Source organism: Gouania willdenowi, chromosome 10 (assembly GCF_900634775.1).
Source record: "Gouania willdenowi chromosome 10, fGouWil2.1, whole genome shotgun sequence".
In the NCBI taxonomy this organism is placed as follows: domain Eukaryota; kingdom Metazoa; phylum Chordata; class Actinopteri; order Blenniiformes; family Gobiesocidae; genus Gouania; species Gouania willdenowi.
This window is the reverse complement of record NC_041053.1, coordinates 29,625,754-29,689,476: the sequence shown is the minus strand read 5'-3', so window position 1 is coordinate 29,689,476 and position 63,723 is coordinate 29,625,754. Positions and strand designations below refer to the sequence as shown.

Genomic DNA, 63,723 nt, shown 5'->3' with positions numbered 1-63,723 from the left:
CTTTCAGCCATTTGATGGATGCACACAACAACAGTCAAATTTGTTTGAATACACAAATAACCCCATGATAATGAAACCTTGACATTCAATAGTTTTCATCCAAATCTTCTCAACTTTATTGACAACATTAATGATCACAAGAATATGAACCCTATTGGTTGTGGTGATGATATGAACTTTCCTGCAGCGCCACCATCAGGTCAAACTTTCAGTTTTAGAGTTGGTGTATCTTGAAAGTCTTTTATCTAAATCTTTTCTAATTTGGGGTGCACATTCATGACTCTCACACAATGAACTATATTATATAAACATACATTATGTATTTGCTTATTTTTACCTCCTTTTTGCAACATATTTGGGGTTATTTACTGTAAAGTCTCAGACACTTTCTCCTCTATGTCACTCTCACTGTGAAAGAGCTGTTCCCTCATTGATAGTAAACCTTTTCCTAGAGGGCATTTTAAAGAGGGAGAGGGAGCGTGCAGATTGCAGTACAGTTTTACAATTGACCCCAGATGAACACCAATGTGTGTAATATGTGTTCAGCACATTGAAAAAATACCATCATGTCAAATTTTTGCTTAATCAATTGCACCCATCAAAATTGGCAAAGTCATGAAATGTGAAGCAAAAAAAAATTCAACTATTATTTTTTGAACAATATACATTAAATGAGGTCAAACTGACCCCAAGGATAATAGGAGGGTTAAGTGTTTCATCTGGTAGTCATATCCCAAACATTTCGTAATATAAGGTTGAAGTCATGCTTGAATGTTCAAATCTGTCAAGAAAAATTGACTCAAATGTTGCCTATTTTGTGTGAATGTGTAGTTAAAGTACAAAAATGTGCACAGCCACTAACTCGGCTTCTCGGCTGTGTCCCCTGTTGGGGTGAGGGCCTCTGTCTGATCCTTCTTTGTCCTATCCTCCTAAACCCCCCCCTTCCGCTTTTTATTTCCCCCCTCACTCAGACGTAACACTGCCAAACAAACAAATAACTAAACAGAACGCCAAAGCAAGATGAATCTGGGACCACCACATTGATTTTATGTTTGACGCTCGGTTACCTGTTGTATTATTGGTAGAAGAAAGTTAGTTATACACTGTGGTTTGACTGCAGTATGGAAACATTGCGAGGCGAGCACACAGGGATCAGATACTCTGCACTTTTATTTTTAGTTTCTACCAGCAGGACTCTTGTAGAGTTTTAGGCCACTATGTGAATGGCTGCTGGGGAGAGAAACAACCAACTCTGAATGAGCCATAAACAGATTGAACTCTTTCCTCTGTCACACAAACCTAATTATCAGATTAGCATTTTTTTTTCCCAATTTATTTTAAAACTTGTTTGATTTTGATGTATGTTGATCATCTTTGTGATTGTGAGTCATCTTTTTGCAGGGTGCTTACAGCGTACAAGCTGCAGCTGCTTGCCGCTCATTATAGTCACATGGGTACAGGATCACCTTATTTAAACCCTGTCCTGTTTTTAAAACGATACAAAATAGCGATTACCCACCACCACCACCTCCACCACACTCTTCCTATTGATGCGATTTTGCTGACATTTCCTCATTTTGCCTAAAAAGGGCCTTTCCATGCACAACTTGAGTGATTTCACACACTGGGAACACAACAATGTCTTCCTGTATAATCACATTTCCTGTTTGCTAATATAATAATAATAGCAGCATGTGAGGAGTCACATACAGTGAACGATGGATTATCATTAGTGCATGATGAAGCATAATGAAGCCGTGCATAGGGTAATGGGCTTTATTGTCCACAGTAAAGTAACAGTGTAATGTTGGATCAGACATGCATTATAGAGCCAATCAGATCTCTGTGAGGAAGACATAACCATATCAATAAAAATAAGAATTATGCATTTGATTCTTAATGCACTTTTCAAAAAAAGAATAAATGTTGGGGAATCATTTTGAAATAAGTTGATTTAAACTACACAAAACAAAAGTAAATATAATAGGACAATAAAGCTTAATAAAAAATATACCAGAAGACTAAAATTAAGATCACATCATAATTATATGTCATATGACTGAAGCCACACTGGTCAAATATTTGTCTGTTTTTAATTGCTGCTAAAGAAAGCCAGTGAACAATTCCTTTGTTGTGCTCTTTCTAAAGTATTTATTTTAATGCAATATTTTTTTTAAAGCTTACTTTACACATTAATGCACTTTTACAGTCATCCACAATCGAACAGGAGCCGTAGCTAAATGGTTTCCTCCTTTATACTGACCCTGGTTGTATGTCTCCAAACCATGACTTACTGTATTGCAGGGGTGTCAAACTCAGTTCAGCGGCCAAATACAGACCAGTTTTGATCTTAAGTGAGCCACAGATTTTAGGAAGCAAAAAGAGCAATTTCTACATTAATGTGATCCTTGTTTCCACTTCCTGGTCCATATAAAGTATACAAGACAACAATATCCAAGCATTAAGTGGCCTTAAACTTAAATTCACTTCCATTTCCTTGATATTGTAAACAATTGTTATTTAATTTTGTAGGATAACTTGAGGACATTTTCAAGATTTTACTTTTTTTTGTGTTTTTTTTTTTTTTTTCATCAATTTGAGATTAAAAAAGGACTGCCATCATCATGTAATAATAGCAGAGGAAATTTGTACATTTGTATTCATGTGTATTTGGAAGGGCTGAGATATCTACAACAATGTTTTTACTTTCTCCTGTGGGCCGAATTGGATACTCTATTTGGCCCCTGGGTCTTTAGTTTGACACGTGACCAACATGAGTAATTTTAATACTAAAAAAATCCTAATTATCTTCCAGTATTCTATTTAAAACATTAAGCTTTAGAAGATTCAGTGGAAAGGCCTGCTGGAGATGATTTGAAACTGAAGAATGACACCACCCTAATGAAGATTTACTGTTATAACAGCAGTAATAAGGGATGTGGTGCATCTGTGCTCTGTTTGTGCACAAACGTCTTTGTACATTTGTATGTTTGCTGATGCAGATTGTGTGGTCAGGGTCTGGGATGTGTTTACTTTGCTGAGGGGGGCAGATTTGGATTGGACATGGCAGGGATAATGACATAACCAGATAGAGCCTGCACACAGACCTCTGCTCCATGTGTCAGAAAGACGTCACTGAGCATAAATCTACTCACTATTTTATTACAGCAGAAAGTCTGCCTTTGAAACAACTATAAATGCAAGATTTTTAAAACTAAAATGTCTTTGTGACGAATGCTCTTTGATTCAACATGTCGTTTTAAAATGAATTTTTAATAATTTAATAGATTTAGTGTATAAAGTAGTGTATTATACTAATGTATCCTATATGAGCACTTGAGCAAAAAAATTTGACGCACGTAGTTGTATAAAAGTGTTCTGTGGTTTCACAAGGAGTAAATCCTAAGATAAAATCTAACATTTACATCATTTAAACCTTCCCAAAGCAAACACACAAAATAACAGAGAAATACACTGAACAACAGCATAAATACACAAAATTACTCAAAGGTTTTGCAGAAAAAAACCTACTAAATTGCACAAAAGACATAAAGAAAATGACTCCAAAAATATATAAGATGGATATACAATATTATACAAAATTGACTCCAAAAACATAAAATGATGACAAAAATAAACAAAATGACAGAAAACATAGGCAAAGTCACAATAATAATGAGAGATGGTCATTATTTGACAAGCTATCATAAATGTGGATAATGTGACCCTCGGAACAGACAATCACATTTTTGTTGCTTATCCCTGTTTTAGTGATAAGCCACAGAAAAATACTAAATATATGATTATATGAACAAGTTAAAGATATTAAACTACAACTATCCCTGTTCAAAACTCATGAGTAGTTCTGTCCTCAACTCTTTCCTGTCTATATGTATATTTGATATTTGGACTGGGAGGATACTGGAACATCAGGAGAAAACCCCAGTCAGTCATAGTGAACATATGAAGCTAAAGGGACTCTTTTTTTTTTTTAGGTCATAAAATAACATTAGCCCACCATCTGTCCTGTGCATGCATTGAATTTAGGGAATATGTACAATTTAATGTTGACGGGAAAACAGTAACTTGTAACTTGAACATTGTAACCGTACTATAAAATAAACAACAAAGGGTGTTTACCTGGAGTCACAGTGACTTAAAACCTTGAGCTTTATCTGCTCTGACTGTTCTACAAAGCATTAGCTCGCTTCACAAAAAAAAAAAAAAAAAAAAACATCAACTCTTTAAACTGCTTTTTTAACTGATAAAAGTTGCTTAAACAAATATGAATGAATCTAAAAAAAAAAGCTAAAATGTTAATAAGAGAGACTTTTAATTTTGGTAAAGCACGTGGTATTCTGTGTGTGAGGTGTTCTACACAGTGACTGCAGTGCCACCTAGTGGCCAAATGTTGATCACAACACGTCTTTGATTAACATTCCTTACTGTGTTATTCTTTAAACTTTGAAATCACTACTTTCAAACACTTTCATGAACATGTACAGTATTTCCCCGCATTTTTACCAAATCATAAACAGGTTTCCAACTTCCAATCACAGATCCAGACTAGCATCACTACCTGAAAGACCAAGTGAAACTTCCATACAGCTTTATTTTAATCGTTGCTATGTATGTAGATTTACAGTATCAGATCTTTGTTTGTAATTTGGTATTTGAATATTGAATACGGTGCAGGTTCTACACCAGGGATGTAAGTTTCCAAATATGTCTTGCCTGTGGGTTTTCCTACACATATTCAACGATGGATTCTGAATTTCTGATTTGTGTATTTGCTTTATTCGTTTTATATGCTGTATTTTTTACTGCTACTTTTCTTTCTTTCTTTTAATTTCCACCGTTGCTTTGTTTAGATAATGAAAACAGGTTGAGATCTACTGAGATCTACTCATTTTTTATTTATTTTTATTCAATTGTAGAATAGTGTAGATATTATGCTGAAGGTCAAAAATTATATAATCAATTGGTTAATAATAAATGGGTCAGTTTTTCTCATACCTACTGTTGCTGACTATTGTTCTCTGTATGAGTAACATTACTTGATCAAACCTTTTCTAACATTCCACACTATAAAATAAGTAATTATTATTTTTTTTTATTAAAGAAAAGAGAGAGATAAAAAAGTATGTATGATTCATGCTGATATCGGATGAATATCGGCATCGGCCGATACACAAGGCTGCAATATCGGCATCATATCAGAAATGAAAAAGTTGTATAGGGACATCCCTAGTTTAAAGGCTTTATGTTACCACAGTATTTCCTCAGTAATTCTCAACTGGTGGGCCTGGACCCAAAAGTGTGTCACGGACCTGTACTTGGTGGGTCACGGACAGCTGGTCAAAAATAAATAAATACTTAATGTCTCACATGTTGGGTTGGACTTGTCTTTTATTTTTAAACAAACTTTCTTTTGAGAGGCATGTTGTGAGATGCTTGTTGCACAGGCAAATTTATGTTTAAAAAAGACTATATGGATTAATAAGATTACATTTGGTTGGTTGAATTCTAAAAAAAATGTGGGTCGCGATTTAATGACGGTGGCAAAATTGGGTCACAGGGTGAAACCAGTTGAGAACCCCTAGTTTAATATATCAGTCCTTGTTTACCAGCCAACAGACTAAAAACCAGTGCAGACTGCAGTCATAATAACCAAACTACAGTGTTATCAATATTTCTTTATCTCATCAAATTGAGAAATAAAATATACTTAGAAATAAATGATTGACCTTTATATGTGCTGTGTGTATTCATTTTTTTAAAATGCTTGTTTATTGACAGTTTTAACGTCCTTATGAGTAAAGCGTGACAATCTAAATTTGGTAATCTTTCCATGGGACAAACTTTCATGACTTCATTGAGTAAATGAGATCATGGCGTGTCACAGATCACACCACTTGACACCTTTAGGCCTTCTGCACAGTACACACACATCTTCATCTGATCAGGATACTGTAAAGGTGGAACAGGTTGTCCAATGGCATCAGCTGCCAATAACGTGTGCTCGTCATGGATTGGTTGGGAAGCCTAAACAATATTTCCCAGGCTGCATCTCTCCACATGGGGTGATCAGAGGCTTAGAGTGAGCCTGATTAGTGAAAGAAGCTGCTGCTGCTCATACAAGATGTTAGTGAAGATACACATCCTAACAAATGCATGGACATAGAACTGCTTCTGTAAGTGTACCTGCTTTGATTATTAAATCTGTGATTAAGAAAACATATACATGTTGTACAGTAGTCTGTGCGTGGTAGCAGAAAGAGGTATATAGATTACTCTATGTTGAATTATTGTTGTTTACAGTGTGCATGGGAGGCACTGCAGTGTCCATGTGTGTTTGATGCTTTAGTGCAGTTTGGCACCATGTGCTTCAGTGCTTTTTCAGTGATTTAAATGTATTATGGAAATACTAATTACAAAGAAGTTTGTTGGAAACACACTGTCCAGCTGTTTGAATTCAATTTTAAATGCAAACTGCTTTTTTACTCAATCTACTTTTTTGTGCCTATTAATTAATTGATATATATTTTTTTTTATAAAAACATGTTTTCCCACAACCCTGAAAAACAGGAATAAGTGGGTCAATCACAGTCATCATAGCAAGCATAGCAGGCATTCCCTTATTGCGTTACACCAATAAGATTTAAAATAAACAATAATAATGTAAATACAAAATCAGCTGAATAAAAACAGAAATAATTCTTTGAAAGTGTCTCTTTGTACGGTTGCCGTACGGACAACCCCCGGTGCTATTGGTACGGTTACCGAAGTACATTTACGTAGCGTTTAAAGGTTAGGGTTAGGTTATAACCCAATCTCAACAATTTTTAGGGTGAGGTTTAGGGTAAGGTTTAGTCTTATTCACGTGACCTAAACTGACCTATAACGTGACCTAAACTGGCCAAAAAGGGGCGCTATGGATAGAATGTCGGTATATTGATACTGCAACCGTACTGATAGCCACTGCCTAATTCTTTTAAACAATAATAATGTAAATAAAAAAATCAGCCAAATAATGTGTTGAAAGCATAAACATATTTGGATGAAAACTGTCATATATTAGTACAAATCTAGCAAACCTGACTTCTTAATGTTTTACAAACACAGTTGATACAGTATTTACCATCTTGAACTGTTCTGCTCTGACTGTGTAGACTGCTCTGATTTTAGATTTCCTGATTGTGATCCTAAACATAGAAGAGTCCTTATTTTAAGTTCAACTTAAAATAGTCAACTCTCCCCCACCCATTCCATTGTCCTACTCTAACTCCCTCTCCCCTGTGCTTTCCCCTTCACTAAGATGCAACAATGCCCTCTCTTTTTATATTCTCCCTTTAATATGTTTTTCTTACCCTTTTTTAGAGAGAGTATATCTATATCTATGTATATATATCTATATATATATAGACATAAGAATGGCAAAAACATCCCTGCTTTCCTTAGTAAATCTGGGTCAGGTTGTTAACAACAGAGCCATCCTGAACTGATTGGAGGAGATTAAAGCACTTGAGCAGATGCGCTGCATTGAAGCCTTAAGGATGTGCCTGTGTTTTTTGTTTTTTGTTTTTTTAAGATCGTGTCCAAAGATAAAATATACCTAATGTCTATTTCAGAAGCTCAGGTAGAGCATTCATCAGGCAAGCTTGTGCAGGGACAAGCCTTTTTCTCAGCTCTAACCAGATAAAGAGAGAAGCTCTTTCCCTATATTAAAAAAAAATACTGAGCAGTAAACATGTTGTCTGACCATCTGTAAACAGGCCCCAGGAGGAGACACAGGTCTGGACCTGGCCAGGTTTACTATGTGTGTGTGTCTGTGATTGTGAATCACACTAAGGTTGTCCATCTGTCTGCTGCAGGAACCGCTTCCATAGAAGATGGTGGCCACTGTGCACACCCAGCTTACCTCAAGTAAACATGTTCAACCTGATGAGCAACTGCTGCACCTGGGTCTCCAAAATACAGGAGCCTATCAAGTATGCAAAGTCAAATATTTTTAAATTTTGGTGCCTTAAAACAAATGTTTTACATAGAGATGAGTGATAATGGCCAACCAATAAAATGATATTGGGCATGAAATGTAATATCAGACGACATCGGTGTCAGTTTTTTTTTTCACCGATATTGAAAACCAGATTAACGCAGTTTCTTGGAGACAACATTAAAAATGAATGTCACGTTCCTATTACTAAAGTTGAACAAGTATTCATATTTCACACAGATGATGTTTATTTGTGGATTACATTCAGTGAGGAATCACATTTAAAAGTAGGCTTATACTGTATATATATATATATACAGTATATTACCTAAAATTGGGAAGGGGGGTCTATTTTTGATATTGGTACATGTTAATATCAGAAATCGGATATATAGTGTTGGACAATATTGTCATTTTGGATATTGTCAAAAAAGCTAATATTGAATGAATATTTTTTTTAACTACATATTTAGTTTTTTTCTCTACCTTATCAAAATGAATCCTCAATCTGCCAAAACAAGTGAAAAAGTTTAGTATTTAAATATCAAAATATTTTTGTATATTTTATAATCCTATTCTAACAGAAAACCTGTAATCGAGTCAGGTTTTGATGTTGATACTTCCCAAAATGCTTGGTTTGATCAATACACATTTTAGATGATAAAGTTTGGTATTTTATTAGGAATCAGTACTATAATGTTAGGTTTGTCATTTTTAAGTATCTTTTTGCATGTAATAATTTAAACTAAGTAAGTCTTAATTCAATTTTTCAGGGGGCCAGCTCACCACACAGTCAAAATAAAAAAACATATACACATATTCACTCGAGACTAAAGAAACGTCACCTGCATTTATTCAATTTTAAAAAGACTAGAATTCTACACACATTTTTTTAAAAGAGGCACTTTATTTAAAAAAAAAAAAAAAAAAGAAAAGAAATTAAAAAAAACAAAAAAACAATGTTACTAATACTTTTAAACTCCAATCAGAGATAATTTTATATAATTATAATGAATTTCCTATATATTTAAGTCCTAATTTAATGCTTAGTGGTGCGGGTGCAAGTACAAGCTTTAAGGTTTGCTATCTTTAGTGTAAAATCTTTTCCATATTATTATTGTATTTTTTTTTTCTCCAAAGGAAAATAACCATTGTTGTAATCGGTCTTGACAAAGCAGGAAAAACGTCCTCCATCAGAGGCATGTTAAAAGGTAAAGTGATAAAATGTGACCAGATATAAACAGAAGTGTTGTAACTGTATTTATATGTTTTAATCTTTTCATTGTGCTGCAGTTCCCCATGGTGTAGAGTCCGGACCCTCCCACAACTGTGTCAGAACCGAGCTGAGAGTTGAGAACTACTTGGTGACACTGCTGGATGTTGGAGGATCAGAGGAGGCGAGGGCCTTCTGGAGGGAGCTGAGTGGGGAAGCACATGGGATCATCTTTGTAATCGACTCCAGTGACAGGCACAGGATGAAGGAGGCCAGGGAGGTCCTGGCTGACCTGCTCAGGCAACCCAGGGTGGCAGGAAAACCCATACTGGTGTAAGTCCACACATTTCTAAGCTTTCAGTTTATTTGTAACACCTTAAAAGAACAAAGACAGCTTTAATTTTAAACATATAATTTTAATATATTGAAGTATGTTCAGTATATGTCAATAATCATTCAAATAAAGGCAACTATTTTAACAATGCACAAGTTTAGTCTGATGAAATGCCTTCAATACCAAAAAAACTTCTTTGAAGTTTAGGCTGTAGTAGGACCCTAAATAATATATGGCAAAAATGAGGAAGGCACTTAAATGGGGTTAGACTGAATTAAATAACAGAAATGGGCAAAAATTTAAAAAAATAAAATAAAAAATGGAGGTAAAAAATTGGCAAAAAAGTGAAAAAAAAAGAGAGTTAAGGCTGTAGTAGGACCCTAAATACTATAGGGAAAAAATGACGAAGATGCTAAAATGGGGGTTAGACTGAAGTAAAGTACAGAAATTGTCAAATCTGTAAAGCACAAAAAATTGGAGGTAAAAAATTGGCAAAAAATATATTAATTTTGAATTTCATTTTTCGGAGTTAAGGCTTTAGTAGGACACTAAATACTAGAGGAAATATGAGGAAGACACTTGAACAGGAGTTGGACTGAAATAAAGTACAGAAATGGCCAAATCTGAAAAACACAAAAAATTGGAGGAAAAAAATTGGCTAAAAGGTTGAAACATTTTGAATTTCATTTTTCAGAATTAAGGCTTTAGTAGGACCCTAAATACTATAGGGCAAAAATGAGGAAGACACTAAAACAGGAGTTGGACTGAAGTAAAGCACAGAAATTGACCAAAATTTGAAAAACACAAAAAAAATGTAATGTAAGGCAAAAAAGTGAAGAAAATAAGAGTTTTTGTTTTTTTGAAGTTAAGGCTTTAGTAGGACCCTAAATACTAGTACAAAAATGAGGAACAAACTTAAATGGGGTTAGGCTGAAGTAAAGTACAGATTGGCAGAAATCTGAAAACACAAAAATTTAGAGGTAAGGCAAAAAATGTAAATTATCTTTTTGGAGTTAAGGCTTTAGTAGGACCATAAATTACTGAAGTAACGTATAGAGAAACAGACAAAAATTGGAAAAACAAAAAAAACTTGGAGATATCGCAGGTTGTCAGTCTCCTGTTAAGATGCAAGTGTTTTAACATCAAATGCAACGTGAACAATGCTCTCTATGAGTTCCTCACTGCATGATAGTTTGTGATGACTTTCAGATTGGCAAACAAGCAGGATAAAATGAATGCTCTGCTGGGAAACGAACTGATTGAGATACTGTCTCTTGAAAAGTTGGTCAACCAGAGCCGCTCTCTGTGCCATATTGTGAGTATCAGTATGAATTACATCTACGATGGAGAACTGTGTAGATGGAACATCAGAACCTTCAGATGTGCAGACGAGCCAACCTTTGCACTTCCCATTATTCAGGAGCCATGTTCAGCCTTAATGGACCTGCGGCGCTGGTCGGACAGAAAGACTCTGAGAGGCCTTCGCTGGTTGCTACGAGCTGTTTCTCTCGATTATCCAGAGCTGTGCAGTCGCGTGGCCCAGGACAGCACGAGACCTCTGGAATCAAGAGAAAAGGAGAAGATCAGAAAAACAGATCCGTTTAAAAAGAAAAGCCAAAGAAAAGCCAAAGTTGAACGGTAAAATATTCTCCATCGCTGACATTTCCTCAGGTTGGATGACCGCAATGACTTCAATTATATAAACATTGTCTCACCTCAGTACTCGATCCAATAAGTCAGAGAATCGTCTAGTTCATCGGCCCAAAGAAAGGGAGAAAAAAAGCCAGGGTGAAGGAAAGCTACAACCTATATGCAACATCCTGAAAAAGGTGAGATTATTATTATTGTTTTGTGGATTTTTGGATATTTTACACACGCTGATATTTTAAACAAAATCTTTAAATCTCAAAATCATAAACTTTACACTAGCTAGCAGCATGTTTGCTGCTAGTTATACACAGATAGACCAAACCTAATGAATGAGTTCAAATTTAAATCATCATTTTTTATGTATAGCTGCAGTTTTAATAAAGAAAAAAAAAAAAGTTTTAACGTCAATACATTTCCACAAGAAATGTTGCTTAATTGGCAAATGATGCGTATCCAGAGCAAACTCATAAAATATCTTCGTTATGATTTGTAATGGTTCGCATTGGTAATTCATTAATACATTTCTGAGTAATAACTTATAAGTAAAATGTATTTGGGATGGCCTCAGATGCAAAACCCAATATCAGTAAGTTTAAAAATCTTATAAAATTCGCAAAATATCAAACTTGGCCCTTAAAAAAACAACAACAATAGTCACTGTTTTTGATTTATAAAGAGTACCAATCACTTTCCCTCTGTCTTAGTTTCATTTGAGAGGGATGCCAGTTTGGAATATTAAAGTAAAAGTACATATTTAACTCTTTCTTTCAGGAAACCACACTGCAAACAAAGCCGACGCCAAAGAGAAAGAAGAAACCAGTTGGAGTCAAGGAATTCCACAAAGATGAAGAACCAGCCAATGAACAAGAGGAGGAAGAGGAGGATGAGGGTAATCATGGAGGGCAGGACAACGCTAGTCATCGTGACAAAGCCAGCAGTGCTCTGATCCCTCCAAAAAAAGGCAAACCGGGACACAAAACCAAGGTGAAAGAAGAAACCCTGGATGTCCAAGAATCCCATGACAACAACAACAAGAAGAAGCCGCCAAAAGGTTTTTACCAGTAACTTATCTTTTATTTCGTCTGTGAAAGTGAACATCTGACAATTTTAGTCTCTTGTGTTTAGTGAAAGGAGAAACCAGGAAAAAAAAGAAAATTGTTAAAGTGAAAAGAAAAAACAAGATAACCACAGAGATGTCTGACGCCTATTCTCAACCCGTGGACCTCTCTGCAACCTTTGGTGAGCTCCATCAACTTTTCTTATTATTCAAAACCCAATCAACACTGATTATGAGTGTATTTTGACCTTTATTTTATGCCCCCCCCCCCCAATAGATCTATACCGAAAAGCTATTCTGGCTTTGAAGGAACGTCAGGACCAGACACACTAAGAATGGATCCTATAGCTGCATCCTGTGACCTACAGTGTGAGGATGTGGTCCAAACCCACAACTATTATACATTTACATATCATGTTTCACTATTGTCCATATATTTCATTACAGTAAAAAAACAACTTCTGATCCCTGAACCTTTGAAATGCAATTTAGGATTTCAAGTTGTTGTGACGGGAGTGTCTCCATATAATGTGTGTCGTTGTTTAAAATGAACAGATTTACAAAAGTGATTGATTTATATGTTGTAAAATGACATTAAAAATAGTCATTACCTAAATAGCATGAATATTATGTTGCGGTGGGTAGGTCATTGTACAAAGGATTTGGAAGCTAAATATAAATATTATAATATTTATTTATGAAAAAGGGGTGGGGTTTTTTACTTCTTCTGCTCTTTTTTGGATTCACAATCAGTATATGTTGTATTTTTCTATTTCATTGTTTTGTGTTAGGTGTCTTGATAATTAATCTGAAATTCCTTCCATTTTCTGGAGTCAATTTCAATAAATAAATAATAGTATATATTAATGAAAAAGGTACGTGATGTTTATTCGCTTGGCCACAAAGTGTTTGCATTAAAATGAAATGTTTTTTTTTTTTTTTAAGAGAAGATGCAAAGAAAAGCATCAGTGAACCCATCTGTAAATCTTTAATAAATATTTTCTCACTGGATTTAAAATGCACATATCATTTGTGTTTAAACACTACAGCAAATGGTCAAATGACCTTTTTTCTACTATTTGAATGGTTTTAGAAGCAATTCAAGTAGAGAGATCAGGTGAATAGATGGATTTGTGTTCTATTTACAACAAGAATGGGATTTTCACACAAGGATCAACACATTAATTCATTCTGTAAATCTGAAAAAGCCTCCATATTTTAAATCACATGAATTACATCATATCCTAAAATTATATGGAAAACAGTGACACAAAAACAGGAATTTTGTGAGTTTTGAGTGAAAGTCCATCTTTAAAAAGTGCAAAAAAAGTTGATGGTCTGTTGAAGTCAATGTAATTAATAATCACTACCCTCTGTAAGAAACAATTCATTATTTATTTATTTATTTATTTTTAAGCTACAGGAAGCCATTGCAAAAAAGTCAAAAAGCCACATGAGGCTCCAGAGCTGCAGGTTGCACACCCCTGTTTTATACTATGCACTGGTCAAAGTCTAATCAAACACTGAATCTGATGATGATGTTAGCTTCAGATGACATGGTGAAGGGAGATGCTCGCAGATCACTGCGACATTAGCAGTGGAAACAACAACTTTAACAGAATGTATTGTGTGCACAAGTTGGTGTCTAAAGTTAAACTGAATAAATGTGTGAGAATTATTCCACTCTTAATCATAACTATGTGAAATGACTTTTAATATCAATCAGTTCATGTTCTAATCAATATCATTCCTACCACCATTATTACGATGATCATTTTTAACTAAAAATAAATACTATAAAAGCACATTTTTGACGCTTTCAATTGTTAATTTTCCACTTTCTCTCTCTCAAAGACCCCCTGTAGTGACATTGCGTACCCCCATTTGAGAAACACTGCTTTAATTCTCATTTTCAATGACGTCCTGACAAAGTGACCAATTAGTGATAAAAATACTACTAATAGCAAATAAATAAAACCAATATTTTTATGATGTAATACAATAAAACTGATAATTGATTATCTCTTTACAAGACTACTTTTTATTTTTTGTTGGTTGCTTGGCAACCTTGAACATTGCCATGCTTTTATAGCCTGAATTGGTTTAAACTTAATTACTTTTTTTTTTATGAAGGTAGATTTGTAAAAATAAATATTTTCAATCAAAGAATGATATATTTAAGACCCAAATAATTGCATACTTTTTATTTTTCTTTGGTTAATTTTTTCTTATTTATTGAAGTCTTATTTTTTGTATTTTGGCCATATTAGGGTGGTACATGTGTGTCTTTATTATTCAATAAAAATATATATAATTTAATTTTTTTTTTTTAAAAACACGGTCAAATGCAATTATTTGGGCCTCATGTAGATAAGAAAACTTGTTTTTTTGATTGAACATATTCATTTTTAATTGAAGTAAGCTCTTTTTGATTGAAAAGTTTTTTTTTTTTTTTTTGATTGAATAATAAAAACACAAATCTACCTCCATATAAAACCAGTTGATCATCCAGTCGTTGTGAAAATATTAACACAAAATGTAAATGTTGAAGGAGTTTAACCTTTTGGCGGATAAATTAGGAACGTGACTGGCCGCCATCTTTGTGGTCTAGTGTAAGCCCCGCCCCTCGGTACATCTTCACCGGGAACCCTCGTTATTCCTCGTCCGCTCGGTGGAACGTCTCCTCCTGTCAGCTTGTCGTGTGTGAACAGTAACACACCGGGAAAACATGGCCTCCCCACGAACTATCACCATTGTGGCGCTTTCTTTTGCCCTGGGCCTCTTTTTCGTCTTCATGGGAACAATAAAGCTCACGCCGAGACTAAGCAAAGACGCGTACAGTGAAATGGTGAGTGGAGCCCAGTGTTATCCGTTAGTTCTCTGCTTTTGTGGGGGTTTCAGGCCATTGTTCTGCACAGGCTCACTGATGTGTGGAGCTGCTGACCTCAATAGTAAAAGATACGGAAAACAAAGTCTTTGGATCCTGATGTGCTCTCTTGAGATGCGTCGTTTTCCCCTGAATATATAACAGTTTAGAGCTGCAGAAATCATACATTTATTCAACGTTTTTGTAATATTAAGCTATAAATTTAGCTGAATCACTACATGGCAACATGTACACATGATTAGCTACAAACGGTCCAATATCTTCAGCTATTAGCCACTACATGTTTTAAATAATCAGTGATGGATGCTTTTGTGCATCTGATTTTATGCTGATAATTGAATGATTATTAGGTGTCTGTGTGCCTCTGGAAGCTAAAGAAACGCGTTGCAGCAGCTTGGCTCTTCCTTTAAATGCAGATCAACTTAGCAAGTGATGAGCAATGGCGGCGCATTCGAGCAATTTCTAAGATGCACCTGCAGCCTGTAGTAGGCAATGTTTCCTGCTCCTCTAACGTCATGTGTTAAAGATGAATAGGACTGCATGCACAGACTAAAACTCCATCCTCTCTTCAAATGCAGGACTTTCTGTCCATTTGGTTGTATTGTAGGGATGTGATTGTATGTGCAGCTAATGCACACGACTCATGCAGTTAACATGCCTTTATGGCATAATGGTGACCAGAGGTGTTACTTGGTTGAAATTGTACTCAAGCATAAGTACAAGTAAGTCATGCATAAAATACTTAGGTACAAGTAAAAAATTAGGGATGTCCCGATACAACTTTTTCACTTCCGATACAATACCGATATTGCAGCCTTGCATAATGGCCGGTACCGACATCAGTCCGATACAATATCAGCACGAATCATACATACTTTTACTATTTATTTTGTAATGTGGAATGTTAGAAAAGGTTTGATCGTGATGTTACTCAAACAGAGAACAATAGTCGGCAACAGTAGGTATGCGAAAAACTGGCCCACTTATTGTTAACCAATTGTTTACATGCATTTTAGGCTGTTGCTATTGGTGCGGGTCTGGACCTCAGACAATCCTGACTATAGTTCCGGCACTTCCTGTGCGCATGCGCAGTAAGCCGAATGCCGGTAGTTCCGTCACTGCCGGACCTGTGTTCTTCTTGCTACAGTTGCGTCCGTTTTGTTTTAGCCCTAACCCTAACTCTATCCCTAACCCAGGAAATACGCTAAAATGTTTCTTTTTTTTTTTATATATGTGTTTTTAAAGTTGGAATTGAAAGCTGTAATGAAAGCTCAAAAGGAGTAGGCCATAGGTGCCTACCCCATATTCAGTTATCATTACAAACATACAAATAGCAACATCAACAAGAGAAAAGCCTTTTAAGTACATTTTTGACATCACAAACTATCACAATCTATACACATTTATACATACATTATATTGGTGTTTATGGTATAGCATTTATATTAATTCCAAATATTAAAGATTTACCTACAGTTAAAACAGAGGCATGGTCTAATGTCATTTGCTTATTTCTCCAAAACACTTCTCTCATTATGTATTTCTAATTTCTGTAGATGAGCAGCACTTTGTCAAAATTATTTTTTTTAAAAATAAAATAAAAATAACACCAGTGAATTCAATTAAAAATAAAAAAAGTTCTCAGGTTCTAAGTATAGCTATGTTTATGAACTCTAAAACAGTGCCATGCCAAATGTGCCATGTGGGTAACAACTTAAGACATAGAAACCACAACCTGAACCCAAGAAAGTGGCTGGGACTTGACCAGAAATGGTACAACTAAGAACATACAGATTATGTTCAATAACACCATGAAACAAAATCAAAAATATAATCACCAAAAATAATAATTTACTTACTAATGGTTTGGTGTAGAAATGGAGCAAATTACTTTACTTCTTATAAAATGTACTTAAGTACAAGTAAAATTACTGATTTACAAATATACTCACATAAAGTACAAGTACCCATAAAACCAATTCAATTATAGTAACATGAGTACTTGTAATCCATTACTTTCACCTCTGAGGGTGACCAGAATACTCCTGAAATGACTTAATAAATAAAAAAAAGTCAATATGTAATATTATTATTTTTTGATTGCAGAAAAGAGCATATAAAAGTTATGCCAAGGCCTTGCCTGGACTGAAAAAGATTGGGATCAGCTCCGTCCTGCTTCGTAAGATCATCGGCTCTCTGGAGGTGGGATGCGGGGTGGTCCTCACTCTGGTCCCAGGCAGGCCAAAGGATGTGGCCAACTTCCTCCTGTTGCTGGTTATGCTGGCAGTTCTGTTTTTCCACCAACTAGTGGGAGATCCCCTTAAACGTTACGCCCATGCTCTGGTCTTTGGCATCCTGCTAACCTGCCGGCTGCTTATCGCCCGTCAGACCGACGAGCGACCGGAGAGAGACGACAGCAGAGAGGAACAGCACATCAACGACCAAGAAAAGAACAAAGTCAAGCAGTCTTAAGATCTTCCTCTCTGGGCCTTTGTGGATTGTAGTCATGCAAATTCTGATGAATACAGTCACTCTAGTAATAAAAAAAAGCCTCAGACGCATCCTCCGTCCAATCTGACTGAATGCTCTGCTCTCTTACTGTGAAAAGGATGACCTCTGACCCCAGACTTCCTCCTCATGACAGTGGACATACATGTGGAAACATGGACATCATACTAAGTCCTGCCTGGATTTCATATTTATTTCCCTATGACACTGTGTTTTTATTGTCTTGTGTTCAATCTTGTACGGTAGGGCTGGGTAACGCCAGGTGCCTCGCAATACAATATATCGCGATATTATGCCAATAACGATATTTTAGCGATACAGCAATTCTGCGATAATTCATATATCGCTGGAAATTTCATCCACGATACATTATGATATCTGTGTCACTGAAGAAATTCAGAATTTATTGACTGCACTGAATCCATTTCACAGGAGTTACAAAAAACATTGTCAATCCAGTAAAACAAGTGGCTCTTCTTAACACACACTGACCACAACTTGTCCAATGTCCTTGTTTTATGTTTAAGTCTTTAAGGGAAGACGGATACAAAATAATGCTTCACCAAAATATTGCGAATAATTGTTTGTGCAAATTAACTTTAAATCATTAAAAACAAAGTGAATGCAGAAAATACTCATTTCAGTGCTAGTATTATCAACTTCTCTGTAAACATACACATATGTGCTGCTTAACAAACAGAATTAATTTGTTTTATGAAAACTGGAAAATGTCACTGTATACGAAAAATTAACATTTCAGTCAGTGCATTACATTGTAAACAACTGTGTGGTCTATGAAAACCTGGGCACACATTTGAACTTATACTTACCAACACGTGTAAAGTTAAACTTAAACCTGCACTGCAGACTGAACGTATATTTCAGTGCTAATACTAATATCCATTTGTTCTTTGTCAACTTGAAAACCCGAGAACATTTAACTTGTGCTTAATACTTAACTTGTGTAAAAAGAAGAAGAAAAAAAATCAAAACGCAAGATAAAATATCGCCATATATTGATATTTTGGGTTTCATTTTTTGTATGAAGTTGCTTTGAGAATGCAGGTCTATGTAGAAAAACAAATTTTTGTTGCGCCTCTTAGTGTTTGTTTTTTTCTTTTCAAAGACAAAACTAAAAAGAAAAAAAAAAAGATTTTGTAGCATGCTAACTAACTTCAGTCAACCCAATCGTTAAGGAAACTGAATAGAAAGAGTTGAAACTTTTCTCTAAAGCTCATATTACACATTTCAGTGAAATCATAAAACCTCCCATCTTGTTTTCAATCTACAGTTCTTTGTAGAAGTATACTTGATTTAAATACTCCTGAAACAGAAAAAAGATGCACTTCTTCTTCTTTTTCTCTTTCATTATTCACATGAATATTTTTTGGGAGTTTCTGTCACCTGCTTTACGACTGAACGTTTGAGTTTCAAATGACTGTTAAAATGTGAATTTGTTGAGTTTTTCCTCGAGGCTCATATCTTAAATTTTGATCGTGTCTATTGTTGTATCCTTTATATATATAAAAAAAACCACCATTCCTGTTGCCATTTGAAACACTGTCAATTTTTAAATCATGTTTCTGTGAAGGATGTTCTTGAAATAAAGAATCAGAGAGACAAATCTACTTTAATGATACTTTTTCATTTCACTTTGAACTCGTAACTATTACACTCCTAATGTTGGACATGAATAAGTCTCTGCAGCACTGACCAGTGACGGGAAAATGGTATTTTAAGGACAAAACACCTATTTACTCGCACTTGATACAACATAAATTGTTAATTTTATAGAGACTCAAGTCTTTGAATTTTCAAATATACAAAATATGATGACAGATATTGACTACAAGTGTAAAAGTAACAATATGAGAAATTATTAAATAGTCATCTCGTCATAGATTGTCATGATTCCACAAATTTTAGGGATTTAATGTAAAGTTGAAATTTGTTTAAGAAGCAGATGAAGATGGGTGGGGTCATGAGCGATTTGGCTTTATGAATAAAGAATTTGGCTAAGGTTAGTAGGACATTTACCATTAAGTCTAACAGTTTCTCTTTTAATATGATGTCAAAAGTTTTACGATTGTAATCTAAAATAGGAGTTTCTGCGTTTTTCTTTTTTCACCAATCTGAAAATTAGTTCCAGAATTTCTGCACTTGAGTACAGGTAATATAGAGGTGCTCTGTTGTTTCAATGTGATTTTTTGCAAAAAACAAAACAAAAACATTAATTACTTTCAAAACCAAACCTAACTAAATAACTTACTAACTAACCTAATAAATAATATTCTGAAAAGAAGCTATTTGAGGTTGAGCGTTAAAAAGACTACAAGTCCCATGACGCAGCTGAACAGCGAGAAGCAAACACTGCGCATGTGCAGGGCAACGGTCGCGCGGATATTTGAGTTTTGTTTGAATGGCTGAAGACGAAGAAACGCCCGTCGGATAAAAGCTTAGTTTCGACATGTAGAGATGGCAGAAGCGTTTAGTCTGATACATTCAGACCGATCATGTCTGGGTGAACAGTCCGTGTCGAGCCAAAGCGGAAACAGGAGTGTGAGAGTGGCTGAAAAGGAGAGGAGGAAGAACGAGGCGGAGGACTCGTTTGTTCTGGCCCTGAAGTACTTCACAGACGGTAGGGTTGGTCGGAGCTGTAGCAGGAGTTAATGTTTCCTTCAGATCAGACCAAACTTCAATAAAGAGACGCATACTGACCAACAGGCAGAGATATAATGTACATATTAACAACTGTTTACATATTTCTACGTCAGCAGCACTACTACTCGGTGAAACTTGTGATTGTGATTGACAGCAGCCTCTAAACACCGGCCATTGAACATGAAAAACAACCACCCAGTTATATTTATTGTTATTCAAACCAAATCTACAACTTGTAAACATTTAGACACAAACTACTGCTTACCGTATATGACCTTTTGGTGACAGCAATAATTATGACAATTTTCTCAACTTTGGCCAACATGTCAGACAACCCAAAATTGGAAATAGGCTGTCAAAAAAGTAACTTTCCCTGTGTACAGTGTCTAGTAGCCATGATATTATATCACAAATTCTGTCTGTTGAAGTTAAATCCCTGACATCCCATCATAGGCTCTCCTACTGACGTGTCTGTGGTGGTATCAGCTGTAGTTTTCTGCTAACAGATATCTGCTATTGAACCAGGAATTATTCAAGTTATTATTAATTGTAAACTTTTTTATTTAATTTACTCAAATTGTTGTTCAGTTTTTTCATTGACCCGCTGAGTTGTGTATTATTATTATTTTTAAATACTTTGCTGAAATGATGTCTAAATAATGATCCTACTTTCACATTTTCAATATTGTTATATATCTTGCATATCACACATGTAAAGCTGTAATGTCATTGTGAGTAAAGATTTGTTATAAAAATTAAAAAACTAAACTATGAATAAAATTTAAAATTTAAAACTACGTGCTTTTTTAATGTAAATGTTTCCTTTCACTGTATTGCACAGATTACATATTTATTATCCTGTTAGACTGAATTTTTATTTATAGAAAACGTTTTATTGATGAATTTGATTTTATTGCACTTATGACTTTATCATGCTATTGTAATTGTATTTTAGTTTGTCTGTCAATTGTTACTATGAACGGTCCTGTTTTTTTTTTTTTTTTTTTTTTAACCGTTTATCTCGACCTTGTATTTTCTTGTTGGCAGTGGCTATCCGTACTTAGCCTTATCAATATACCGGCATTCTATCCGTATGTAACACCCCTCATTGGCCAGTTTAGGTCACGTGATTGAGACACTTGTACTTGTTTGCTATTAATACGTAGATTCCCAGACTAACTAACCCTAATCGTAACCCTAACCCTAAACTATGTTACGGACTAATTAACCGTAACCCTAACCTTAAACTTACAGACTAAATAACCCTTACCCTAAACTATGTTACGGACTAATTAACCCTAAACCTAACCCCATAATCGTAACCCTAACCCTGAATTTACAGACTAACTAACTCTAACCCTAAACTGCGCTACGGACTAACTACCCTAACCCTAAACTATGTTACGGACTAACTAACCCTAACTGCAACCCTAACCCTAAACTACGCTACGGACTAACTAACCCTAATCGTAACCCTAACTCTAAATTTACAGACTAACTAGCCCTAACCCTAAACTACGCTACGGACTAACTACCCTACGGATTGCAGATGTAAATTAGCTATTTGCTAACCCTGGTGCAATTGACAATTGCAAAATGTCCCTGTTAAGTAAAAAAAAAAAATATATATATATATATATATATTTATGATGAAAGTAAACATTTTTGTTTTGAAGGATGCCATCAGAGCATTTCATTTTATAATGTTGTTTTTTGTTTGTATTGCGTCTGATCCACTGTTTGTCTTTCCCTCCTGTAGTTGAAGCAGGTACTCCTGTGACGGGAAACGATGACTTTGAGAATCACCTGGTGCAGGTGGAGAAGGTGGCCTACAGCAGAGGACTGGCCCCAGAGGCCATCGCTACCATGCTGGAGTTTGCAATGAGCTCGCGTATGGGTAAGACAACTGCATTACAGAGAAACCTTTTATTTTCCAACACAATGTGGGGTCTCCACACATATCTGGCCCCAAGTATTTAAAATGGAAAAAAAAACCAAACATTAGTATTATTAACCAATGCGTAGCATAAATTTAAACCCTAAGCATAAAAATATTCTACAATTGAATGAAATAAATGGTAAAAATTTAATATAAGAAAAATAACACCTCAATAAATCCAACAAAAAACAAAGATTAAATATTAAAGTGCAACAGAGCTTATATTAGAGATTTTAGATCGCGGATATAATCCAATACGCTTTTTACTTTTTTCATTTTTTAAAGACTGATATCTGATATCAATATCAGATGGGAACACCCTACTTTGTTTCTTATAAAAGGATTAAAAAAGAAAAAGTGTGGTATTGATGGTAAACCTTTTGAAGAAAGCATTTCCCTTTACAGTAAATGCAGTAATTTATGCATCATGCAGTTGAACATAGTTGAACAAGTTATTTGCTTTAGTCTCTCCTAAGATTGGGAAAAATATTTTTTAATAAAACATGCACATTGAAAACATGTAGCATTTTTTATTTTTCTATTTACCCTCTTCCTTCTCTGCAGGAAATGGGCCGTGTGTTCGAGTGCTGAAATGTCTTCTTCCTGCATCTGTGGTGCCACAAGACTGTGTTGTTCGAGCAGTGGCTTGGTTATGTGTTGGCAAAATACCAGTAAATACTAAGGTTGGTGATGAGAAAATGTACTATGTTAATATCTCTCTCTCTCTTTTTTTTTTTAAATAATCAAGGTTTTCTGCTTGAGTATAACTTACAACTATTTGTGCTTATTCTTGATTTAGCATTATGAAAACAGTTCATTTCAAAGAGAAGTTCATTCCTCCAATGGCAATTTTGTTTTTAAACATCCAATTTCATGATTATTTGAAGGTGCAATGTCTTTTAATATCCGTGAATGAAATTAAATCTTTTGACGTAATAAACTAATTTAATATTTGTAAAATGATTACACCATCGTGTGGTTTGAAAATATAAAATAAGGATGGGTTTCAAACGCAGGCTTTATTTCACCGTGTATTACTTTCAAACCCAAGTTCTTGTACAGACGTCCTCCACACCATCAACCCCAGCTTTAATCCGTTTTCCTTCACCTATATTGAATATATTCTCCATGTTTAGGTTCTTTTTGTCAAGTGGGTGTTGACCGTGTTTGACATGATTGAGGCAAAGGACCAACTTCGAGCTGTTTATGGCTTCATCTTCAGCTTCGTCACTGAAGAAACTCTGGTACGTGTGTGGCAGTATTTTATTTATCACTTCTGTTTGGATCTGATGTTGATCCAATGTTCTGTTGCATCCTCTTTAAAAATATGTCTACCTAAATGTGCATAATAATTAACTTAGTGATTTCTGCCCTATTAGCCCTATCGCATGATTAGATTTAAAGCTGCTGATAATGACATATTGTGGAGGCTTCGTAGATCAATAATTTAAAATCGTATGCAAAGAAGTGTTTTCCCTTCATTCTTATGTTTTTTAGCTAGACGAGGAGGATAGTGATACGCTTTACACCATTTTTTTTCTAGTTTGTTCCCAGTATTGCACATGATATCGGCATGGAGATATAAAAAAAACTACTTCTATCTATGCAACTATTTACAGAACTCCACATCCCACCATCAATCAATCAATCAATCTTTTATTTGTATAGCGCCAAATTATAACCAATGGTATCTCAAGACCAGTGGCGGCTGCTGGTCTTTCATGCAGGGGAAGCTCATTTTCTGCCTACTTCAGAAAATGTATCTGTTTATTTAAATGTGAATTCTAGTAGAATTCACATTTTGTTGTCAACAACTATTTGTAGATTATCACGCACGCACGCACGCGCGTAGCTGCTGCGCGCTGGAGTGTGAGTGTTTGGTCAAAAGTCTCACAACACAAGCAGTAACAGTCTCCACAAACACCAAAAACAGACACTAGGTTTGTCAGAAGTTGATTCGCTATGAGAGGATCAGCAAAGTCTCCGTGTCAACACAGAGAAACGGACTGAAATATTTGAAAACTCCACCTGTGTGCTTACAACGTCATACTCTCTGATTGGCTCATTTCGCTGTCAATCAAAATTGAATTAGCCTGAGACAGATCATCCAATCATCATCCATTATTCCAGCGTCCGGAACAGACAGATCCAGCCCACTGCTCCATAGACCTCCTGTGAAGCCCGGCGTCCGATGGGCGGGACTAAGTGCGTCATAACCGAGCATTTATCCAATGAGCGTCTAGTTTGACTGCAGTGGATCAACCCCTAAATCCTGTCCCATTGAAGTCAATTGAAGCTGAACTTCACCACTGTTTATTAACACTGTGACGCTGCGGTAATGAATGAAGAACGTCACGCTGTCAGTTTCCTGTTATAAGAAGCTGATTCTGAACTAAACATACATGTGTTCTGTCATATATTTAGTCAATGAAATGTACACACAACACTACATATTTGACCACTGATTTTAGGGGAAGCTGAGGTTCCCTTGTAGTCTTAAAGCATCCGCCACTGCTCAAGACACTTTACAGTAGAGCAGTCTTAAGGACGGACTCTTCATTTTATGGATACACACATATGCATATATACGTATATACACATACATATGTATCCCACACCCAACATGAATTCATCATGGCGGCAAGGAAAACCTTCTGTTAAGCAGCAGGAACCTTGTGTGGATCCCATTCCTATGATGAACAGCCATCCACGTTATGCTGTGTTGGGTGTGTGCAGAGGAAAGGGTGGAGACAGAGTTGTTGAGACTCTGTAACTCCACACTGAGGATCCCACGGACCTGCAAGACAAAAGCCAGAAGGAGTACAGGAGCAAACACACAAGAGAAGAAGCAGACATAGAGGGAGTGTTCGAGAGAGGAATGGGACCCTCTCCGGTCCCTCTCTAACCTAAATGACCTTTCTCTTAACGCCCTCTCCAACCTCTCTCCAACCGAGCATGCCAGACCCCCCCACCGGCAGTCTATGCCTATTGCATCTTAACTATGAGCTATGAGCTGGTTCCTAACTAAAAGCTTTACCAAAGAGGAATGTTTTGAGCCTAACCTTAAAGGTAGAGAGGGTGTCTGCCCCCGAACCGTGGTTGGTAGATAGTTCCAGAGAAGTGGGGCCTGATAACTGAAAGCTCTTCCTCCAATACTACTTCTAAAGACAAATGGAACAACGAGTAGGCCAGCATTTTGAGAGCGTAGTGTTCTGGGGGGATTGTGTGGCGCTACAAGCTCCTTGAGATAGACTGGTGCCTGTCCATTTAGGGCTTTATAAGTGAGAAGAAGAATGTTGAATTCTATTCTATATTTTATGGGAAGCCAATGCAGAGAGGCTAATACAGGAGTAATGTGATCTCTTCTCCTAGTTTTTGTCAGTACACGTGCTGCAGCATTTTGAACCAGCTGAAGTGTCTTAAGCGACTTGCTTGGGCAGCCTACTAAAAGAGAATTACAATAATCCAGTCGAGAGGTAACTAAAGCATGGACTAGCTTTTCGGCGTCGCTCTGAGACAGGATAGATCTGATTTTAGCAATGTTACGGAGATGAAAGAAGGCAGTTCTTGAAGTTTGTTTTATGTGAGAGTTGAAGGATAAATCCTGATCAAATAGAACCCCAAGGTTTCTAACAGTTGTGCTTCGTGCCAGAGTAATGCCATCTAGGGCAGTTAGGCTAGCATAGGTTTCTCTAAGGTGTCCTGGGCCCAGTACAATGACCTCAGTCTTGTCTGAGTTAAGAAGAAGAAAATTTTGGTCCATCCAGGCCCTAATGTCCTTTAGACAGGCCTCAAGTTTAGATAGCTGATTTGTCTCACCTGGCTTCATTGATACATACAGTTGGGTATCATCAGCATAGCAGTGAAAGTTAACAGAGTATTTTCTCATAACATTACCAAGGGGGATCATATAGATAAAGAAGAGGATTGGACCTAGCACAGAGCCCTGAGGAACCCCGTAGCTTACTTTAGTGTACACAGAAGACTTATTATTCACGTGTACAAACTGGTACCTATCAGATAGGTAGGACTTAAACCAGTTTAGGGCAGTCCCTGTGATTCCAAGTAATTCCTCTAATCTCTCTAGTAGAATATAGTGATTTATAGTGTCAAAAGCTGCGCTAAGATCTAATAAAACCAGCACTGAGAGTCGTCCTTCATCTGAAGCCCAGAGTAGATCATTAGTTACTTTAACTAAAGCAGTCTCTGTGCTGTGTTGAGCTCTAAAACCTGACTGGAAGTCCTCGAACAGGCTGTTGTTTTGAAGGAAGTCACAGAGCTGAGCCGCCACAACTTTCTCAAGAATCTTTGAAATAAAAGGAAGATTAGATGTAGGCCTGTAGTTTGCTAAAGTGCTGGAATCAAGAGTAGGTTTTTTGAGAAGGGGTTTGATTACAGCTACTTTAAAGGACTGTGGCACGTAGCCTATTGATAGGGATATATTTATTGTCTCCAACAAAGATGGGCAGACCAGGCAGACTTCTTTAAACAGCTTAGTTGGGATCGGATCTGAAAGGCAGGTCGATGGTTTGGAGGATGAAATAATAGAGTTAAGTTCCTGAAGTCCTATATGTGTGAAGCAGTTTAGGTTAGGCCTATTTACATTTAATGGTACAGCAGGCCCAGGTGAAGGCAGGGAGTGGCTAATTTTATTTCTAATCTTATGAATTTTATCGTTAAAAAATGTCATAAAGTCCTCACAGCTGAGGGCTAGAGGAATCATGGGCTCAATAGAGATCTGACTTTGTGTTAGCCTGGCTACAGTGCTGAAAAGGTACCTCGGATTATTTTTATTTTCTTCAATTAGTGAGAAGTAGTATGTAGATCGAGTATGTCGTAAGGCTGTCATATATTTACTATGGCTTTCTTGCCAGAGTATTCGTGACTCCTCTGTTTTATTGGAGCGCCACATTCTCTCTAATTTATGGGTTGTTTGTTTGAGTGTGTGAGTTTCAGAGCTAAACCACGGAGCTTTCCTCTGACATTTAATAGTTTTTTCCCTCAATGGGGCAATTGAGTCCAAGGTGGATTTTAGTAGACTAGCAGAGCTATCGACAAGCAGATCCAGTTGAGAGGGGTTATAATTAATATCATAGTTATTTATTGGATGGTGCACTGAGTTTAAGGCAGCAGGAATGGCCTCTTTAAATTTAGCCACAGCACTATTGGACAGATTTCTACTCGTAACTATTTTATTGCACAGTGCGAGATCCTCTAGGATAATGTTAAAAGATATTAAAAAGTGATCTGATAGCAGAGGATTTTCAGGGTAGACTTTTAGTTCATTAATATCAAGGCCATATGTTAGAACAAGATCAAGAGTATGATTTAAACGATGAGTAGCTTCATTAATAGTTTGAAAAAAGCCAACTGAGTCTATTAGGGACATAAAGGCTGAGCTCAGGCTATCACTATCTTTGTCAACATGGATATTAAAATCTCCTACTATCAGTATTTTATCAGAACTGAGGACTAAGTTTGATATAAACTCAGAGAATTCTGATAGAAATTCAGAATAAGGGCCTGGAGGACGGTAAATTATCGCAAATAAGACTGGCTGGCAGGTTTTTGATTCGGTATGAGATAAATTTAGAACCAGGCTTTCAAAGGAAGTGTAATTGGCCTTTGGTTTAGGATAGATTAGGAGAGAGGAATGATAAATAGCTGCTACACCACCTCCACATGTCTCGTGGCACATGAGTATTTAAATGACTGGGAGGAGTGGCTTCATTTAAACTAAAATATTCATCTTGATACAGCCATGTTTCAGTTAAACAGAATAAATCAAAGTTATTTTCTGAGATAAGGTCATTTACTAGTAGAGATTTGGATCTCAGTGATCTAATATTTAATAGAGCACATCTAATGGTTTTATGTTTTGGTGTTTCTAGATTTGAGATTTTAATTTTTTTCAGATTTTTTTAATTGATAGCTCTTTTATTTGATTTTATGTTAAAATCATTGTGAAATTTGGGTCGGGGGACAGACACCGTCTCCATGAAATAATATTCACCACCATCACAACAGTTGTCATGGCGATGAACACAGCTATCATATTAGCAATGGGAGGGAAACTGTCCTAAGGCAAGAGCAGAGGGGCGTGGAGGACTCCACCTCTGTAACATGGTCTCATTCATGAGATGTCATAACAGTGACTGTTCCATGTTTTCTGATAGTAGAGATGCTCCCGCCAAAGTAGGGTGGATTCCATCCCCAGAAGGATCTCCAATTATCAATGAAGCCCACCTCGTTTTCTGGACACCACCAGAAAACACTTCCACCATGCAATTAGTGGAATCTTTTTTGAGCAAATTATTTTTTATTTATTTGATTTGATTTGATTTTTTATTAATTTCAAACAAGCACAAAACAGTGTATGAAATCAAGAAAAGATAAGATACAATTTCATAAAATGCTTGTCCGAGTGGGTTCTGAAAGAAGCAAAGCATATCAAGTTCAGCCCCCCTTACCATCATGAAATTTCACGAGCCATAAAACTATAGAATCATTAATAATACATTTCACTTTTATATAAATGAGCCCTGAAATACAAACTATTAATAAAGTACTTTTAAAAAGAGGTATAAAATTAGCTATCCAGTCCTCTATGTCAGTGGTCTCCAACCTTTTTTTGTTCCACAGACCGGTTTAATGTCAGAATGTCAAGCATGCTTTCAACATAAGATACACCGCAAAAACATATATAAAGTGCATGAAAAATAAAAACAAAACTCACCATAACGTGGGAGCCCTGAGCTTTTTTCTTTGCAAAGAGATGTTTGACATATGTAGCAGAAAGAATCTGGTAATTTTCCAAAATAAAGCATTGTTCTCGGATAATAAAGAAAATGAAAATATTGTAAGTTATGTATTTCTTCTTGGCGACCCGGTACCAAATGACCCATGGACCGGCACCGGTTTTGATGTCCTCACCTAATTTATTCCACAATTTAACACCATAAAAAGAGATGCACATATGTTTTAGAGTTGAATTTAGAGTATAATTCTCTCTTAAAATATATGTTCCCTCCCGAAACATGACATTTTTTTTATTGACCTATGAAGCCTACACTATGGATTTATCTGACAACAGACTTTCATGTCCAGCAGCTTTACATGTACACATTTTCCATTGGTAAGTTTAATACCATCTGATAGATTTCTCAACAGCCACGTGATTGGTTTGAAGCCAATAGAAGCAACTAAAGGAAAATACATGTAATACCAATACATAATTCTATGTCTATTATACTGGGAAAGGTTTTGGAACTGATCGAATCATTTATATATTTACAGTGCCCCTTCATTTGCCACCTGTTGTACCTTTTGACACGAAAGGAAAGTGGTAAGATGTTTGTTTGATTTATTTTATTATTACAGAAAAAAAAAATTAGAAAGTGTGTTTGATCTGCACAAAGCTGATTAATTTTCCTGTTGTCACAAATGACCACATTACCTTTTTTTTTTTTATAAAGTTATTTGAGCGGTTACAATTGCCTTTGTTTTGTCGTTCTAGTGCGGGTGTTCAGAGTCCGAAAGCTACTGGAGCTGCAGTCTAAACTGGTACAAAACCATTGATCTTTATCATAGAGAATGTAAATATCTTTGTACTGTAAACAAATTATATTAATTAAAAAATGAACTCTAACCCACAGAGCAGTTTTTAATATGTTTCTTCCACATATCAATGGCATTGCTGTGTCTGCATCAGCAGGAAGTTTGTTTTCATGAATATCAAAGATAACTAAAACCTTTTCTCTCTTTCTCTCAGGGAAGACAGCCCTTCCTCTTGCACCTGCTCTCCCTTTACAAAGTGTTTTGTCCGGAACTCGTGACACTCTCCGTCCCATCACGGATGAGGGTTTGTACATACGGTAGATTGTGGAGTTAATGTAACACTGTCTCCAACACCAATTGAAAGTGATTTTTTGCCCCACAGAGTGGATTTAAAAACCATGTTAATCCCTGGAAATCAGCGTTAATCGGAGTCCAGAAGAGGAATGGTTTGCAAGTGGCCTCTGGCATCAGTTTGACAGTTGCATCCAAAGAGAAAACCAACTCGAGGAAAAGGGTATGTTAATGAGGCTGAATGCACCTCTCTTAAGGGCGGATTCACTAAAGATTTAGGGGTATTAAAATGTGTGCAGACGTCCCTCCACGCCCTAATAAGCGGTATAAACGCCAGGAAATCAGGAGTACGCGGCTGCTGCCCGTTGCAATGCACTCTCAGTTCATTTAGCGCGTTTCCCTCTAATGAATATGTATAGTAGGCGGAGCTCACAAGGGGAGCAAAAAAATGGGAGGGGGACATGCAAATGAAGAATCATCATGGGCGACTTCGATGTGAAAAACAATGGTGGACTTTAGCACAGGTTTTCATCAGGTTGGGGGTGAAGTCCATGGGTGGAGTTACCAGCGGAGGGGAGGGTATTTTCTTTCCCGATTTCACTTGTGACATCACAAATGTAGAAAATTTGAAATTTGTGTTATAAGACTTACACAGACCACAAACAAACGACCGGATGGTTTTATTTCAAATTTTGTGTGCCGATGGACACTCGAGTTACTTCATATGTGATCAAAAGAACTGCAAAAGTGGATATTTCATAATATGTCCCCTTAAATGCAGTGGGCGCAATGCAATTCATCAAATCTCGAACTGTTTGCTGTGATTGTTTTAGCACAGGAAAATACACAGCAGAGATGGAAAAAAGGCTCCAGTTAACCTTTCTAGAATAAGAAAATAATTCAAATAAAACAATAGTCAATATTAACATCCACTGAATGAGAAAATAAAGTGTGAGTAAAGTGTGTGTGAGGGAGAGAAAATGCTGAATGCCTGAAGGCCGTGTGGAGTCCGGTATGTGTGTGTCCGCTGCGGTGCAGAGGGGGATGCTGTGCGTAGACCTCCATGGATGTCGCTTCTGACGCACAGCTCCAGTGAGCTTCTGTGTCTTTCTCTCCATGTTTTGACCGTCAAACTCTCGTGTTGTGTTGATGTCAAGCCAGAATCAGCTGTTCAGATGCATAATTTAAGCAGTGATGGCGCAACATTAACATATCAGATCTTAATGAATCCGCCCCTTTGTGTTTACTGTTAAGTCTTTTTTCATCCAAAGCTATTTTCCCCCAGAAAGTATTTGTATCATGAGTTTCAACCATTGTAGCAGGATTTCATATGTTCACTTTTGATTTTCTGATTTTGTTTGTTTTCTAAGAAACTCTGCCACCTGGAGTTGCCAGCAATGAACTCTGTTGTCAACAACGAGGCTAAAACTGAGCAGTCCTACAGCTTGAAGGTGGTTCCTCTGGTGCAGATCAACTCCTTTGCTCAGCTGTTGGAGAATATGCATCGCATTGAGGTGATTTTTGCTGTTTGGTGCATTGCTTCAGCACCAAAGGGCTCTCTCTGTTCCTTTATCGACTTTAGAACAAAACGTTGCATTAAATCACTTGGTTGGAGAATGATTTAGCTTGGATGTAAGTATAAAATATTGCTTTTGCTAAGATAATGCCGCCTCTTAGTGGATTTTTTTGGTGGACCTTAATATCGGATATCCCCTTCGTTTTGCAAATAAGAAACACAGTTATCAAACAAATACATAATTTTTTACAGATAGAAAGAAGCATTTCTTAAAGTACAAAATGGGAAATTTCTTAGAAAGTTGACAGGCATTTTAGTGTTGATTTGGTAGTTGGAAAAGTCACGTTGGACTTAAATAATAATTTTTGTAAGTACAGAAATGTTTCTTTGTATGTGTCAAACATGTTGTATTATTTAAATGAGCCTTGGTTCTGATTTGCAAAACAAAATGTATTAGTTTGTGAATGTTTTGTAATTGCAAACCACACTGAGTTTCTTTGTAAATCATCAGGTGAGAAATACACGTTTGTGAGGGTTTGGCATGATTTTAACTCCATGGAAAATAGCTAATTTTATCTTGGGACATTCATTGTAATACAGCCCACTGAAACCCAGAGTAAGCACTAACTTTTCATTTGTGGCTGTCGGTAAAAACAACTCAACCATTTCCCAGAGGCCCACCAGGAGCTCTTACTTCACTGGCACTTTATTGTTGTTGTTGTTGTTGTTATTATTATTATACAATATTATTAACAATATCTTAATTGAAGTTGTAATACACGCTTATTACCATATGGTGGTGCTGTGCTACTGCTCTAATATTGCTCACAGGCAGTGCAAGTATACCATAGTGTGGGGAACTTGTATTTATTTAATTTATTTATTTTTATTGGAGCATAAATACTTCACAAGCTGCACAGCGGTTTTTTTTTTTTTTTTTAATCGGTTGCTACCATCTTTCTTTGTCAATTAGTTTTCTACTAGTGTGTCTGAACAGAAAAATAAGTGGTTAATTGAAGGTAAACCTTAAAAAGCCTCTGCTCCATAGATATGGTAATTGCAAAACAACATGAATAAACATTAAACTACATAAATTCACCTCTCCTATTGGAGGCTAACGGCACCAACTTTGTACATGGATCAACAACAGTCAGGAAAGCTTGTCTTATCCTTACCACATGTTGGGGAAAATAGATGAGTGCAATCGATTTGCCTCATAAATTCATCCAGCGGAGACACTGACAATGAACTATTGATTATTTTCCCCCACTACCCTCCTGTCATCAAAAGCGAACGGTGCTTCCTCAGCCTAATGATACTTTGGCTCCTCTGTTATTGAAGAGTTGACTTGTGTCCAACTCCACTTTGTCTTCATTTTATTGTTATTTCTTTACTGCGCTGACATTCTCATAATAAGAGCAAGGTGCTTGTGCACGGTATGTGTTTAATAAAAAAAAAGAAAAACTCTCCCCTATGACCCAGTGCTTCCAGTGAAGAGGATATTCAATGCAATGCAATTAGCTTAGAAATGGATCTGTGGTTGACTCGATTACAAAAACAAGAGCATCTGTTGATCTTATTTTTTTCAGCAGGTAAACAGATTGATTTGAAAGTCATTTAAAGGTAGTAAGTCATGCAGAGCCACCTTTGTGATTGAAGTCCTTTGTTTTAATGAGATTCTTTTTTTTTATTTTTTTTAAATAAAGTGATGTTTTTCTTGTCTTTTTCCTTACTTTGCTCTCACCAGCTTCCTGCTCAGATGGGCTCACTGCTGAGCTCAAGCCTGGCTTTGCAGTACCTGGACTGTGTGCAGGACGAGTCTGCCCTCCTACGCCTTAATTTCTGGCTCGGCCACGCTTTCCAAGAAGGTGAGTGTTGGCAGCAGGAGGGGCGGATATGGAAAATATGACTCCCTCGATTTGAAAGTCACTGAGAAAGCTAAAGATGCACCTTAACACACTCCTTAGCTGTCAAATCAAGAGGTTGGTTTCAGAGGACAGTTTAAATCATGTGTCAAACTCGAGACCTGGGGGCTAATTCCGGCCCTTCAGAGCATCCAATTTGGCTGGCAGGAGAAAGTAAAAAAAGAAAAACCGTGAATAAATGTGTAAATGACCAACTGATTCAATTGTATAGATAATATCGTCTAATAGTCCCTGAAAATACACCAATTCAATGAATCTTTACGATATTTCCCAGTGCTCATGTTTATATCACATGATGGCAATCATTTTTAAAAGCTCAGTTGTTGAAATAACTCATTTTGTACAATATCCTTCAATTTTGCTCAAATTATTCAACAAAATCTTCCCCAAATTAAAACAAAAAAAGAATCCCAAAATCAAGTAAATTAGGTGAAAATCCTACAAGATTTGATATCTGTCACTTATTGCTTTAATATTGTTGGTGCTTTACATACTTTACTAATATTAAAGGTGGAAGTGTGAAGTAGGGCATATTATTGTTGAAATGGCTTGTATTTCCGCTTATAATTTTTGGGTCACTTGAGATCAAACTGGTCCGTATTTCGCCCCTGAACCTAATCTAGTTTGACACCCCTGGTTTAAATGAATCCTTGAATTTGAATTTTCCTAATGTTTCAATTAAAGCCAATTTCTGCTTTTCTTTCTGTTAAGAATTTCTCTTCTCTGGTGATGGAGGAGCCTGCCAGAATTCAGAAGAAACTCTGCAGTTTTTAAACCGGTTACTCTGCGCTCAGAATTTTCTTCAGGTGAATCTCTTTTGTCACTCACTTAAAACTTGTCTCTTTCCCTCACACCTGTTCATCAGTATTCCTCATTTGTAATGTATTCAGGTGATGCACAGCTGCTGTAAAGTTTCAGCTCAATGTCATTTTCATGCTAATCATAATACTGTACTTTTTGTCTTGTTCTTCACCAGGAGGGGTTTTACAGTTCAGAAACGTTCCTCTACAAGTTTCTAACATTGTGGGATGGTTCCCTGTTTCGGCCACAGATCCTCGGCCTACTCAGCAATATTCCAGTCATCCCAAGTTCCCGTAAGTTCTCCTTAAAAAGGCCACTGCTGGGGCGGTGTTTAGCTCAGTGGGTAGAGCGCCCGCCCCATGCACAGAGGCTACAGTTCCTCACCTGCAGCGGGTCCAGGTTCGATTCCCGGCCTGGGACCCTTTCCTGCGTGTCATTCCCTGCTCTCTCTGATCCCCTTTCCTGTCAAGCAACTGTCATATAAAGGCCACTAGAGCCAAAAAAATCCTTTAAAAAAAAAAAAAAAAAAAAAAAAAAAAAAGGCCACTGCTTACAGGGACGATTTCTGGTTTCAGATTATGTTCATATTATATGATACTTTAATCTAATGGCTGTGGTGTGTAAAATGTCCAGCTCTGACTGTTGTCTCCTGTTTAGAAATTGAAAGGCTTGTGTTTGAGCCACTCAAGCAGCTCTACTTCACCTCCTCTCTGTTTTTTAAGGTGAGTTCAATCATTGTGTACACATTATTTCAAGCTTGTGAAACTTCTTTTTGGGTGTTTTCTTTTAGAGAAACATGCCTGGTTTATTTCTCTCCATTTCATTTCTTTAATAACCTTCTGTTCTGTATTTTCTCACCTCTAAAGATGAATATGCTCACTTTGAACCTTTACCAGCAGAGCTAGAGTATGCCACACTAATGCCATATTGGTTGTAGTAATGTACATTAGGGTGGTCTAAAGATTAAAAAAAAAAAATATTCTGTACATTAGAATCCTGCATTTGTTTCCAAATTATTTGGGTTGCACAAGAAAAGACACATAGCGAGCCAAATAAAAAGGCATATTGGAATAATTTGTGTTTTTGTTCTGCAAAAACAAACAATGTTACTTAGAAAATCCTTAGAGAATTCAGCCTTGTTGACATCTGCTGGAGCAATTCTTATTAATGTTTGTGATAGATCCAGTCTCAAAGAAAACCACTGATTTGCTTCCCTTCATAACCTGCTTGTTTCAGGGCCTCTCAGAACCTTCATTTTCCATAATGTTACATGTGTATAATGTATATGTTAGGCTTTACACGATCAGGGTTTTTGGGCTGAGTTTTAAAAAAAAATGATCACTGATCTGATCATATGAATTCAGGTTGCTTTTTTTTTAGGTACCAATCGAATTCCTTCGGTAATACCTGATGCAGATTCACAGAAAATCAATCGGTACCATGTTTCTGGACTTAAACGTAGCCTTGTGACTGTGAGGAAGTGGAAGAGTTGATGAATTTCCATGCAGGACCTGAACATAACATTTATTGTCAGTGTGTGGGTGTGTGGCCCTTTAACTGCGAAGGAGTACGCTTGTTTTCTGAAGACAAGGCACAGGAAAGGTTAACACATTGCACGCACAAGAGCGCCATGGCTCCGCTTTTTAAAATGCGATGCAGACCGAGCACTTGCAAAAAACACGGTTAATGTAAATGTGAGCTTCACTCCAGCACTTGAACTCGCTATTGCTTATAGTCTATATTCACAGGTGCACAGCGGAGGTGAGGGGTGCTGCCCCCACTTTCAGAGCCAGTAGATTGGGGAAGAAGTCAGGCCCTCAGCTGCTCCGCTCCAACCGATCAATATTTTTGCCGTTCACTCAGGTTTTCACCTTTGTGCACAAACGCGAGTGAAATAAAGCCTTGTCACGTAAAGCAAACAACTCTTTGGTGTAAATGAGATAATAAATCAATGCAATGGGAGCATCTACTGAAAGTTTCATCACAAAAATAAAATCATTGATCGGATCGGTGAATTAAGACATTACTTCCTATCACATTAATTGCATAAAATGCAAAATATTGGCCGATTCGATATAGCTGATCAGATCGGTGTAATTTCCAGGAAACTTTGAGCAGCTTGTGCAACCTCTAAGACATCTCCTTTTTTCCCAAATGTCTTCCTAAATCATCTTCTGAATGCCAAAACCTAATGCAGGATTCTAATCGACGTTTTCTGAAACTTTATATCGTACCATGCTTTGATGGACCAAGCTAGTGTATATAGAAAACTAAGAAATTAAATGGAGGGCAAAAAAATACACTGTAATTTATTGAGTGAAAATAAAACATGTTTACATAGTACATTTTGCTGACTTTGGGAAACAAAACCATGTATCCTCATGATGTTGTCAATGAGCAGGATGTCCACATTTCCGTGTGTCTTTTTTTTTTTTTTTTTGTTTTTGTAGATTTAATTAAAAAGAAAAAATCATGCTTGTAATCTTGCTGTTTGGATTTTCATGATTTCATGGGGAAAATAAAGCGTGTCCCTGTAACCCTGGAAAAAGGAACAAGCGGTTCAGAAAATGGACGGATAAAATAAAGCATGTAGTTCCAATTCAAGGCCTTGAAGCACTTATGAATTTAAATTCACAATAACCAAGGTCTCTATTATGGTCAAGATAAAGATGAAAAAAATTGATTTTATATACATTCATGTTTTAGAATTTCTCAATAGTATAATCATTTTTTCCTCTCATCAGTAGGAATCTTGCAGAAGTTGAAAATAATGTTTAAAGTCCTCAATGCTCAGTGGTTTCCTGTGTGTGCAGTGTGGATTATTGGAGTGTATGACTAACATGCTGCTTCGATGGCTGACCTGGCACTCGGTCTATGCTCTTGAGGATGACCTGGACATCAGCCTCAACAGCCACACCTCCATGTGAGTTTTACATGAATCCGTGTATCATTCGTTCATTCGTTTTATTTACATGCCTTGATTAAACCTACTATCTGAAAACAAAAAAGTCTTCCTTTTGTAGTATCCTTAAGGTTTTTGCCTCTTCAATCTTCTATTTTTTACACCTACAAATGTTGTTTCCCTCCCAATGTGGGAGCCGAGGTGTTGGTTCAATTATTTACTGATAAGTTTCTCTTAAGTTATAGAAGGTAGTATCTTTTCTACACTTTTTAATCACATATAATGAAGATTTGAACCTCAGAAAGCTCTAAAAACTAACATTTAGCTTTGAATTTAATCAGTTTCTTATCACTAAATAAGCAAAATGTGTATTGACTTGGTTTACCCTTTGGGTTTGAAGCATTTTATTCACATTACTTTTTGATTAAAATCTGTTTGAGAAGAAAGTAGCCCTGAAAGGGAAGTTAACGATTTCTTTACTGTTGAATGAAGACTTTCATTTGGTGTTAATTATTTTCAAATCACTTGTATTTATTCTATGAGGAAAGTTAGATGCAAAACTCGGGGGGTGTTTATTGTTTGCCGAAGGTCCTATCTGTTTTGAATATGATTTTTTTTTCAGTTGTAATGTGCCTTTCCACATGACTGGAGGTTTTACTTTGAAAACTGGTTAATATGAGACAGATTCTGCTCTTTTGCCCTTTTTCTCAGTAACATGACTCTGTCAGGGTTCAAAGATTCAGTGATGGAGCTGATTCACTTTGTGGGTCACCTGGCGTGTGTGGGGCTCCGACTGGAAGGATGCCACTCTCTCCTCCTCAGCTTCACCTTGGACTTCTATGAGACGGTAATACAGCTAAATCTACCAGGTCTAACTTTGCTTTAAAAAGGTGTCATACACTCACTGATGTATAATGCAGTGGTTCCCAATCTTTTTCTTGTTGTGACCCCATTTTTGTATCACAATTTTTTTAGCACCCCCAGAGACTTTTCTTTTTAAATTGTTTTTTTGATCATGTTTGTTACGCTGTGTTACAAATGCAGACTAGCCACTATCATTACCATAACAATAAGCTACAGCTCAGATATTTGTATACTGCATTTCACTTTATATTTTACAAAGTTAAAGTATAGAATACAATTGTTTGAAAATTGTTATTTTAAATTGTGCAAAACAGACGAATGATTTAAAAAAGGAAAAAAAATAGGTTGAGTTGATCTCATGACTTGACTATTATTTCCTCAAATAAAGATAATTCTAGACAGATGAGACAAAAAACTGACTTGTTGCCTGGTAAAATGTCATTGTTTTAATGTCATAAACAATTTGGAAGCAGTAGAAGCACCTGGAGAACTGTCACCGAGCTACATTAGTATAAACGGATTTCCCAGCTTAATGTTGCACAATCTAAATGAAGCGACATGTCAGGATTAGCTTCACAGATGAAACTTTGCAGAGTGACAGTAAAAGCTCCAGCAGTGACTAACATTGTCTCTTTTAGTTTTCACGCTGTACATCCTGTGTGTTCTCCTCTGTTGCAGGTATGCGACACCTTTCTTAAATACGGCCTTCCACTGCTGGTGATGCCTCCACCTGGAGTTTTCTACCCTGCCTTTTTAGCCACGGAGACTGTCAGCGTGGACAGGCTGGCCTTCATCATGCACAGGTGAGGACCCCTCACTTAGTTCTATGCCCAGGTTCACACAACACGATTTTTACAAGGCTTTTCACATTCAGGATTTTTGGGCCAATCGCTTTTTTTTTTTTTTTTTTTTTTTTTTTTTTAACACTTTGTTATGTAACTTTTTTCAATCAGGTACAAGATTAACTTGGCATCAGCCAAGAGTCAAGAGAAGCTGACAGAGGTAATCACACTTGTTCACTTTTTCTGTCCTTGCTTTAAAAAGACAAAAAAGAGGATAATTTTACATAAAATATATACATTATTTGATTTGTGCTGTGTAACATTTCTGGTAGTTTCTAAGCTGTGAAGTGGAGATTTGCATCAGACAGAATCCTCGTGGATAAATATTATTGGCACATTTAAATAATATAAAAATAAAGTTCTGATAAATGGCGAAAAAATCAATTACAAAGGCTGTGTTTGAAATCGCATACTAACATCGTACACATTCAATGAGTATACACAGTCTACTTTATACTATTATTATGATTAAGAAGATTAGGATTCTCCACCATTGAAAGTTCTGAAACATTTTAAGTGAGAAAGTGACCAAGTAGAATACCAACATGTGGTCATTTGATCCATAAAACTCACAGAAACACATTTCTTTCTGACATTTTAGAGATTTTCGGACACTCGCCATTGTGCTACTGCCAAAACTTCCGGTTAAAGGTGCAGTTTGCGACTTTCAGATCCCTCTCTCCCCCTCCCTCCCCGCTTTGCCTCCAAACTCCAAACACAATCCTGGCTCTGATTGGGTCTTTTTGCTCGGTCCCTGTGCATTCTGGCAATCTGCCAAAGGCTGCAGGAGCAGCAGGGGGACTCAATGTGCCTGTTTATTTCACACAAACTACTAGTTTGATGTAAAGCAGTCCTTACATAGTGACAGCTTCAGAAAATATGACAAAAAGTCACTTTTATAAGGGTTATAAGAGCCCTATTTACAAAGGCGTTAAAAACTAATGGAAGAGGAGAAGCAATGCTTTTGTTTTGAAAAGAAGATGTTTGCGTTTTAGCTTGAAGCCGGTCCCAGGACTATTTACGTTCCGCTCGTAATGCATCATGGGGCGGTTAAGTATGACTCGTGTGTCCACCATGCATACTTGACAAATGTCACGATATAGTATACATCCTGGTATTTCTTGCCTATTCAAGCTTTCCATCCTATCTTATTGGAACGCACTACATACTCATGTAGACGTCAGACTTAGTATGAGTCGTATCTTTATGACATTTCAAACGCAGTCAAAGTATCAAGTATTTGGCCAGTTTGTCCTCGCCGGCCTTCTTCATTTCCTGTTTCCTAGCAGGCCTTTCACATCAGTCGCCAGACCATCAGTGAGTTCAACCATTACGTGGTCGTCATGGTGAACTGCCTGTGGAACTCTAAAATGTTTCACACGGGTCCCGGAGTCCAGCTGCGAGAGGAGCTGTTGGTCAAGAGCAACGTTCCCCAGTACTGGAAGCGCTTCGATCTCATCCACCATCATGCCTTCATGAGCTACGCTTTTGACTTTCACAATCAGGTTTGTGGAAAAAAGTCACATCCATGGCATGTTGTAGCTGTTCTCCACAGTTTGCTTATCAGGCTTACAGATAAGACAAATGTCATATTGATGTATCTTTCATAGGAGAATCATTAATACAGAAGGACACTTCATTATTAATGAATGCTGCATGAGATGTCGTTTTCATCATGGTTAATAATACACGCACCTTCCTCTGGTTTAGTCCAATGCAACATCCAGTGGCAGTGACCCTTAGAGAATTATCTGGGTCGTCTGACAATGAATATTGATGTTCTTTTCCCTATCAGTGCTGGCCTGGGAGAAAGGAAGTGGACCTCAGCGTCATCAAGGTATCAGATCATTTTACGCTTGCGTTTCAAACGGTTAACACATATGTGTCAAACTCATGGCCCGGGGGCCAAATCTGGCCCTTTGGAGCATCCAATCTGGCCCACAGGAGAAAGTAAAAATGAAAGAGAAAACATGAATCATTGTGTAAATGAAACTGAACACTGCTTATATCGTATGATTGCAGTCATTTTTAATGTTAAATTGTTGAAAAAACTCAATATTCTTACGAATTCTTTTCTCAAATTATTACATAATATTTCCCTTAATTTAATAGAAATTGATCACAAAATCAAGGAGATTTAAAGTGAAGATCCTTTATTGCTTGGATATGGTCGGTTTCTTACATATTTTGTATTTTATTTAAACGTAGAAGTGTAAATTATGGCACAATAATTTTGAAATTACCCGTTTTCCAGCATAAAATCTGTGGCCCACTTGAAATCAAACTACTTTGTATTTGGCCCCTGAACTAAAATGAGTTTGACTCCCCTGAGTTAACATGTTGTTTGATGATGTGTATGAACTGTACTGTGTTTCAGCATTCAAAGCCATGGGGCTGGTATGTGGAGTACCTGTTCACTATGGGTTTTGATGGCCTTAAACAGTTTGTTCAGACTCTCATCAGCCCACAGCTGCCAGCAGGCATCACACAGAACCAGAACCAGCAGACATAGAAGATGAGCTCCACCACAGCTTGGAGATCGTCTTTTTTCTTTTTAACATTTGTACATATTTTACCTTTGCTTTTTTTTTTTTAATCTCTTTATTATTGCAAATAATCAGGAGATTTTTATGTACATACTGTAGATGAGTGTGTTTGTGCTGATGGTGGTGTTGAACAGTAAAAGTCCACACTGCTTTCTCTGTTGTTTTGTCTTTTTTGTTTTCTACTAAAGGACGCTTCAAACGTTTCAAGCTAAACAAACCTATTTGATTGATATTAAAAGTCTAACAATCGTCTTTTCTGTGATTGGAAGGCAAACATTGAAACATTTTTAATTTGTTTTTCCTCCATCGATCACTTCACTGCTAGTTCAACAGTGCGTGGCAATGCACTTTCATGGGTTTGACAGAAACTTAGACTTTAGGTTTGTTTTTCAGTTTAAATAATTTGATGGATTGAATGTATGTAGAACGTATTTATTTATTTTTACTAGCTAGGAGTTTACCAACAGCTTAATGATTTTTGAAGGTGTCCAAACTGACTGAAGCTCCTGGTTGTACAGGATCTATTGCAAAAAAAAGTCTAACAAACCCTTTAAATTCTGAAATGGATCCATCTTAAAACCTGTGTTGATTCTCAATGGTTTGTATTTTCATGCTTATCTGTTAACCTCCAAGTTTGACATTTGGACAGGATTTATATTTTCATCAAACTAGATGTTAACCTAATACAATTGTACAATAAACTATTATATTATGCCCTCATGCTTTTTGGTCAACATTTCGCTTTCCTGTGAAAAGCTTTTAATATTTAGTCTTTTTTTTTTGCTCTCATTAAAATGAGATATTTGTAGTATTTTAAGGGAAAACGAAGCTACAAGTTACACAGGTGTTATATTGTCCTCCTCCAGAGGGCGCTGTATATGCTTCATTCAGCTGATTATCCCTGAACCCATATGTTGAGTGACTGTTTAGAAAAGGTAAACTACTGGATGAGTGAAAACTTCCTTTATCTACATCTGAATATTAATCTATATCTATATAAATCTATATATCGATATTAGAAATTAAGATTTAGACAATATCGGCAAAAAAGTTCATATCAAACATCTTTAGTTATTCAGGTTAAAATGCAAAACAATATATATATATATATAGTGCGTAATTGTGATGTCCACATCAAATATATACATATATAGAAAAATAAATGTTTCAATTAGTTTATAAACTAAGGGTTTATATATACAGTCATATATATCTAAAACTTTTCGTATATACCATATATTCAAACTTCCATACTGTATATATATTCAGACTTTCATATATATATTCAAACTTTTCTTTTATATATTCAGACTATCATATATATTTAAACTTTACTTATATTTATTCAGACTTTTCTTATAAACTTCAAACCTTCATGTATAAATATTCAGACTTCTCATTAATTCCGTATTTCCCCAGAGCCAAATAAATATGTTTAATTCCCTAAACTGCGTGTCAAATATGATATATGTACTATATAATGAAGCATTGTTTACTGTGCACAAAAACATTATTTTGCAGCTATAAATTTGTTTGTTATTTTTCATTTCATTTTCAGTATTTTAATCTCCAACAGCTTTGCACGCAGGTGAATGAAATCAATAACAAACATGTAGTTTAGTGGCTCTGTGAGACTAAGGTGTCTGCATGTGGGGCTGTGATGATTGGATCCGGCAGGGGAAACTCCTCCGTGTGTGAGAGCAGATCCAGATCCACCTTAAATCAGCGGACGTCAGTGAGAGCTTCATCTGCTCTCCTCACTTTACTTCAGCTCTTCTCCACCGGTGTGTCTTTATTTCTGAGCAGCGGCGGCGGCAGCGGCAGCTGAGTGCATCCTCTCCCCGGGCAGCAGCAGCTCACACTGGGCTCAGAGGTAAGCGTTGGTGGCTGTGGTTCAGCTGATGATCACTGCAGAGAAAGACAGACGCTTCTTTGGGTTCAACTCTGTGCTTGTTAACATGGAGAGTCCGGAGCGCATGTCACTATTCTGGACAGTTAGTGCTTTGAAATAGGACGACGTCATGTTCATAGGCTGATGTGGGCTTTGATGTTTGGTCTTTCCATGTGTGGTGGACTGTGGATGTAAAGCCGTCTCTCTCTCGTTCTGTCTCGTGTGGAGAATGGATTCCAACTCTGGATGTGCTTAGTTAGACACACCATGATGCGCATCTTAAGTCCTCCTCGGAGGTATTTCAGGATGCATTTCCTCTAATTCATTTACCCAAATATGTTGATGGAAAGGAATAAATCCTAATCACTTTTATCAATGTGACAGAGTACATTAAGCTCGAAAGATAACACCGGCTAGTGTGTGTTTCTAATGATCTGCCATCCAAACTTTACACATGCACTCACTGACCTCAGTACTGACCACATGTCCTTTGTCTTATAACTGCTTTAAATATAGATGGTGTCTATGCTTCATCTTCCTAACATCATATGTTTGTCCATATTGACTAGTTTGAGATGATTTGAGCCTTGTGACGTCAGATGATCATATTGTAATGATCAGCAAAGGAGAGGTGAAGCGTTTATAATTTGTCTTTAATTGTTGGAAAAAAAGGACTCAAAGTGTGCCACAACCAGAATCAACACTGCTTTTCCACTTGCGTCACATTTTATTGAACCCATGTGAACTAGACTTTTTATTTTATTTTATTTTTAACCCCCATAGCTCACTGTAATCACTGCTGTAGCCCATTTGCTTCAAATGAGTTGCTTCATACATTCAGAGATGAAGTTACCATTTCCTTTCTACCACCTCAAAGCAGATCTGTCATTCGTAGCTTTTTCTTCTTCTTTCTTGGTTATTGGCATGTTGCAACCAACTTGAATAGGTGCATATCACCAGCTACCATATGTGTTTTATTTCATTACTTTTCCATTCTACACTTAATGTCCATCATTCTTAGCTCCTCGTAGCAGCTCTTTTTGCATACACCAGTCATTTTGGCCTAGAGAGTTGTGTTTTTTTTTCTTCCTCTTAATGCTGCAATATGTAAGTTTGTTTTGGCTTCATTTAGACAAAAATCTATAATCAGCTTTGAGCATATTGTCATTCAAAGTGTTCTGATAGGACAGTGGATTTTGGCCCTGTATATAGGGCCGGGGCGACACGTTGACATAATCAACAACGTCGACGCAAAATAAGTCCGCCGATGCGTCGTCCGACCAAAACAAAGATTGCGGAGCCGGAGAATAACAGACGCGAGTGGCTCCTCCGAGTTTCAAAAGTGCAAGGGAGTGAAGACGTTCGTCGAAGGTAGCTGTTCCTCTTAACCCTCGTCCTTTATCCTGGGTGTGACCGGACGGCAGCGCGTTGACGGGACTAGGAGGAAACACCAGCCGTGACATCAGCGGGCGCGCACACACACACACACACACTACTTTCTTTAGGTAAAAGGAAAGTTTATTTTTTGTTGGAAAAGCACTTTCTGTATTAGCATATGGAATTTTGAGTTTAAGAGAAATGTGAGTGGCAGAGGATGTGCATGAAAAATTAAAAGATGCATTTTTTTTTTTCAGTAAGCTAGGCTTATGTGTTTTCAACTTAAATCTTAAATTCTGTTGGTTCATGAAGGACACCATGACAGGCTGTCAGCTCCCCCTGACTTTTTATTTTTTAATGAATGCTACCTCTGACTCTGAATGCATTATTTTGTACTTTTACTTACTTAAACTTTATTTTGGGATTTTGAGTTGAATACCAATGAACTTATATTGCAATGTCAAGGAATTCATGTTTGTTTTTTTCATTTTAGATATGTAAATCAACATGTATAAATTACTTTTAGTCACTTAATGGGGAGATGATCGAATCAAACTGGAAAATGAATCGTTAGATTAAATGATGCATCGAAAAAATAATCGCCAGATTCATAGTTTGAAAAATAATAATTTATCCCAACCTTACTTTTATATGAACTTTAGAAATCCAGGAGTGTGACTCAACTTTTAAGCCAATCAGAGATCATTTTACAAACAGTGTTCCATGAGTTGCTATGGGGTGATACTATTGGCTGCTCAACTACAGTTGATGCACGTTCACGTCCTCTGTAGTAAAGTTCAATGGTGGACAATCCAGCAGGAGAAGTCTCCATCACAGCGTTAGACAACAACGGTTACACGGCAAAGGAAGAGGAAGAAAGAGTGGAGAAGCAACGGACTCAAACCAACTCAAACTCAGTGACTGTGCAGGACCCGCCACGACTACTGGTTTTAGATGGAGACTGAGAACAGACGGGATAAATGCATGTAAACCTAAGAGAAGCGTATCCAAAGTGGAAAGAACATATGCAATTCATTTTGCAGATCAAGGTATGAAATAAAGAAAATATTATGGGGGTATTTTGGCCCCCATAGTCTAGAAATGATTGGGGGCCATAAGAAAAAAGTAGTTAGAGCTTTGATATTTTCATAGATTAAAACGCACAACGGAAAAGAAAAGAAAAGCTCACCCTTTCTTTTCCAGAGAAGTTTGCAAGTACCGTAGTACGGTAGCTATTTCAGAAAGAATATAGATGTAGGGAAACTATGTGAACCCATTTAGCTCTTAATAACCTGTAAATTTTACACAAACAAAAACCTTAAAAACCAACAGAAGTGTAATAGAAATTTGATAGACCTACAGTTCCTGAAGAAATGTGTATATATACATTATATCTGGAGAATACTAAGTTGTTGACAAAAAAACTTTGAGGTAATTTTGGCATGTAGAACATTGTTTTGGGGGCATTCTTGGCTAAATTGAAGGCCATTGGCCCATGGCCCTCGCTCATTTCTGACAGTGGCTGAGATCACTGCAGCTGCCTGTGTGAGCTTGATGTCAGAGTCTCTAAAACATCAGAAAACTCTCAAATAACACAAATGAAAAGTGCCTCCGTTTGTCACTCGTCTCTATTGAGAAATCACAGTAAAGGATCCAGAGTTGTGCGCGTTAATAAGGATACCGGTAAGGGACGATAGGTTTTGAAACAGGGAGGGGAGGGTGAGTGTGGTTGTTTCTACTTGAGTCTCACAATTCTACATACTGCAGCTTTAAGCCATTCTCTGCACACTTTCCCTCACATGATTCAAATCCACTTTTCGCACATGATGCTTCACCAACCAAAGCATAGCTTAATACATGTATTAAAAATGAAAATCAATTGTAATTGTCAGCTTGAATGTTTTCAGCATTTAAAACCAGATACTGTAGTTGCTGATTTGAGCTGAAAAATATTTCCTAATGTTTAACTGGTTCACCTTCATATTTCATTAGAAGAACCGTTTCAATACACATCTGTGAAATGAACACGACTGTCTCTTTATTTTAATTTTCGATCCTTGGTGATGTAAAGACCTGAAAGTATTGGTTTTCATTGCTGAAGTGTGCAGCAGGGACATTAAAAAGTTCTCCTAAATGGTTTGTTTTGCTGCTTTAATAAATCCAGCTCAATATTCCCTTCATCTAAAGCGCCTGAAAGTATAACAGCCAGTGTGATATAGACATTTCTCTGAAAATAGATACTTTGATTCACTTGAAGCTCAATCTGCTTTCATTTGAAGCTGCAATGTCCTCATACCTTCACTCAATTATGAGTTTTCACATAATTCCCCCAAAAGCTCAAAGGCACATAAGATTTTTCCTGCAGTGATTTATCTTCTATTTTTCTGCAGGTTTTTTTTTTTTTTTTTCAATATCCAAAGTTGCAACTGAATGCCTGAAATGTATTGATAAAAACCCAAGGAGTTTATTAGCACATGATAATGGTGCCAGCGCACGCATGTTGTGATGTCCACAGGAGCTGTCATGCTACGCGCTGCTGTTGGTAACCAGACTTGGCAGAGTCTGTGTTTCTTAAGGCTTCACACAGTAGTGAGCTGTAATTGTGAAAGACTCGGAGGGATTATGTGGATGCTCCATTGTCACTGCCTCTCTCTCTCCACATGCCTCCAGGTTATGTTTCATGTGATGCATTCTCCCAACGCCCCCTGCAGCTATGTACTGCAGAATATAGATTAAATCAAACAACATCATCCCACTTTAATGTCATTTATGTATTCCGTGTGGTTTCCACCAGTGCTCGGAAGTATTGGGAGGCGTGTGTCATATACGCTCTTATAGCTCTGCCAGGTAAATTGCCTTTGAAGAGCATTCATATATGATTAGTTTGCATTTATACTTATGCACTTTATACACTTGTATGTCCTGACTCCCGAGGAAGATATAAATCCTTTAGTTTAGCTTTTTTATAGCTATAAATGAAACCTTCTACCCTTGACAATTTTTCATCAGATAGATCCATAGCGTAGGCTAGGGCTGTGCGATATTGATATTTTTTCTCAAAATGGCAAAATACGATATACTGTAAATCTCTATATTTTTAATTAAACTAAAGTCAGACCAGAAAAACAATTCTCGGTTAAATTTGCTGATGAAAAATGCCACACTGTAGTGTGGTTTGTTTAGATGAAGGTCTGGGTTAGGACGCACTCAGTGATCCATCTAACTGAGCTTTTCATGCTGTTCTGAGAAGTAACAAAAGCAGTGACTTCTAAGATTTTAATACAAAATAAGCTAAAATAAAATATATGTACAGTATCTCAGAATTATGGACTGTACTCTATGAATAATAATAAATATATGTATGATTTGTACTGTGTGATTGTATAAATCAAAATAAGTAAAGGCAATATTTTCTTTTTTATATTGCCAAAATAGAAAACTTGATGTATCTTGAAACTCGATATATTGCCCAGCTAAATATGTTAGCTTGATTGAAGTCTGTGTGAATAAGATTAACTGTTTAAGTGTTGGCCCTGTGACAAACTGGCATCATGTTCATGGCCTACCCTGCATTTGTTGTAAGATGAGATTTGAACCAACACCCCCCCCACCCTTCTCCTCATGAAATTCCCTTTATTTGTAAATAAATCCAATGCACGATACAAATGTCTTGTGGCGATATTAATCAGATAATTATATATGAAACGTCTGAATACTTAATCATTTGATTTATGCATCACAATGCCGTTGACATTTTGCATTTCCCCGATTAATCGTACAATAACCTCAAGCTTTCCAGAAGTTTGGTGCCATTTTCGCAAAATGAACAAAGAGAGGCAGGCACATGAAATGCCAAATGTCAGATACACTAATAGGAAAACAAATCCAAAAGAAGTGCGTACCTTGATAACACGCTGCCACTAATAAATATGATAAAGGGGTGGTTGGATGGTGGGAGGGTTGGCATCACTGACTCACGTGGAGATCATTCGTTCTGCTCACTGTGGAAAAGAACTTAATTTCTTACTCTCTACTGGAATAAAATGTGTTCAAATGAAGGCAGCAGAGTCTTTGAGTTGAGATGAATGTGTTCTTTAAGCATCCACAGGTTTTCTCAGGGTACTCTATTATATTACAACGCTCCCTAAGTTATTACTTTGTTTACAGGATTAAAACTGGACGCCTTTCACTATTCCTAATACTAGCAGATACACTTTGTCCGCTTGCACAGTGACTATGGCTCCCTTGTGATACGGGCTTACAGTTATTTTATCCTTACACTCACTTCAGATATGTTTGCTTCACATTATACAAAACAAATGATTACTTATTAGATTGAGTTAAACACAGACAAATGTCAACAAGAGGTGACAAAATGTGATGTTTTCTCTTAGGATTTTAAATGTCTTTTCTTCGCGCTCTGGTAAATCTCAGCAAACGGTGGTTCCTGTGCACAGGACTTGGACTTGTAATGCATTTATTTTGACAGAGTGTGAAAGGTTGATTCTAAATCAGTCATACATTAAGGCAGAGAGGTGGTTTTCTTCATTATATGTTACAGTTTCTATTTTGGGTGATTTTGTTACGTTAGGAGCTAATTGTGTTAAAGAGCGTGTTTTTTTTGGTTGTTTTTTTTTAATTTGGGAGAGAGATCTGAAAACGTCATCCTCTGTTAAAGTCTCCCCGGGGTCTTCAGTAAGTCTAGCAGACCGTTAACAATTAGCAACGTACCAACTGCTGAAGTGAAATTACATATTCATGGGCACAAGATTTGTTCCTTTTATTTACACTCAGAGGGTTGTAGGTCAGGGGCTGTGAACAGGAATAATTAGCTCCGTGTCGCTTTTCCGAAAGTGGTCCTGATTTTTACAGGTCGTGGCCTTAGTCACACTTCATGAGGTCTGCTGTTTATTCTACATGTTTCTCTGACATTGCTGATCTCATCTCACTCATTAGTAAAGTAGATGAAGACCTCCTTGATTTTCGTTTTCAGTTTAGATGTTTGCAGTTTGAGAGCTGCTGTGTCCCAACAAATATTTGCATTTTAATGATAGTTGTGGCTTATAGGACTCCACTGTAGAGGGCCTTCTTCTTTACTTAAAGGGATCCTCCACTGTATTAACAAATGTGGCCTAATATCTTTGAAATGTGCTTATTAGAAGATCTATGCCTGACAAACTTATCTTATTTTGCACCATTTGTTTTATTAACTATTAAAATTCGGACTACTACTGTTTTAAAAACTGTATTCCACCAAATTGAAAAAAAAATAAAAATCTTATTTACATAATATTATTCGATATAATTTTGCATATCATTTTATACACTATATTGTTTTAGTTGAGAGGGTTTTTTTTCGGCTCTGGAAGGACTTTAATCCAGGTGAGATGAGGCAAAATGGTTATGAGAGTAAAGGGTGCAGAACGTTGCTCTAAATCAGCGATTCTCAACTGGTGGGCGTTACACATTCTGAGATATCTTTAGCTTGGCAACACTTAGGAGTCTCTAAAGCCTCCGAAATGTCCGTGAGGAGGTTCTGTGCACAACACCAGCTAAAGCGAGGAGGACACGTTTCGGATGCACAGTTGGAAGCAGCGATCTTATCATGCCACACTGCCGTTAGCATAGCCGTTAGCGTCGGATGAGAGTACACTTCCGGGTCACGTACTTTGGCAAATTGGTAATGGAGAAAACAAATAAAGGTGTTGGTTTTCCGTTTTTTTGTTTTCTGTACTGAAGCAAAAGAGCTTGAATTTGAAAAACAAGGTGTTTTCCGTTTTTTCATTTTGGAAACAAATCTCAAATAATGAGTGTTTTTGTTACATAATGAAAAACGAATGATACACGGATTCATTAGCACCAGATAAAGCACACAGAGCATTTTTGTCTTTTCACTCTTGGGAAACAACTTTCCATACTTGCCAAAAAAATAAAATATCTTGACAAGTTTTAAACTTTTTAGCTGCCATCTCCAGTTAAAAGTCTGGGATCAGATAAGTCATTGAGTGGCACTTCAAAGGAGACTAAATGATAGATCAATGTGTTTAAGTAGACTTTTGCACCTCTGCTGCATGATAACCAGCCAAGAGACTTTCAGCACTGAACAAACTGTCTTTTTTCTTTATTAAATATTACTGACAGAATTCCATTGAGTGACACTAGTCTTCCATAAAACTACCCGCGTTGCGTGCATTCCACAAGAGTTGTTGTACACCCCCACACACATGGCCCTGTAAGGATAGACAGAATGAATAGGCGGAGTTTGAGATTCTTGCTAGAGGGGGGGAAAAGAAAAAAATAGAATTAATTACCACAGTGTGTGTAACATGTACAATAATGCAAAAATAATTACTAACATGATTGATAATGTTAAGTACAAAAACTCGCGTCCCGAATACGGGTCAAAATGCATGTAATCACTCATTCACGCTTTTAAGGGATTAAATGCTTCTCAAATACAGCAACATATCACAAGTATCGTATACCGTTTGAAAGCTTAGAATATTCAGTTTCTACCATATAAACTATTCTAAGACATGAGTCATCACAGAAAACACAGTCCATTATTTTGTCAAACTTGGGAAAAAATGGCCAGATAAACACTGGGCACAGTATCGCTTCACCATTTACATTGTGAAGAAGAATTGTGTAACAGAAGAAGAAAATAAAGTCATATGACTCGAGCGCCAAAAATAACTTGTATTTTTAAAAGAACAACAAATGAATTCATACATAATTTGTACAGTCACTGTGTTTAATGGCACTTGAAATATTTGTGAAATATGTACATTATATTAAGAATTGTATTTTTTCAAATGAATTTGGGAAACTGTAATTACACATTTTGACCACTGGGAGGGAGGGGGGGTCAGAAGTTCCCCCCACATCGCAAACTCTGCATGTGACTGAAACTGGCCGTCATTCCTGAAACCCAGACGAACATATTGCATTTGAACAGCTCTGTGCTCAGCCAAGCGTGCACTAACAGTCCCATCATTCTGCTGCACCTCTCCATCATCTCCGCCCACTCTGAAAGATGGTGAAACGGTCAAATGGTGGAAAAATGGGGATTGAAAAGCAATATACCATGAACATAAATTCCAGTGCCTGTGGACGGTAAACCATCTTTGGGGATGGTGACCCCGAGCTATTATTTAGAATCAGAAAACCAATGCTCTGTTATTAACATTAAATCTGCTGCTGTTTCCAGTGACACGTTTATGTAGGTTATTTACTGGCCAGCACTGGAAGCCCCTGCTCTGGGTGCTGCTCTGACTCTGAACCCGTGGGGCTAGTCATCCTTAATGTGGTGGGACTGGGATACCGTCAGGGTTGAGAGAGCTTTGTATGCTGTGAATATCTGAGCTCTTATGTATTCATACTGATGAACTTGCCTCTGTAGTGTTGTCAATGTGGTCTGGATGGCAGCCTGTGGTCGCTCACATTGCTCTGAGCTAAACCACAAAGACAAAAAGAATCAGTTTTCTTCACATCAGGAGGAAATATCTCAAACAACTGCTGGATGGGTGGCCATAAATCTCAACGCAGATGTTTTTAGCCCAAAGGGAATGAAGCCATTGAGTTTGGGAAATATTTGACATCTTATGTCAAACTAGCAGCAGCTTTAGATTTGTCACTTTCTCTGCGTAAAATCTCAGGACACACTTGATAAATAGAGGAAAGGCTAGATTTAGACGTTTCTGGTGCACGTGATTGTACTCAGGTGAGCGTTCAATGTGTGTATTTAACGCATGCAGTTTACCTGTGGAAAGAGCTTGTTTTAAAATGCATCAGAAAGTATGACAAAATATACCTTTGGTGTTTAACTGTTAGGTTGATTAAAGGTAGGGTACGGGATTTTCTCCAAATACACTTTTTAAGTTTTTGATTGAAATTTTCTTTATGTCCTGACAGAAATGTGCTCTGAAAAAGGAACAAAGAAATCTGTCATCTGTAGCAGCTGTAAACCTGTGAAAACCTTTGAATAATGGAAAAAAGGCGTTTTTTTTTTTTTTTTTTTTTTTTTTGTAACCAATCACGTGTCTCTGCTCGTTCTCGACCCGTCGCGTGCACGAGCCCACACTCAAAGCGCGTCACGGGTGACGGACTTAAAACAAAGTATTTAGTCACGTTTTTTTTTTAACATTTATAATGATGAAGTTAAGTGTTTACTTACTGCCGAATGAGACATGAGACAACAAAGTTTTTATACAATACAAGCAATGAGCTGTGGTCCGCTTGTGGAGAACTGGCGCTCGTGCATGTGAGTGAGACGAAGCACAGGGGGGAGGGGCGTAAAGGCGGAGCCGTCGGGGAAACTACATTCAAAATCATGCGAGCTTTCAAAAATCACCTACCCTGCCTTTAAGGCTTTCCCAAACTGGAAGCAAAATTGGTTCCTAATGACAATCTGTGTAAAGCTGAAATAAATCTGTATAAGATGTCATCATTGGTTGCGATTTTAGCGTAGGGGGTGGGGAGTGTGTGGGGCGTGCAAATGTGTGAGAACGGAGCAATACTTTAGAAGCAGTAATGGTGTGGTCAATGTAAGTCGGAACTCTGAAATTTGTGACCTCCTACTTGGAAAAGTGCATTGGAGGGCCACAAATCATACAAACATTAACTCATTGAGTGCCATTCACGTCTATAGACGTGAATTGTGTTTTTCGGCTGGGGTTGCTAGGAGACAGTGTGACGAAGCTCTCCGGTGAATATCTAGCTTGTACAATGATGTAGTGACCAACTGGTGACATCTAGGTGGCAGCAGCACACCTTTGGATGAGAGATCACCCATAATGGGCAGAGCTCAGAGGGAGAGGAACGGAGTTTACGAGACAGAAACTGGCGTTACAAGAATTGATGCTGAAGTTCCCAGCAGCTCACGCTCAACCACAGCATGTGTGGAACCTAAGTGGACTATTGAGTGTCGCGATTGTGAGAGAAAATGATCAAAAAAATGGGGCAAGCGGTGACACAAACTGGCGATTTGTGTAAAACTTGCCTCTTTTCAACTACGAAAAAACAAAACAAGCTAGAAACAATTTTTTTTTCTGATGAAAGTAGAGTCTAATCTTTCAGAAGTCAGATTGTCATAGGACAAAATATTTTGTGGGTCTTTGAAAAATAGTCAAAATGCTCTAAAACGGCTGGCACTGAGGGGGTAGATATTTTGAAAAGTTAATATCTTTATTGTAAATACTGTTTCAATCAGCCATGTTCTGGGGATATTTTGACGTGACAATCAGTTTTACTCTTATAGGCCATATGTGGACGTCCGGTGGAGTGCAAATCGCACCTCGAGGTGACACAAATCTTTTTGAAGTTCTATATAACTCCACTTTAGGTTGTTTTAAGGCATAAAGATATTTGTTTTACCTAGGCTACGTAAAAAAGAACCCCACAGTGATAGGTTTTAAGAAGAAGAGGTGTTTGAATGAGGAACCGTACATCCGCCCTCCCTCTTATAGAGGGTGGGAGTGTTCCCAGCAGATGGAACGTTCTTTCCAGCCAATCAGGGCTTGGCGGATTGAGAAAAGTGCTTCTGTGGGCTACAGGGGGTGTGTATCCCATAGTGAGACATCTCACGAAATATTATGAAATAAACAATAGGTTATTATCCCCTCCTCTTCTTCCCCACCTCCACCTCCTGGGAACTTTGTTTCTGAATCACATCTACCCAAGGTGGTTTCACGTCATCTGCAACGGGCTGAACTGTACAGAATGAAGCAAATTTGATCATGTTTCAACCACTTTTTTGGTCCACCGTTCCCCCTCCCTCCCACGTAGAGGCAGCAGGAGGAGTGAGCACAGTTTGGGACATGGCTTTTACCCTTCTTCTTACCTCATGTCTTCCTCTTCTCATCTAAGATACGGGGCGCTGCCTTTGTGGCGACCCACAGTTCTCCCGCTCCTGTACTCCCATGTTATATGTGATTGTCTTTTCATGTTTCTTGGATGGGATGTAACTGAAACGGAATTGCCCCTTGGCGATAAAATAAAGTATTCTGAATCTATTGTTTCCCTCACTATGCCCTTTTGTGCATGGATGGGCAGTTTCATCCCTTCTGGAGATCATTCCAGCTCACTTTAAGCACAAGGAAGGACACACTCAGGACAGGATGCTTAGGTGAAAACATAGACAGACAGACTTATTCACTCCTCATAGCTATTGAGAGACTAATGAAGTTCAGGTTCAGGTTTTTAATCTGTGAGGCTTTCGAGCTACGTGACAGAGCTGCTAACAGCTTCTTCACTTTGCAGCTGTTCCTAAGATAATAACAAAAATCATCAGCTTCAGAGTTTAAGATTGGGTCAAGATTATGTAGTTTCTATCAGGACTTTATCGCTATACAAAATATGATTTCAAAACAAATCATTTCAAAAAACTTTGAATGAAAATATGGCTGCGAATGACCTGTTGGATGTATTACTTTGAATGCTCAAAAATATAGTTATTTAAAAATAATAAAGGATCAGTCAGACAGAATAACCACAGCTCTATGCTCTGTCATTATTCTAGTTTTTTTTTTTTTTTTTTTTTCTGGCATTTCTGTAGATCTTAATTTGAACCTCTGTAGATTTTTTTTTTTTTCTGTTCCTTCCTGCTGGATGATGATAACAACCCTTCCACACAGCAAAATGGCTCAGGCGTTTTTTTGCTGCATGACATTCAGGCAGCAGTACGATGAGCTCTATCTTAATCCTCTCATCGTCTCTGCTTGAGATGCTGGATTTGGTTGTTAGGATTTTTATCTGCGTTTTGTCTGCACATGTTATACAGAGTGTTCACTGCAATAACATCTCTGCCTTTACGCCTAAAAAAAAAAAAAACCCATCCAAATCTTTCTAACTCATCGCTGCTTCCTGCAATAAATATACGATTAAACATTCATCGACAAGAGATTTGTTTCCGGATGCCTGAAAAAAGTTCTTCAGCCTTCAGACAGACATTTTAAACTCCGCTCAATAACAGACTCAACAGACTCATCCGCAAGGCCAGTGACGTTGTGGGGATTAAACTGGACTCTCTGACAGTGGTGACAGAGAGGAGGACCCTGTCCAAGGTGAAGGCCATCATGGTCAATGAGTCCCACCCACTCCATGATGTGCTGGTTAGTCACAGAAGCACCTTCAGCACCAGGCTGATCCAACCACGGTGCTCCACAGAACGCCACAGGAAATCATTCCTGCCTGTGACGATCAAACTGTATAATGCATCACTGTAACCTCATAACTTGATTGTTGTAAATATCTGTATCATATTTGTACATTTTGTATTATTTTTGTAAATATCTGTATCATATTTATATATAATTTGTATTATTATTAATCTTTCTTTTTTACTACTGTAATGTGTGTGAGTATCTGATCCTTATTTTTAACTGTCTTTTACTTAATTATATACTTATTTAACATTTATTCTTTCTTTAGTCTCTGTTTAAAGTTTTTTTTTCTTCTTAAGTGGCTGTAACAAAAGCAATTTCCCACTAGGATTATTAAAGGAATTCTGATATCTGATTTCTCATTGAATTATGAAAAAGCTAACTCACGATTCACACACATGCATCATGTTCATATACGTATGACATCGATATAGCAGCAGTGCAGTGGGGCACATGGCTGAAAACACGGTTTTTTTTTTTGGGGATCTTTTTAATAAGAATACTTGCTGGTAATAGGGGTGTAACGATTCATTTTAGTAACGATTGGATTCATGATTCATTGTTGCTGATTTAATTTTTTTTTAACCAAAATAATAATTCAACCAGTGTGACTGAAATAAATACATGAATACTGTACAGTACAAATGAGGTTTCATAGATTCCTGATAGTTTCCTGTAAAGAAATGGTCTATAAATGTATTATGGACATAAACAAACAAGTAAACATTTAATGGCAAATGTATTTACATTTTATTTGAATTAAGTACAACCAACACTTTATATTAACGGCATGTTAACCTATTCTGCTCTCATTTTCATTAGCTTACTCAATACGTTTTCAATAAAAATGCATATTAGGTTTACTTGACAATTCTGCTTGTTTTTTATGCACCAAAATAATACAATATTAACAAAAAAAATGAAACGCAACCATGATCTGTTCAGGTTAAATGAGCAGTGTTTGAAGCTGCTACTTTTCCTATTAACTTGGTGGTTATCATGTGTCTTCTGCAGAGCTAATGCTTAGTATCATGCATGGGACCAAATCTAGGGTGACCAGACGACCCGATTTACCCGAGACAGTCCCCGTTTTCAGAGTTACGTCCCGGTGGATTTCCCCAAAACCATTTATTTGTCCCGGTTTTTCACAAGCTCAGTCCAGTTTGTCCTGTTTAGAAAAGACCTCTGATCTCTGCGAACTGTCAGTCTCAACAGTTGCCATAGTAGCGCTTGCAATATAAACCAATGAACAAGCTCTAAAATCTTCCATGCATTTGCAACTCGCTGCTGATTGGTTGATGGCATTGACAATATTACTTGTTCGCTTCCTCTCATGCTTTCTCCTTCAACACGCCAAAAAGAAAAACAAGGGTATTTTTCTATTATTCAAAACAGTTTTATGAAAACATAAAATGTTGCTTTTTTTTTTTTTTTGTTTGTTTTTTTAACTGATGACCACTTTAATTTTGGTTCAGCTATTAAAATAATACATTTCACTCAAAAGGAAGGAAAAACAGAAATGTAATTTATGTGACATTTTTTCATTACAAATAAAATCATATGCAAATTGTTTATTTTGAAAATCTGGCGTCTTCTTTTGGTTAAATTACTCTGCCGGTTTTGAGTTTTAAAAATCTGGTCCCCCTAAGCAAAGCACAAAATCAATGTACTCCTGCAGATCAGAAAGCTTCTTTGGGATTTAACCTGATTTGAAGTCTGTTCATTCAGAGGCGGCACTACTACTACATTTCTTTAGCTCTTCAGGATGGATTCTATAATCCTACAGTAAACACTCTGGTCAGTAGCACCACCTCAGCGTTCTACGCTAATTAAAGTTAAAGCCTTTGTTGCTTCTAGTCACTGCTGCTGTTTGCTTCCCTGTTAGGCGCTTCCTCTCTAACACAAGTGCTGCTGCGCCGTATGCAGTAAATTTCACTCTTGAGCAGACCTCTTGAGTGGGCTCTGGTTGGGTTAGCACTGTTTGCTCTCCGCTACTCACTCTTTAGCCTCAGTGTGTTAACAGTTCCTAATTGAACATGACATTTTTGAATCGGGTTTCTTGTCTGGCAGTGTTAGATAGGGTGGCCTGAGTTTCTGTATTAGTCTGCGATCATTTACAGTGGATAAGAAGATGGAAAGTTTTTATCTTTTACAATATCAGATTGCAAAAATCTGTAAAAGGTGAGATAATTGGTTCTACAATGGGGAATTTTAGTCTCCTGTGTGTGTCACGTTGATTGTCTGTCTATTGATTTATTCTTTCTACGCTAAAACTGAAGTTCAAGCTCACCTCTTGGCAAATTTACCATTGTCAAGCAGATTTTTTAATTTTAACAAGGCTCTAATCAGGTTAAGTAAAGCGTGTTGAAACAAAAATTATTCTGGTCGGGATGCGTCTATGCAGATTTATATTTCAGGATATGGTTGGTGAGTTTACATTTTTGAAAAAGTCAATTATTGAAAAAGTTTCCTTAAACCAAGTGGAAATGCAACACCAGAGGATTTATTTGGTATTGACGGAAACTCAGGAAGCATTTTTGATGTTTATCCTCACAAGTCACAGGACATTTTGATGACAGGACATACTCAAATTCACTGTCTTGTTTTGTGTCACAAAAAAACATCTTCTTCTTCTTTGGTGATACAATAATTGGAGACCGGCTACAAATCTTTATAGCTGTAGTGTTAAGAGCATGGAGATACCAGGACAAGTGGATGGGGGCGTAGGAGGACCACTATCTGTTCCTTTGTGCAAGCAGGAACAGGAGGAACACTGCCAGAGCCTTACAAAATGACTTTGAGTCTAATAACGAACTCATGTGTATGTTTTTCCTGAAACTGTCAGAAACATCTGCTATGAGGGTGGTATAAGGACCTGACGTCCATAAGTGGAGCTTTTTCTTACAGCCTTCACTATGCAGGGTGATGGGCAATTGCCATAGAATGACAGAATTGGCAGCTTCGCCATTTGCACTTTGTGTGAGAGCAGGTTCATACTGAGAACATGTGACAGTCTGGAGACGCCGTGGAGAATGATCTTCTGCCAGCTTTTTTTCTTCCTCCTTCCCGGATCTTTTAAGTGACCCGCTTCAAGGAAAGATGACGAGTGGTATTGTTTCAATGAGGTTTATTCTGGTTACAGTCACAAGTTTAACAGACTAAGCACAAGCACAGGTCGCAGGAGGAGATGTCTTTGTGTCACTCTGGTCTCTCTATCTGTGTCTAACTGTGTATCCTCAAAAGCAGGAAAGCAAGCAAACCCCTCCTTGCACCGTACTCATGAGGCTGGTACAGATGTGTCTTAGCCATATACTGTATCTCAGGGTAGACCAACTCTGTTTAGCTTCGTCAGTGACCTTGAGGTCATGAAAACTGTTCAGTCGTGTGTGTTCAAACCAAAGCAACAGAGTTTTTGGGCCTACCAGACAGATGTTGGAAAATACAGAAATAACCTTTTACCAGTTTAGGTAGCTTTTCTTTTGAGTCCTCCGTGCACTAGCCATAGACCACCTTACTGCCATTAGGTAACGGGGTGAGATGCTCAGACCTATTGTAAGACCATATGCTGGTGCAGTGGGTGATCGGTTGCTTCTGATACACGACAATGCTTGGCCTCATGAGTGTGTCAACACTTCCTACATGATGGAGGGTTAGGGTTATTTTCTGGACCATTTCCAATTGATGAACTGTTTTCACTTTTATTTTGATTGTAGTTTTGAAGCAGCAGCTTGACAAAAACACACAATTTCAGTTTGGACCACGGAGCGGAAGAGATGGGAATTAATCACTGGTAAAAAGTCCAGTGAAACTCCAGAAAACAATCACCAGGAATAAATATTTGCTCCCTGGTAAAGATAGTAGCTCTAACAACAGGTACAATGATAAACTGGTGATATTACAGCCTGTGAATGCAGTACGGGAACACATTTACTCCGCCTCTGGGTCCTAGTGCCAGCCGTCCGGTGAAGCCTCTTCCATTTACCGAGGTCCGTGTGTGTTTAATAAATCCGTGTGTGTCCGTGTGAAAGTCTGCATTTTTATGCCTCCGTCCAACCACTCTTTTCATTATATCCATGTCTTTTAAGGCTCTTATTAAATAGTCTTGGCTGGAGTCTGGGTCGCTGCCATCTTGGATTATATCGTCACCAGCGCGTCATTGCCGCAAGTTGAGCAAGCGCAAAACAATCCGAATTAACTTAATGCTGCTTTAACCAAGTTAAGTGTTTACAAGAAAGAGGAATTATCTCTTTTGGAATTAAAATTGTAAGTAATGTCTGTTTATATAGCACCTTTCACAGACAGAGGTCACAAAGTGCTTTACATATCCACTCATTCACACTCACACACTAATAGGACAGAGCTGCCATGCAAGGTGCTGGTCAACCACTGAACTGAACTGAACGGAATAAACCAGCCACTTAATTCGGATTTAAATTTAATTCGGAATTAACTGTTTACGAGGTCAGGTTAAAGAGGAATTAACTTTTATTCCGCTTTAAAGAGGAATGAAAGCTCCCATATAAACGTGGCCATTGATACGTTACACCACAGACTGTCCAGGGGTTGACTGATGCTTTGATCTCGGTCTGGGAGGAGATTCCTCACCAGAACATGAATTGCTTCATCAGGAGCATGTCCATGTGTTGTAGGGTCAGGCATACATAACAGTACACACTCACTTGGACTTGTTTTGAAGAATTTCCACTGAAGTTGAATCAGACTGATCTGATTTTTCCACTTTAATTTTGAGTATGATTCTGAATCTAGGCCTCCACCGGTTAATGTTTAAATTTCCATTGATCTCGGATGTGTTGTTTAAGTGTTCCCTATGTTTTTTTGTAGAGCGGTGCTCCAACCAGTGCCGTTTCTTGCTATGTGCAGATTATGCCAAGACAGTTGACTTGTGAACATGAAGTCTTAATAATTCATTGCCAAATGTCCTGACAGTCTTTGTCATAGCGACATATCTATGATGAGTAAGACTCTCTTTGCCAAGTTTGACACATACAGAATGTCAATGTCATGACCTTGGCTTGGGTGAGTTATGTCTTTAATTTATCTGTTCATTATTTCATTTGAACTTTTGAGTTTGTTCTATTGATTTATTGATTTCTATGGATTAGGTTTTCCTTTTAAGTTACAGAAAATAACATTTCAACATTAATAATTCCAGCAAGATTCTTTTTATTTTCTTTTTGAATACTATGTTAAGGTTTCGTATATTCAGACTACTGTTCCTTCGGAAATTCACTTTGATCTCCTGACATGTTTTGACTGACAACTGCCAGTCTTCATCAGAGGTATCGACTGATTCCTTTGATGTTTACTTTGAAGTTTCCTTAACTTCCATGCACTCATGCTACTCATTGAAGAGGAATGTGTTGCTTTGTCTGCAGTTACAAGAAAATCTATCCTTTGAGCACATCAGTCTACAGCTGCTCTGACTTTATGACTTGACAGTAGGTGCATTTTTAATAGATAATATACCTCAAGCTGTTTTATCATGATGAAGTGACTTGGAAGTCACTCACTCTCTAATCGTGTGTTTCACCTTGAAAATTGCCTCTCTCTCTCTAAATGTGGGATTGTGTGATTGGTTTAAAGTGGTGTCTTGCTCCTGATTGCTCGCTGATTAGATTACTGCATTCAAAGGCGACCTATAATAAATAGTACGTCTGATTCCTGAGGGTAGTTCAGAAGCCCTGGCAGTGACATCATTCTTCTAAACCAGTAAATTGTATTGTCCTCTGAAAGAATGAGAACATAATAAAATGACTTTCCATTGCTCAGAGACGAGAGTGCTTCTTCTGGGGACGCTTAATCAAGCGTCCGCAGGAATAGTACCGTTGTTTACAAAATTTACTCTGACTAAAGAGCAGCGCTGTCAGTGGCAGACCACATCAAATAGTAATACAAAGACTTCAACAAGTTTTCTAACTAGTTGGCGATACATTTTTTTCACTGTCACCTTAAAAGTGGTGATTTAAGCTCATTCTATGTCTGTACTTCATTAGATATGGAAATATTTAAGGACACGATTCCTGTCATGTCAGCCATGAAGGTACTCACATTACCGGAGGTACTCACGTTACTGTAATTGATTAGCTTCATTGGTACTTGTGCTTTTTTGAGTATATTTATAAATCAGTAATTTTACTTGTACTGAAGTACTTTTTAAAAGAAGTGAAGTCATTTCTACAACCCAACCGTCATGGCTAAATACTTATTGTGAAACTACAAAAAAATGAAATGACAGCAATCAAATTCATCACATCATAGTCAACCAACCAGATGAAATAAATAATGCACGGCGCCAAAACACCATTGAATGCCTGTTATTTCCTCAGTTTTAGAGTTCACAAATGTAGGGATTTTAGACGGATGCCTTTTTGGAAAGTAAATGAAGTTTCAGTTGTGCGAAATTTGGTCTCTACCTTTTGAAGTTTATACATGAGTTGTTTACTGTCTGCAAGGGAACTGTGGTAAGATTTATTACCAAAAATAAACATGGGTGAAAGTAGCTAGTAAATTTTTACTTTGAGTACTATTTAATTGAGCTACTCTTTACTTGTACTTGAGTATTTTATGTATGAAACTACTTGTACTTGAGTACAATTTCAATCACGTAACAGTACTTCTACTTGAGTATAGGATATATCAGTACTCTTTATATCTCTGTGCATTGCAAAGTATTGGATTCACAAAAACAAAGCTGATCAAATGTGTTTATTAGCTGATACAAACTGTTAATACATCCAACTGATAACGTTTCTATCCAGTAACATTTTTAATTTGTCTGACCTGAATTAATTTTGTCTTGGAGTCATTTTCTTACTTTTTTAAAATTACACTGTGTATAAGTAGGAAGCAGGCATCAGCACTGTGCATGCTTTATTAATATGCATTTATTGCCATTAGCCATTATTCACATTGATTTATTCTGTTTCCGGTAAAATGAGAATAAGTACTAGAGCCAAAAGTGCACAAAATTTGGACCGCAAGGAAATAAAGTGAAAAGGATAAACTAAGAAGGTTTATTCATGTAGCACATCCGCCTCACAACAAGAAGGTCTTAGGTTTAAGCCCTGGGGTGGACTCTTGGGTCTTTCTGTGTGGAGTTTGCATGTTCTCCCCGTTCTGCATGGGTACTCCAGCTTCCTCCCATAATCCAAAAACATGACTGTTAGGTTGATTTTGAGTCTCTAAATTGCCCGTAGGTGTGAGTGTGAGTGGTTGTCTGTATATGTGTGGCCCTGTGATGGACTGGCGCCCTGTCCAGGGTGTACCCCCCGCCTCGTGCCCAGTGTGAGCCGGCAGACCCCCGTGACCCTGAACAGGAACAAGAGGGTCTGAAAATGGATGGATTGATGGTTTATTCATGAAAAAGAAACAAAGGAACAAAATGAGCAACATTGAGAAAGTCTTGTCTTTATGGTTTGAGATTAAAACATTGATGACTCAGCAGTTTGGACTTTTATCCCAATGAAAATGTGTTTTGGGTCACTTTAATCATCAAATCCATGTAGGAAAACAGATACTTACAGCACTCCTAGGGTCTAATTTACAAACATCCCAAATAAAGAGAGCAACATTTTTTTTTATAAAAATTTTGAAAATGATCATATTAATTATGATTAATATTAACATTAAGATTTGCCAGGAGTGCCATCTAGGATTTGGCTTAAGTGTCCAACATTTTCTTACTTTTTCCTCCTGGTGGGTTCTGACGTTAGTTCAGAGATCTTATAAGTTATAATATTCATAACAAAGCAGGTATAAATTATGCATTTATTATACAAAAGAG

General features: G+C 37.2%; 3 protein-coding genes across 3 annotated transcripts; all 3 read left to right on the top strand.

The window, feature by feature from the left end:
- The first annotated feature begins 6,174 nt into the window (after positions 1–6,174).
- arl13a (ADP-ribosylation factor-like 13A) lies at positions 6,175–12,583 on the top strand. Its single transcript, XM_028459122.1, has 10 exons — positions 6,175–6,194; positions 7,875–7,991; positions 9,137–9,207; positions 9,290–9,542; positions 10,753–10,858; positions 10,964–11,181; positions 11,264–11,372; positions 11,965–12,244; positions 12,319–12,432; positions 12,528–12,583. Exons 1-10 carry the CDS (start codon positions 6,175–6,177, stop codon positions 12,581–12,583), a joined length of 1,344 nt encoding a protein of 447 aa, XP_028314923.1.
- A 2,295-nt stretch (positions 12,584–14,878) lies between these two features.
- tmem35 (transmembrane protein 35) lies at positions 14,879–18,123 on the top strand. The gene is made up of 2 exons (XM_028459840.1): positions 14,879–15,098; positions 17,244–18,123. The coding sequence occupies exons 1-2, from the start codon at positions 14,979–14,981 to the stop codon at positions 17,607–17,609; spliced, it is 486 nt and encodes a 161-aa protein (XP_028315641.1). The 5' UTR covers positions 14,879–14,978; the 3' UTR covers positions 17,610–18,123.
- A 1,914-nt stretch (positions 18,124–20,037) lies between these two features.
- Positions 20,038–41,455, top strand: cenpi (centromere protein I). Its single transcript, XM_028459121.1, has 20 exons — positions 20,038–20,283; positions 22,066–22,203; positions 22,810–22,928; positions 23,382–23,489; positions 29,542–29,590; positions 29,762–29,808; positions 30,017–30,106; positions 30,185–30,316; positions 31,464–31,607; positions 33,357–33,477; positions 34,246–34,340; positions 34,511–34,628; positions 34,993–35,057; positions 37,149–37,258; positions 37,949–38,084; positions 38,780–38,904; positions 39,055–39,103; positions 40,230–40,448; positions 40,739–40,780; positions 41,321–41,455. The coding sequence occupies exons 1-20, from the start codon at positions 20,121–20,123 to the stop codon at positions 41,453–41,455; spliced, it is 2,205 nt and encodes a 734-aa protein (XP_028314922.1). The 5' UTR covers positions 20,038–20,120.
- Positions 41,456–63,723: the final 22,268 nt, after the last annotated feature.

Coding starts and splice junctions, on each gene's coding strand:
- arl13a (XM_028459122.1), top strand. CDS start 6,175: ATGGACATAGAACTGCTTCT. Junction 6,195..7,874: donor ATGGACATAGAACTGCTTCT/GTAAGTGTACCT, acceptor TGTCTGCTGCAG/GAACCGCTTCCATAGAAGAT. Junction 9,543..10,752: donor GCAGGAAAACCCATACTGGT/GTAAGTCCACAC, acceptor GATGACTTTCAG/ATTGGCAAACAAGCAGGATA.
- cenpi (XM_028459121.1), top strand. CDS start 20,121: ATGGCAGAAGCGTTTAGTCTGATACATTCAGACCGATCATGTCTGGGT. Junction 31,608..33,356: donor AGAATATGCATCGCATTGAG/GTGATTTTTGCT, acceptor TGCTCTCACCAG/CTTCCTGCTCAGATGGGCTC. Junction 34,629..34,992: donor TCCAGTCATCCCAAGTTCCC/GTAAGTTCTCCT, acceptor TCTCCTGTTTAG/AAATTGAAAGGCTTGTGTTT.
- tmem35 (XM_028459840.1), top strand. CDS start 14,979: ATGGCCTCCCCACGAACTATCACCATTGTGGCGCTTTCTTTTGCCCTG. Junction 15,099..17,243: donor AAGACGCGTACAGTGAAATG/GTGAGTGGAGCC, acceptor TTTTGATTGCAG/AAAAGAGCATATAAAAGTTA.